This window comes from Quercus suber, unplaced genomic scaffold (genome assembly GCF_002906115.3).
Source record: "Quercus suber isolate HL8 unplaced genomic scaffold, Cork oak 2.0 scaffold_156, whole genome shotgun sequence".
Lineage (NCBI taxonomy): Eukaryota > Viridiplantae > Streptophyta > Magnoliopsida > Fagales > Fagaceae > Quercus > Quercus suber.
The window spans coordinates 186,138-237,034 of NW_027069617.1; the positions used below are offsets into that span (position 1 = coordinate 186,138).

Here is a 50,897-nt window from a genome sequence, read left to right on the forward strand (position 1 = left end):
ATATGCTAGAGTAAATGCGGAAGGAAAAGCATAAAATAGGAACATCGAAAACATGAAGGTTACATGGTTCAGCCTTGTTGGCCAACATCCACGGAGGAATCCCTTAAGGGCTACATTTTTATTGTATAAGAATGTAGTATAATAACTTGTGTTACAATGAATCCTAACATGAGTATATATAGACGACTAAATCCTAGACTGCTAATACAAGCAGGACTGAACTTGGGCCTATTACATTGGGCTAATATGACTAATATATATCTCTAACACCCTCCCTCAAACTTAAGGCGAAAGCTTGATGAAAGTTTAAGGTTGGATAAGCATGAGAAGATCAGTTGGAGATGCCTTGAAAAATGCATTTGAAGAAACCACAATGAAGAATATGCCAATTGACCAATTTTGAAGTTTCAAATGAAGAAACAGAGTCTAAAATCGGAATCTACGCAAAAAACTGAGCAAGATAGGCCGCTTTGGAAATTTTAACTTTGGTCAAAAGTCAACGAATCATGTCAAAGTCAACAGTCAAAGCTCATTGGTCATATTCGGGTGGTCCGAGTCAATGTCAGCTAGGTGATGTGGTGCTAACGAGGCGACATTGCTGATGTGGTTAGCTGACGTGGCTTAGGGCGTGCATGGCATGCTGATGTGGAATGATGGCGTCACCTGATGACATCAGCATGAGCTCTTCGGTCGGGTTTCTGGGTTTTGGTCGTGATATGCCGTGGAGCACGTCTGTTTTGTTGGTTTCGTTAGGCGAAGGCTTGATGTGCACAAATCTGATAGGGAGTGGCATGGATTGCTTGGGCTTAAGGATCTGGACACAGCAGTGAGCCATGGCGGCTGCAAGATGCCATGGAGTCTAGATCCAGCAGACAAGCATGTGTGACTTCTGATGGTGGTGTGCATGTGAGAATCTTCTTTACTTCCTAAAGATGTTTGTTTGATGCCAAGAACGAAGTTTGGCTCTGATTCCATGTTAAATAAATATTATTAGCAGCAATAATGTGTTATATCATGTTGTATATGCTAGAGTAAATGCAGAAGGGGAGGCATAGAATAGGAACATTGAGAATACGAGGGTTACGTGGTTCAGCCTTGTTGGCCTACATCCACGGAGGAATCCCTTAAGGGCTACATCTTTATTGTATAAGAGTGTAGTACAATAACTTGTATTACAATGAATCCTAACATAAGTATATATAGACGACTAAATCCTAAACTGCTAATACAAACAAGACTGAGCTTGAACCTATTACATTAGGCTAATATGACTAATATATATCTCTAACAAAATAGAAAAGCTAAATACGTCTTTCTTTTGCTTCTTTTTTTTACATTCTCAATAGCTTCATCAATCACTTGGCCCAAAAGGGTAATTTTGATTGTTAATAAATGCTGTTGCCTTGCGTGTTTCTACTTTCTAGACTTGCTCATAGGTGGTCGGCCATTTTCTATATCTCTATAATTTGTTTCAACTTTATTACTTAAGACATGCTAGCATCCTTGCTAAAACCTAATGCCTTTCTTCATCTTTCTCCAAACATGCCTGATTTCATAAAGCCTAATCCTTTGGGTAAATCAGTCTCCACTAATTCTTTGGGATAACCCAACTATACGACTGCGTGTTCAATGGAAGTAAAAGAAATTAGATGGCTTAGAATCACAAATCAAAATATATGGTAAATCATAATTCCTTGGTTGTCCATATGAGTACATGTATTCTAAATAGCTTAATTATATGTGGTTAAGTCTGATTCTTAATTACTAATGTATTATTTTGAAAGTTATAGCATTTTGTGGCTTGAAATTTTGTTACCATAAGCTTTATCTAAGCAGTGTTTAAAAATTTATTCTGTGTCTTTTTCTTGTTGTAGAACGGATATTTATCTGTTGCTCACGGAGGTTGGTTAACTGGGTCACATGTATGGTAACTATGCCCTGAACTTTAAGCATGCACATCATTTATGCTTGTAGTTTGCTTTGGAGCCTGTTGCTTAATACATGAATTTGTTGATAATATGCAGCAGTGTATATATATATATATATATCAAGGAGTTAGTGACCCCGTACGTACAGTAGGTTTATGGTACTTTTGACTAAAACTATTTGTAGTGACAAAATGCCTTGGAATCGATGGCTTTCTATCTCTACCTATCATGCAAAATACTAGATTTTATCTAATATTAATACACCTCCTTGACCCCAATATCGGATTTGAGTTTCTTTCAAAAATCTTATAGGAAAATTGGAAGATGGCATTATTGATTAATAGTGTGTATAAAATATGTTTCCCTCAATATATATACTATACTAGCTTATAACATTAAAACTTGGTTAACTAATCTTAATATTTCTTATGCTTTTTAGTGCTAACATTGAATAATGGAAACATTGAGAGCACGTGCAATTATTTGGCATGCAGTATTGTGTCTGATATTCAAAATTTGGTGGGAGAACACTTTTTAACAAGATGAGGTCTGCCATAGCAGAAAAGAAAAAAAAATCATACTAAATTCGCTGATGAAGAAGAAAGAGGAAAAAAAAAAAATAAATATATATATATATATATAGGCGTAAATGCACTTTTAATCCCTACATTTTGACGTTTTTCCATTTTAGTCCCTACATTTTATTTTTTCCACTTTTAGTCCCTAAAACCAATTTACGCGTTCCATTTTAGTCCTTTCCGTCAGTCAACCGACGAAAATAGCTGAGGTGGCAGCCGGAGCAATTAAAATATTATAAAAATGCCACATCACCCACGACACGTCAGCATATAAATTAAAAAAATTAATTTATTAATTTTAACAAAATTAAAAAACATAAAAACAAAATTTAAAACATAAAAATAAGTCAGAAAATCAAACCAAGAACACAAATTTAAAATTAAACCCAATTTAGATCTAACACAAAAACATTCAACAAAAGAACAACAACACAAGAGCTCAAACCAGAACCAAACACAAACTCAAATTTCAAAACACAAAGAACATTAATCTAAAATTTTTTTTCGTAAGAACATTTCTTCTTTCCCAGCACATGAATATCATGTTCTTCCCCAATCAACAAACTAGCAAAACCCAAAAATTTTCTTAGGAAACAAACACACAAAAAACCCAAAAAATTTCAGCTCAAAAACAAAATCATAAATCTCAAAGGCACCATTTTCTCAAACCAAAAAAATCATCAAGTCCTAAAAGCCCAAAGTACCAAATCAATCCAAACAAAAAAATCTCAAACTTAGAAAAACCCATCTCAAGCAAGTTGAACCCAGCAAACCCACTCAAACAAAACCAGATTCAGAGGCCATGCTCCCCGCCGACGAGCTCTTCTCTCCGATGGAAACCCAACCCGAATAATACCTAGACCCGTACCAAGGGATCCAAGTCTCGATCCCAGTTTGCAACATCTACCAACTCCCCACCGCCCCTCAATACCTCTTTGACGAAGAAGCTCGCCGAAGTCGCCGTAATCTCAGCGACAACCTCACCTTCTTCACTGGCTGCGGCTACCTCCTCAGAGCTCTAGGCGGCGGAGCTTCTGGCCTCATCGCCGGAGTCAAATCGTTCAAGCCCGGTGACACCGCAAAGCTCCGAGCCAATTGGGTGCTCCAGCCATCGGATCTAGGTTTTCTTGAGATGGGTTTGCTGGGTTTGAGATGTGTTTTTCTGGGTTGAGATTTTTTTTTTGGTTTGGGTTGGTTGAGATGAGAGAATAGTGTAGTTTGAGTTTGAGATGAGAGAATAGAGTTTGAGTTTGAGATGAAAAAAAGAAAAATTGTGTGGCCGGTTTGAGAATAGTGTTCAGGTTTGGATCTTGTGTTAATTTTTTAGGTTTTAAAATTTTTGGGTTGGTGTTCTTGTTCAAGAACTTTTTAGATGATAATTGATTTGAATTTTAGTCTTTAATTCTGTTTTTATTGTTTCTCAAAAAAAAAATTCTGTTTTTATTTTTATTATTTAGTTAAAATTAATAAATTAATTTTTTAAATTTATATGCTGACGTGTCGTGGGTGATGTGGCATTTTTATAATATTTTAATTGCTCCGGCTGCCACCTCAGCTATTTCCGTCGGTTGACTGACGGAAAGGACTAAAATGAAACGCGTAAATTGGTTTTAGGGACTAAAAGTGGAAAAAATAAAATGTAGGGACTAAAATGGAAAAACGTCAAAATGTAGGGACTAAAAGTGCATTTACGCCTATATATATATGATAAAGTTAAGCAACAGATGGTTTGGCAAGAAACATCAACAAATGTTTCTCAAAGTTATTACTAATGTAAAGTTGTTATTTACAACTATGTGTTTTGTTAGCTTTTATTCCGTGCCAAATTTGATTGTAATTATTGTTCAATCTTTTGTACCCTGTATTTATTGTAGGATTTGATTGTAAGGGTTGTGTGATAAAGAGAGAAAGTGTGAAGACTCAAGCAATTGAAGACTGAAGAGTTTTTGCGGGTAGCTCGCGAGTAAACATAGCGCAGTAACTCATGTGTCTTGCACATGCTGGAATGCGAAGAGTTAGGCCAGGATGGAGACAGCTGTGTCACGCGAGTATCTCGCGGATAAGACCTTCTTGCGAGACAACCACGAGACATTTTATTCTGCTAGCCTATCCATTCTGATACACATTTTCTGTGCCTACACTATTTATACCCACATTACCCACAAATGTTGAGGAGTGCTTTTGAGAGAAAACCCTAACCAAACACCTTGAGAGTTAGAGATTGTTATACCCACAATTCTCTACACATTTGCTTTTAGAATTTCCTTAACTCCCACCTCTCCATTTCTATACCATTGAGAGGTTGATAGCCCAAACACTTACCACACCCTTTCAAAGTATTAAGTGAAGTTTTGGTGCTGCTGGGAAGTATTAGAAGAAGCCAAGGATGGCAAATGCAACATGGAACTTGTTGCGGGATCCGAAGAACTAGACAAGACACAGTTCCAAGAAATCTTGTTGGAGTAGGAGTTTGGAGGGTTTAGGTACATCGAGTCGATTAAGCTTGGAGGGTCTCTTGCTAACCTATGTATCCCAACTGATTGTCTAGTGAATCGATTACCGCTTAGAGGGCGGCAGAGAGGTTTTTATCCGAGTTCTTCGGTTTCCTCTTCAATAACACATCGGCGTATTATCTTGTGTTTGCATCTTTCTTCCCTACTCTTTTACTTTCCATTTTACTACTATGTTGCTTTGATTATAAATTAGAGTAGCTTGTTTGTTTATCCGCTCACTTTTACACTATTCCGCACTTAGTATTAAGTTAGTGTAAAATCTATCAAGCTGTAACTCTTAATTGGGGGTCTAAATAGCTCTTGTGTTTTCAACACTTTTTCGAGCTTTCAACTGAGATATAAGGCAACGAAAGTATGAGTTTTTCTTAATCTTTAGCTGCATGGAGTCCTACGTACAGAATTTATCTTTTGAAGCTAGAACATTTACTATTGATGTTAGTAATATTTGGAGGTTAACCAAGTCAAAAGCATTTTATGAAGAGTTATTAATTTCTTCTAATATCTCAACACTTCTTTATAAAGCCATCAGTTTAATATTTATTTTTTTAACAGCTTTAGTCTCAATTGAATTGATTTCTTTGTAATAAAAGCACTATAATCATGCCAAAATCATGAAATATTAACCATAATATTGCATGCTAAATGCATTAATGCAAAATATGGTTACATTGCTATGAATATTTTTCATATGCGTAAAATATTTTAAATACAAAAAAAAGGTTTTAAAAAATTGTAAATTCTAAAATCTTTTAAAATCTAGAATATTTTAAAATTTTGTAAATTCTAAATTCTAGAATATTTTAAAATTTTGTAATCTATGAAGGTCCATTTCTCTAGCAAATGGGCTAGGTTGTTAAAAACCCCTAATTACCCAAGAAAACTTGACCCTTAACATCCATGCTTTGTGTTTTTGTTGGTTGTTTACACTTAACATCCAAGTGAATAGTCGTTGAGGTGAAGATCGAGAATGTTTCTAGCGAATTGAGGTTCTCAATTCTTTCAAGACGGAATTGAAACCAAAATTTCGGTTCTAAGACATCAATGTAAGTTTTCTTTTGAAACTCTAATTTTAGATTCTAGAGAATATGTGGTTGTGCAACATATGAAGTAGATCCATGTTTTAATTTTGCTACTTTTTTCATGTATGAAATGCATGTGTATTTTCCCAATAGTTGGTATTAGATCTTATTCCATCATTTTGTATGATTCACATATTGTTTGGATTTGAAAATCAAAGAAAATAAGTTTCTTGATGTTCAAAAATCTTTAATGAAATTTTCTTGCATAATTTTTCTAAAATAATAAATCATGTTCTTTGTTGTAGAAACACGTAAGAGTTAATTATCAATGATTTGATTTGAGTAAGAACATGTTTTTTTTTTGTTTTTTTTTTTATCTATTTCTATTAAGATCCAAACATGAATAACTTCATAGTTTACTTATTCATGTCATGTCTATATTCATGTTTGTGTTCATGATTGTGGAGACAAGGCCCAAAATGGTATATTGGGCCTTGGGCCCTATTCGAGGACGTTGGCATGTCCGAGGAGAGACAAATAGTTGAGAGATTCCAACTCAGCGCCACACGAGTAAGAAAGGGGAGGTAGGTGATCCGAGGAGGGATACCTCCTCAACCATGACGAACATTGCTCCGATACGTGTTCCAACAACGAAAACGACCACAATGGAGGCACCAGTGTCAGAAACATGTCTCGTAAACACACGAGAAAGAAGGAAATACAAAAATATCTAAGGAAAAGGCGCCACTTCCGCATTAAATGCACTGTAGCTACTTTCTGGCCGTATTTATGTGGAGAAGACCCCTGAACAGTGTTTTCTTGGCCACAGCGACTCATAGAGAGCCAGAAAGCGTGTCTGATGGGATGGGTACTTCAGTGGTGGCTAGGACGGTTGACAAATGGAGGGCCAAGATCACCAGTAAGGAGGTATATAATGCAAGAGACCCTTGAAGAAAGGGGGACAGGAGAAAAAAGAGAGAAAGAATACTGTAACAACCAGAATTGCACTTGTAATCAGTTTCATTGGTCTATAAGAATAGTTGCCTCCTCGGACAATACCTTCAACTAACCTTACATGTTTTGTTCTTGCATGACAGTCATTCAAACCTATCCTAACCGTTGTTAGATTCACTATGGCCTAATTCTTTGACCCACTCTCTACAAATTTATTGTACTGGGCTCATTAACCCACCATCCCATACATGTTGGGCTTAGGCAGTAAATTGGGTCCCCTCCAATGATTATTAGGTGACAAATTACAAATTACAATGGATTCATAGTTTCATTGGTCTATAAGAATAGTTGCCTCCTCGGACAATACCTTCAACTAACCTTACGTGTTTTGTTCTTGCATGACAGTCATTCAAACCTATCCTAACCGTTGTTAGATTCACTATGGCCTAATTCTTTGACCCACTCTCTACAAATTTATTGTACTGGGCTCATTAACCCACCATCCCATACATGTTGGGCTTAGGCAGTAAATTGGGTCCCCTCCAATGATTATTAGGTGACAAATTACAAATTACAATGGATTCATATTAGCGCATACTTAGCAAGCACAAATGCCATGACCATCTCTTGGGTTTAAAATAAATAAATAAATAAATAAAACAATACAGAAAGAAGGAGGTTGTCCTAAAATGACCTACAAAAGTTCAAGATTACTTTAAAGATTACTTCTAATAACGGAACCATTAAGAGCACTTACAGTTACTTGGAAAGCAATATTGTTTTGGATGTTTAGAATTTGCTGGGAGACTACTTTTATAGGATGTTAGATCAGCCACAAAAAAGAATTATTGGTGGACATTCTAAATTTTCTAATGAAGGAGAAGAAGGAAAAAACAAATGAAAAAAGAGGATGAAGAAAAGTAGAGGATTATTTGGAAGGGGAACATCATCAGGCATTTCTCAATGTCATTACTGAGTTAAATGACAATAAAAGTATAAATCTTTTCTTAATTTTCACAATCTATTATTGAATGTTTTCATTAAAAAAAAAATTTTGAGGATAATTTTGTTTTCTCAGAGGCTACTGCCAAGAACATTTTGGAAAGAATGCAAGCAAAGGGATTTACAGACATGTCCAGATGTAAGTACATTACCATCTTAACGTACAATTTTATTTTTCACAAGTAGTTATATATATTTAGATTGTATATATTTCATGAAATGACACTTGTATTTTATGAACAGAGCTATTGAAAAATGTTAAAAAAAATGTTGTTGATGGTAGTAATATTGTGGGTGGATGTGATGTTGCCTTCAATTCAGATGTCAAGCCAAGTGTGGAACTCATTGTAGTAACACCAGCAACTGAAGTTGTTCAAGATGTGGAAGTGCATTTTGAAGCTGAAGGGCATAATTCCAATGCAACTATATATGAAGACTTCAATGAAAATCTGAATAGTAAAACTGTGGGTGGATTTAATATGGCTGGCAGTAATGCAGCTGTATATGAAGACTGTGAGAATCTGGATAGTAATACTGTGGGTGGATTTAATATGGTTGGAGGTAATGTAGCTGAAATTGTACAAGATGTGGAAGTGTATTTTGAAGTTAGAGGTCAAAATTCCAATGCAACTGTATATCAAAACTTCAATGAGAATTTGAATAGTTATACTGTGGGTGGATTTAATTTCTTCCAATATCTCAACACTTCTTTATAAAGCCATTAGTTTAATATTTGTTTTTAACAACTTAAGTCTCAATTGAATTGATTTCTTTGTAATAATAGCATTATAATCATGCCAAAATCATGAAATAATAACCATAATATTGCATGCTAAATGCATTAATGCAAAATATGGTTACATTGCTATGAATATTTTTCATATGCGTAAAATTAATATTTTAAATATAAAATAAAAGGTTTTAAAATTTTGTAAATTCTAAAATCTTTTAAAATCTAGAATATTTTAAAATTTTGTAAATTCTAAATTCTAGAATATTTTAAAATTTTGTAATCTATGAAGGTCCATTTCTCTAGCAAGTGGGCTGGGCTTTTAAATAACCCTAATTAGCCAAGAAAACTTGACCCTTAACATCCATGCTTTGTGTTTTTGTTGGTTGTTTACCCTTGACATACAAGTGAATAGTCGTTGAGGTGAAGATCAAGAATGTTTCAAGAGAATCGAGGTTCTCAATTCTTTCAAGACAAAATTGAAACCAAAATTTCAGTTCTAAGGACTCAATGTAAGTTTTCTTTTGAAACTCTAATTTTAGATTCTAGAGAATATGTGGTTATGCAACATATGAAGTAGATCCATATTTTAATTTTGCTACTTATTTCATGTATGAAATGTGTGAGAGTGCCTTTTTTTCTCAGCACAGTGTCCCAAAGATCCTGGGCCAAATAATTGTTCTTGGTAGTCTGGGCTTGGTTCACTGCAGCTAAAATGCTGTTTAAGAACCAAGTGGTGCACAAAGCAAGATTCCTACAACACAAATAAACTAACAAGCAAAAATATATGTATTGAATGATAGTTCAAATAGCAAGGAAATGCACAACAATAAAAATACAGTAAAAAAAAAAGGGGTTAGGGATCCTCGAATCAAATGAGAGGAATTTTATTAATTTTCTTTGGTTATGATTACAGTGCTCACTAAGACGTGATACAAGGTTCAACTAAGTCCAACAATTACAGACTTTGATAGCTATTCAAGCTTCGAAAACTTGCAAAGTTTGAATTTTTTGAATCCAAGTATGTGCTATAGTGGCTGTCTCTAGGATACTAGGAGTAGTTCCTCTATTTTTCCTTGAACTTTACAGAGTTCTTTCTATGGCTCTATATCTTTTCTAGGAATCCAAAAAATGGCGATGAATGCCTGAATCAAAATCAATGAATCAAAATCTCAATGCCCCGTTGGGGATTTCCCCCTTCTTTTATAGTGTAGCTCTAAGGTTTCGGGGTACCAGTGATTTCTCCCTTTTGCCCCTCAAAGTTTGTGCTATGTCAGTTTGCTTAGGGGCTGGTCGTTTCCTTTTTTCTCATAACTTCTTCCTTTTGGTGCGACGAAGCTGAATGCCCCTAGCTGATTTTCTATTTCAAGCTCCCCTCAGGTTGCTGATTCTTCAGCTATTTGGCCATTTCTTTCGCCTTTCCAGCTTTTGCTTGCACTCCATCCTTGTCATTTTCCCGAATAGTTGGAATCTTTTACTGCTGGGTTGAAAGCTCCCTTCCAGTTACCTCTTCTTATGGTTTTCTCATTCTTGGTTCCTTGAGGCACAGCTCCTTCGTTCATGAATGTTTTGCTTTGTACTTTTTGATCCCCACTGCTTGTCTGGGCTCATGAGACCTGCATGCTCTTCATCTTTTATCCCTTTTTTTTCTTTGAGCCTGCTTCAATCTTACTTAGATCGTGTTGCATGCCCTAGGGATTCCCAAACTCTGGTAACTTTTGGGATCCCGACCCAGCTCTTTTTGTTGGGCTTCTTTTGGCTTGTTAATCCTGGCCGGCTGGGCCTTTTCTTTGCTTTATGTATTTTAAAGTCCGTTCTTCCATGGGTCTTTGGATCCCAATTCTTTGGACCTCTCACCTTTTTCTTTTTTCTCTTTTCTTCATTAAGTGAGCCTAGCCTTTTTTTTAGTTTATTTTCTCTAGCTTTATTTCCATGAAATTGGCCCAATGTGCTATTTCTTTGGGCCTTAGACTGTGATTAATTTTAAACCTCAACAAAATGCATGTGTATTTTCCCAATAGTCGGTATTAGATCTTATTCCATCATTTTGTATGATTCACATATTGTTTGGATTTGAAAATCAAAGAAAAAATGTTTCTTGCTGTTCAAAAATCTTTAATGAAATTTTCTTGCATAATTTTTCTAAAATAATAAATCATGTTGTTTGTTGTAGAAACATGTTAGAGTTAATTATCAATGATTTGATTTGAGTGAGAACATTTTTTTTTTTTTTTATCTATTTCTATTAAGATCCAAACATGAATAACTTCATAGTTTACTTATTCATGTCATGTCTATATTCATGTTTGTGTTCATGATTATTAGGTGACAAATTACAAATTACAATGGATTCATATTAGCGCAAGCACAAATGCCATGACCATCTCTTGGGTTTAAAATAAATGAACAATAAAGAGAGAAAGAGGTTGTCCTAAAATGACCAGCAAAGTTCAAGATTACTTTACAAATTACTTCTAATAACGGAACCATTGAGAGTACTTATAGTTACTTGGAAAGCAATATTGTTTTGGATGTTTAGAATTTGCTGGGATACTACTTTTGTAAGATGTTAGACCAGCCACAGAAAAGAATTGTTGGTGGACATTCTAAATTTTCTAATGAAGGAGAAGAAGGAAAAAACAAAATGAAAAAAGAGGATGAAGTAAAGCAGAAGATTATTTGGAAGGGGGAACATCATCAGGCATTTCTCAATGTCATTACTGAGTTAAATGACAATAAAAGTACAAATCTTTTCTTAATTTTCACTATCTATTATTGAATGCTTTCATAATAAAAAATAAAAATAAAAAATTTGAGGATAATTTTGTTTTCTTAGAGGCTACTGCCAAGAACATTTTGGAAAGAATGCATGCAAAGGCATTTACAGACATGTCCATGATGCAAGTACATTACCATCTTAACGTACAGTTTTATTTTTCACAAGTAGTTATATATATTAGGTTATATATATTTTCATGAAATGACACTTTTATTTTATGAATAGAGCTATTGAAAAATGCTAAAAAATGTTATTGATGGTAGTAATATTGTGGGTGGATGTGATGTTGCCTTCAATTCAGATGGTAGTAATAAAATCTTTTTTTTGATTGGTTTTTTTTTTTTTTTTTTTTTGGTAAAATGCAAAACTGACCCTCTAAGTTTTTTCAAATTTTATTTTAGTCTTATTTTTTTTTTTTTTTTTTGGTAAAATGCAAAACTGACCCTCTAAGTTTTTTCAAATTTTATTTTAGTCTTTAACTTTGCTCTTATTTATTTTAGTCCTCTAACTTTCAATTTTATTCAATTCAGACTTTTCCATCAATTTTTTTTATATGTTGCGGTTAATTGAATAAAATTGAAAGTTAGAGGATTTCATTTACGTGAGTTATTATGCATGTGCTAGATGTATCTATTCTAACCTAATATTTTTAGTCGCAATAAAGTTGAAGTTGTTGTAATAAGATTTTATGTTGCAAAATAATAATAATAATAATAAAATCATTTTGCATTATTGTAATAAACTCTGTGACAATAGGTAATTGCTACAAAAAGTATCGTTACAATAAATATGCTGCAAACAAATAATTTTTTTACATTTTAAAAATATTATTATTGCAATGAAAATAATTCTTGCAATCATTGCAAGAAGTATGACTTAGTATAATAACAACAAATTTCTAGCAATAAGTTATCACAACAACATTGTTTGTTGCAATAAGTTATTACAATAATTTTTTTTTTTCGTTGTAATAAGTTACTGCAACAACATTTTCCATTGCAATATATCATTCCAACAACTAGATTCATTGCAAACAACAACAATTTTAGGTGGTGTGTTGCAATTACAAATTTCATTGCAATAAGCTATTGCTTACTCTTTTTCATGGCAATAAATTATCTTTATTATTTTGGGTTTAGTCTTTTGCAACAATACATTTAGTTACTTCAATAATTTATTTCATTGCAATATATAGTTTATTAAAATATCAAAATATTGATGTGATAAATTAACATTTTCAAAGTTATTATTCAATGAAAATGAACATGAAGATGCAACAAATATTTATTAACAAAATGAAAAAAGAGGACGAAGTAAAGCAGAGGATTATTTGGAAAGGGGAACATCATCAGGCGTTTCTCAATATCATTACTGAGTTAAATGACAATAAAAGTACAAATCTTTTCTTAATTTTCACTATCTATTATTGAATGCTTTCATAATAAAATAAAATAAAATTTGAGGATAATTTTGTTTTCTTAGAGGCTACTGCCAAGAACATTTTGGAAAGAATGCATGCAAAGGGATTTACAGTCATGTCTAGGATGCAAGTACATTACCATCATAACGTACAGTTTTATTTTTCACAGGTAGCTATATATATTTAGACTATATATATTTTCATGAAATGACACTTTATTTTATGAACAGAGCTATTGAAAAATGCTAAAAAAATGTTGTTGATGGTAGTAATTTTGTGGGTGGATGTGATGTTGCCTTCAATTCAGATGGTAGTAATAAAATATTTTTTTTTTATTGGTTTTTTTTTTTTGGTAAAATGCAAAACTAACTCTCTAAGTTTTTTTTAGATTTTATTTTAGTCCTTTAACTTTGCTTTTGTTCATTTCAGTCTTTTAACTTTCAATTTTATTTAATTCATACTTTTCCATCAATTTTTTTTATATGTTGCAGTTAATTGAATAAAATTGAAAGTTAGAGGATTTCATTTACGTGAGTTATTATGCATGTACTAGATGTATCTATTCTAACCTAATATTTTTAGTCGCAATAAAATTGAAGTTGTTGTAACAAGATTTTATTGCAAAATAATAATAATAATAATAATAATAATAATAATAATAAAATCATTTTGCATTATTGTAATAAACTCTATGACAATAGGTAATTGTTACAAAAAGTATCGTTACAATAAATATGCTACAAACAAATGATTTTTACATTTTAAAAATATTATTATTGCAATGAAAATAATTCTTGCAATCATTGCAAGAAGTATGACTTAGTATAATAACAACAAATTTCTAGCAATAAGTTATCGCAACAACATTTTTTGTTGCAATAAATTATTACAATAATTTTTTTTCGTTGTAATAAATTACTGCAACAACATTTTCCATTGCAATATATCATTCCAACAACTGGATTCATTGCAAACAACAACAATTTTAGGTGGTGTGTTGCAATTACAAATTTCATTGCAATAAGCTATTGCTTACTCTTTTTCATGGCAATAAATTATCTTTATTATTTTGGGTTTAGTCTTTTGCAACAATACATTTAGTTACTTCAATAATTAATTTCATTGCAATATATAGTTTATTAAAATAACAAAATATTGATGTGATAAATTAACATTTTTAAAGTTATTATTCAACGAAAATGAACATGAAGACACAACAAATATTTATTAACTATAATTTTTTTTTTTTTGCAATATTTTTTGTAGTAATAGACATTTGTACCTACAGTGCTTTTAATCTATCTATTTGTGTCAAGTCAAAAAATTGAGCTTTGAGTGTTATTGTGTTTTTCCCATCTACTCTCTAAGCACTTATGTGTGCCTTAATAGACATTATCTACTATGATACCTTGAATATTATTGTTAAGTAATTCTGTGATTAAGTGTTGCTTTTGGCTTGTGGTGTTCAGGTTTCCATTAATTGTATTCATTGGTGCATTAGTCTTGCTCGAATGTTCCTCCATTCCATGTCTAAATGCGTCCTCCCTAGGCTTGTCGACTTGATCTTTGTATTCCAAAATTCGATAACTATTGTCAACTGGATGAACTTCTTTAAGTTTGCCACGATGTTTCTGTTTCATGGAGTACAAGTTTTGACTTTTGAGTGTCCTTTCTTGAAGATGGAATTTGACTATTTAACTGGATAACAACTCGTGAAAATAAGAACAGTAATTACTTGAAGATGACTATTTTGTTTTAAAGAAATATCTTTGAAACCATTAGCTTGCATACATTCCCAAACTTTCTTGCCGGTAGCCTCTGCATCAACATAAAGTGAAATAAAATAAAATGAACACTACTAATGATGAAACAAAATTCTATTCTTGGAGTTACACCATAAAACAACACCAACAGAGAATTGATACTGTATTTGTAAGAAACCTTTTAACATAAATATTTCAATCTCAATTTCTTGGTTAGAAAAAGGACAACCATTAAAATTATGTACGCAAAAGTACGTAGCTGTACTTTATAAACTATCCAAATCGTTTTTTAAGAGAGCATTCATAACAAAACGTCTAATAAGATACTTGTAAGACATTTGATTTATAGTGAATGATTGAAAATAATTGTACAAAAATAGTAAAATTGTGGCAATATTCATCAGTGTGTGGTTAGTTAAATAATGAAATTTCATATTGTATAATAATGGCAAGAGCAAGTGCTTTATATAACATAATTAGAGATATACACATGCTAATAGTAGGTCAACTAAGATTTTTAATCATCTCTCTCTCTCGCTCTCTCTCTCTCTCTTATTTTTTTATATAAGAAAATGATGTCACTAAATTCGGTCAAACTATTCCACTCTCTGTTAATGAGACATTTCAAAAAGTGAAAATCCTAAAAACCGATAATGTGGTGGATGAAATTTGAGACATTTGGATTTACGACGCATCTTTCAAGTCTATTGATTCCATCATCCGAGTGTCCTTGAAGGGGCATCTTTCTTCTCTTAAAACTCATTAATAAAGCAAAATTCAATAAAGAATAAGATTCTTTATTGACCAATTAAGTTAACACTCATTAATCTTTCAAGATTTATCCATGTTCAATGGATGCATAATGAATAATCTTTTTTTCTTTTTCTTTTTTTGTTGAATAAATAACATTAATGCAATTGCTAGTAAGTCGCTTATTAGTGGTAACATAATACTTATTGGTAAGTCAATGAACTAATAGTCCAATGACACTTCATCCTTTTTATATATATAAAGGAAATGAAATCACAACTTTATTAGACTATTCTACTTTCTATCCATTAGATTTCTCATAAATCACATAGACTGGTAGTGTGATGGAACATTTCACCCTTGTTGATGACTCTTGTCCACACACTGAATCCCATTGTGCAGTAGTGCGATCTCTATAACATATTACTTAGCAGTAAGTTAATTGACTAATAGACTATTGCATTTCACCCTTGTTGGTGGCTCTTGTATGTAATTCCCACTTGTCCACGGGTGTGATCTTGTGATGATAGGATTCCAGTTTTTAGTGCGCACAGAATTTTGACATAGATGGGAACCTCCGAATCTATGCTTATTTTCAACTCTTCAAAACATTTTTGCTTATCATGCCCTTCCTCGCCTCTAGGTACCTAAGCATCCACTTTACTCCGTATACAATGGATGCTAGGTGCAGTACCCCAAGCAAAAGGCCGGCCTTAAAATTGGGATGTATCAATTGTTTGGGAGACAACTAGTGTCAACTAGATTTGCTAATTGTTTGAGAGGCAACTAGATTAACTGGTGAAATCCTATGCTTTTCTTACTAAAAAATTTGAATAGATCTCGTCTTCTGCCTTTGGAGCGGTTTTCAGTGAGCCAACCTGTTAAACCAAAAAGGAAAACCCACCCTCCCCAGTTCACCCCCAGCCCACCTCTCTCCCCCTTCCGACCCTTAATAAAAGATAATTATTATTATTATTGTTATTATTTTAAAAAATCTTTGCAAAGGTGCAGTACTGCTCATTTGCTCCCACCTTGGGGGACAATAGTAACTACTGCCTAGACACAAAGATATACAGCAACAATAGGTGCAGACTGCACAACTAATGAAACAACCAAAAAAATACCTCAGAAGGAAAGGGGCTCTTCCGAAAACTACTCGTATGGGTTTATATGTGATGACAAGAGTACAGATTTTCTGAGAGTTTACGATCAATATTGCTAAATGTTTCTCCAAAATTCACCAGGCAAGGACAAAAAGATGGGGTCAGTAAATGACCCAACATACCCAGATCATATAATTAAGAGCTGCCCCCAACACAACAAAACAAGTGAGGCTATCTGATTCCAATGTTGGTTTGCAGTTTTGCATGCCATACCCTTATACAACAGAACAGCCGTATAGTGCCTACTAGCCCTTTGTGCACCTGCGGGCCTGAATAACATCCAGTTGCATCACCGAATTCCTTATGTGACCAAGTCTGACTGAAGCCACAAGTCTCTTTTTCTTTCTCATTCAACTTCTTATGGACCATTCTGCTTCTATTCAGAAACTAACATGGTAATAAGGCTGACAAGGCTGAAAACCAAGCTGTTATTTAGGAGTGTTTTTAAGCAAAGGCATTTAACTTTCACCATATCTCATTCCAACACTGACAACCTGGAACTTCTATGTCCATATGGAAGAACATTATAATCCATACCCCCTATCATCTCCATTGTGAGTTGTGGGAAACGAAGAACTGGAAATCAGGAAGATTAACCTGCAAACGCCGGAGCCAATTGTCAGCAGCCTGCAATAGAGAGTTTGCTTGCTGACTTTCACAGGCTCCACCAGGAGTCAAAATTGAACCTCTCAACTTGTAGGAAGCAAGGCCAAAAACAGGCAGAGAAATCTTTGAGGATTCACCAACCCTGTGGACCTTCCTCCCACTTGAAGCATGAAACTGTGGTTTATTTTTGGCTGTACCAGTCAAAAAATAAATATTAAAATTAAAACATAAATTGTATGATGTTCACAGATAAACACACACAACAGAGAGAGAGAGAGAGAGAGATACTTCTGGAGTGTGTCGATAAGGAATGGAAGGTTAGAAAAGAAGCATCCAGACTTTGTAGTGTTGGGCCTACAGGGATTCTATATATTGGATACCTGGAACCAGGTTACAATTCATTAAATTGGAAAAGCCCAATATAATTAGGGGAAAAAACAATTCAATCACAATGCCAACATCCTGTACTTAAATGAGAGAGGGAGAAGGGGGGTGGTGGAAATAAGCATACCAAGCCACAGAAACCCAACTTGTAGGCAAAAGATCACAGCTCCTATACAACCTGAGCTCAGGAAATTGAGTTGCAAGATTTGAAATCTGCAGGTAAGATCAGACATAGACAAGCATCCAAGTCAGAACAAAAGAAAATGAATGGAGACAAAGCACAATACTTAAATCTCAAAGAAAATCAGCTTGCCTTATCATACAAAGGTTGGCGATGATGTGGTTGTTCTTGTTCAAAATATTCAAATACAATCTTCCCAGGAGAGCTGCAAACCTCAGTTTCATCACCGGATGAACTCAGGGGAGGTTTATCTCTCAATGTAAGTCTGCTCATTCTCTGATTGTTTAAGCTCATGAGATCGTGCTGACCCTGCAGTCCATCAACAATGCTTTTGGCTCGCCTTTCTGCCTCACAGTCACTGCTGCCAGCGCTGCTTGTCTCCCTTGAAGACTCAGCATCACTGTCCTCACCAGGCCTCCTGGTTAAACATCAGAGCAAAAATCTACAAGATATAAGGACCACCCGTCTTGCAAATCTTGTTTACAACACCACCACCACCACCAAGCCTTAGTCCTAAAAAATGGGGTCAGCTATGGATCCTTAACAAACTAATTAGGGTCGGCCAAATGTATTAGGGGAAGTCCTAACTTATCTACTATGAGTGGGTTCATTCATATTAAAATGACTAAATTTTATGTTGGCTGTCAACCTACCATAATCCTCCTCCTTTTTCCAGACTTGGGACCAGCTGTGAACAAAATATATGACACTAAAAGTAAACATAGACACAAGTGGAGTAATCTTACAATTCTAATTTACCTACATTAATATTACTTAATTCCACACACAGTGCAGGAATTGGCTCATCATTGATTGGACACAAGATTTGATCAAATAACTTTTTAACTCAACAGAGAGAAGAAATAAATCACTCTGGACCCACCAAATTATCTACCCAAAATAAGGTAATTTGCATACAAGTGATACAACATGTCTGCACAAGGCACAGCTGGAAAGGACTTTGATAACACACTCTTTCTCTAAAGTCATTTATAGAATGTGATCAGTCCTTTTCTCCTCTCTTTTCGCTCAAGTGAAAGTATCTCTTAGGCATTTATTTGTTAAAACATAATAATTGCAACTTGCAAACAGGCATGGTCCCTAAATTTCGTTTGTTTCAATTAAAAAATAAAAATAAAAAACATTTTTTCTCTAAAAAAATTTCCAGCGTTTTCTAGTGTTTGGTATAACGAAAAATGAAAGTCAAGTGACCAATCGATTCAATCCAAACACACAAAGTTTTCCACCATTCCCTTGTGCCCTCACCGCCTCCATTCCTTTATGCTGCCAATACCACCACCACTACCACTGCCTCCATTGCCACGCCAACGTCACTACCACCACCACCACCACCACCTCAGCCACCACCACCACACCACTTATGATGTTGCCACCATCACCACCTCCACTGCAACCACATCATCACCACTACCACTACCACGCTTACATGAAATATTAATGATTTTTCATGCAAACCAAATAACATAAAATGTTTCTGTGTTTGCCTTTAGAGTCACAACCAAACATAGGAAAACAAATCCTTTTCCCAAAAAATTGCTTTTCACCAAGAAAACTTTTTTGTCAAAACAAATGGAGCGTAAATATAAAAGAATCAAGCTTGACCATATGATAGCAAATAGAGATCATGCATAGTAAGATTATTTTATTCAGAACCACCATGTTAAGGAAACATGAAAAACTAATTGTTTGTTAGATGAAAAATATGCAATTCCTTTTAATTTGTTAGTTACACAAATACACCAGTGGGGGTATAAACACATGAAAATTTAGCAAATCCTTTGAAAATATTCATGCTAATAAGCATTCCGTAGCAAACAAAAGCATGCTAACTCATCACATTGGATAGAGACCAATATCTAGATCTGTAATGCCTATATCCAGAAACTATAAAGGTCATAAAACCAAGTCACTAGTTTAGTCCTCCAGTTATTAATCGAATTGGGCTCAATCTAACAACACCTTCAGAATAAGCAAGTGCTAAAACTACAAACAAATAGGATTTAGCTAGTACATGATTGTGATCACAAAAGTCAAAGAACTTATCTCCTAGTTTCATGACAGAATACTTAAATGTAAAGAATGTGGACAGATGGCTTTAACACTGCCAGACCTTTTAGTCTTTGGCTATGACGTGATATCAGTCTAGTGTCCAGGGTCTCAAGTTAACTTTCAGGTATAGGTTTAAGCAAAACTAGCTCGTTCTTAAAGAGGAGGTTATCAATTACTTCCATAAACTTCCAGAAAAACTAATCATATCTTCTGTAATGTTTTAATTTTCTCCTTGGAGTTTAAACACTACTGTTAGGGTCCTAATCAGAAGACGTGTTTAACCCTTTTAAAGAATGAATGAGGTATTCAATGGTTTCCATGTAGCTATTACTGAATAAATAATTTAAGTCACTGAAACCTTGCTCTCTCAGTTTATTTTGGCACCAAGAGGAAGAAGAATGTTACTTTGAATCGACAGACTTCAACAAGAAGCACTTCCAAAAGGAAAATGGACTTCAACAAGCAGCAACACAACCAGGCCAAACAGCAATAGAACAATAATCAAAATACCAATTATGTAACCCAATGAAATAAACTAAAATCAAGGTACAATATATCACACAAGAACAAGATAAAAACTACTTCTTTAGCAATTAGTTATTTATTGGATCATTTGCTTCTTCACTTTGAGTTTTCCTACCAGCTTTGGTCCTTGGTTTTCTATCTCTTTGATCTCAGTTGATCTATGCCCCGAAGGGTAGTAGACATGCTGGCAGGGGCAGTTGGTAGACTTTTTTTCAATCAGTAAATGTGAAACTTTATTCAGAATCAGAAAAAGTAGTGCAAGCACTAAACAGGAAGAGTACAGAGGATATGACTGAGTATAGAAGGACTGCAGTAAATCCATCTCCCAGACTTGATAAGAATTTGAAAGTTCCACATTCCAAAAAACAATCCCTTTGGATAGCTGCATTAAATCTGCCACAGCAGCATGTTTATCTTTGTCCAAACAGAAAATTTCCCGAAAAGCATCCTTGAAACTCACATCTCCACAACAGCAATCATGCCAAAAGTGAATACCAGGCAGCCCCTAGGCATTATGTGGACTATTTGGCAGGAACGCAATCCACGACTTTTCAAGGGGGTTGAGCAATCTTTGCTGGATATAAAGTATTAAAGTTTTTCTTTTTGCGCACTTTGTATGATTAGATGGCAATTTGGAATATCCATTCTTGGGCTACTTTGGTTGATTTTTTAGACGCTCGTTCCTTTTGATGTTGTTTCTGTAGGTGTCTGAATACATTTCTTATGTACAGAGGATGCCTTGATTTTTTTGAATTTCTAATAAATGATTTTATTACTTATCTATATTTTTTTAATGGTCCATTTGGATTGAGAGGGAGGGAGGGGGAGTGGAGGGGAGTAGAATAGAATTTGCCAAAAATTAGGCATTAAAGAACAAAGACACGAAGCTAACTGCCACTCCAGGCTGATCCCGCAAACTAGGGTGCAGAATGATAAGGTGGTTGGGGCCAAGGACCGATGAAAGATGATATGTAATAAAGGTAAAAATTCGAGATAGAGAAAAACTTACTCTAGCATCGGTGCTCACTAGAAATAAATAGCAATTGAAAATTCGAAATAAGCAACCAGCAATGGAAAAGAAGCAGCTTTTTGTGTAAGTGAATGATAAGCAATATACATCAGGAAGTTATCCAAAGGCTAACTATCATAGCAAAGACTAAGAATAATGGTTGCCAATGAGCTCTAGCTCATATGGTACTTTCTCCTTTCATAATAATGGGATGGAGGTGAGGTCAAGGATTCAAGTGCATGTGTAACTTTCCAATTGAAAAGGAGTAAGAATAAAGGCTCACCTCAGCCTATGTGGATCTGTGTACAATTGTATTCCCGACAAAGATGGAACATAATATTGTTTAACAGAGTCACCGCCATTCAATAACAATGGTACTCCCACTCCATACACACTCCATTCTCTAAAAGATTCCCATAGATCGCCAAGACTAAAAAATGAGTGTATGTCAGCTTCACGATTTCTCCGCCCCCTCATTCTTGCCTGTGGACTCAAAAAGCCACCAGTTAAAACTTAAAAAGCACACAATGATGCTAGTTGCAATGAAAGCACAGGAAATTTTGTTGTTCAAACTTCAAAATAAAAATTTGCATTTCAGATTCTCCTGAATTTATGGCCTAAGAAAAAAAAAAAACCCAACTAAAATAGACAAATTATAGGCCTAGGTTTTGGAAGCATTATTCAGAAACACGAAGAACAGAAGACATTGACTGCAATCAGTTTCCTCTTCCTTCCATTTGTTTCCTTAGCATCCTACCATAGCATCTAATTAAACAAATGAAACCAGAAACACAAACTTGATCTCCAGCATTCTTCATTAAATTGCTTAATATAGACAACAAATGAAAGAAATGCATGTGATAGATAGTATGATGCTGGATAGAATAAAATGACGGAGAAGAATATAAATGACTGAACTTGATTAGTCTATGAAAGATCCATACCTAACCCCAAAGTTTAGGGACTAATACAATATATTGAAATTCAATCAGTTTAACTTTTCATCATTTCAAGACCACCCCCCCCCCCAAAAAAAAAAAAAAAACCCTCCAAAAAAATCCCTTCTCAAAGTAATTATTACAACACCAAATTAAAGTAAATAGACAATAGAATTCCACTCAACTCAGTCATATTTGACCCTTTTAAATCCCAATTGAGGTTGAGGAGCAATTTGAACCTGAAGATTTGAAAGCCATGAGAACTTCAAAAAATTGACTCATTTCAACTTCAAACAACCCATGCATGCAGCAACTTTTTGATCAGGTTGAAAAGTTCTTGCTGAACCAAAAGGCTTACCATCTCGCAGATGCACGTATCACATAGCTGACCCTAGAGTTTATGGACTAATAATGCAATAAATTGAAATTGAATTCATTTAACTTTTCATCATTTCAATTTTCAACCCTCCTCCCCCCCCCCCCACAATAAAAAACAACAAACTAAAGTAAATAAATGATAGAATCCCACTCAACTCATTAGACGTTTTGGGAGATTAAAGAGCGTTTTTAAAACCCAAATTCTGTTTTGCAACCACAACTTCTCATAGCTTTTTTTACAAATGCTCATTTTAAACTCAAAACATAGTTTTCCAACTGCTTATACAAACGCACTGGCCACATTTCACTCTTTTAGACCCCGAATGAGGTTAATTCTTCATCAAAAACAAAATGAAATATTAGATTCAAAACATCAGCATACATCACTTGACTCTTTTTTTTTTTACCACAACAAACCAATCGTATAATGTGACAAAAATGCAGTAACTAGACAAGTTCAAATTCTGAATATTTCACTATCTTAGTCCACACCCAATCGAGCACTACAACTAACAATTTTTCCTAGTCCAACTAAAAGCTTTTTTTTTTTTTTTTTTACTAAACAGTGAAACACACACACACATACATGTGTAGACATTTTTCTCAACTATTCTCGGGAACCAAACAGAAGTTTTTAGAGTAGTACCTCGGAGAAGGACTGAGCTGGAACAAAGGGAGTGACCGATTCTACAAGGCGATCCAAGTTGGTGGAATCAGCGTTTGAAGAAGAGGCAGAGCAGACCGAGTTTGGCCTAGACAATGTCGACTCGTCCGAGTCGACTCGGGTCTCGGGCTTCACCTCCTTCTGGCTGTGGAGCTGCCTTTTCTGCTGCTGCTGCAAAAGCAGCTGCTGGTGTCTTCGAACCGCCGGGGGGTTGTAGAACCGGTCCGAGCCGTGAGTCCGAGTCAGAGCGAAGCCGCCAGAGTTGGACATTACTGTAAATTAATCGAACTTTGAGGTCAAAAATAAAATAAAGTGATCAGAATAGAGCGAACGAAAAAAAGAAAGGTAGTAATAGTATTAGTAATTAGAAGCACTACTAGTAGGTGGTGGTTGGGTTTCTAATATTGGGAATTCAAAAGTGCTGAATTGAGTGGGACAGGTATGGTATTTTTGAGGTTTTTGAGGGGTTTTTGGGGATAGTATTTTGGATGGGTCAGAGAGAAAATGCCATTAGAACCAGTTATGCTTTTGTGTTTTTTTTTTTTTTTTTTTTTTTTTTAATGGATTTGGGAATTGAGAGATACAGCAAGAGTAAAAAGAGGGATTTGATCGAATTCAAAAGAAAGGGAAAGGATAAAAAATGAAAAGGTGTGGAACAAAATGTTTTTACTAGGAAATTTGCTTTAGCCATTACCTAATGCTTTGAAGTTTGAACATTTTTTTTTTTCATATTCTAAAATGTCCAAATTGGCCCTCATTAGCTTGGTCTTCAATTCATGGGACAAGACTTTCTTCTTCTTTAACCTATGTTTCGTCGGGTGAAAGAAAGATGATGGAATATGGGAGAATGAAAAAGGAAAAGAAAATGTGATTTTTTGGTTGGGGTGAAAAGGAAGAGAAAATAGAATTGAATAAAGTTTCTCTTCAAACTAATTTAAAGAGAAACCCTTCAAACTCTTCATATATCTTTATATATATTGAGCTTGAATTTTGAAAATCCAACCGTTCGATTGCATGTTTTTATTATATCTTTCATACTTGCATGATTTCAAGAAAATTAAAAATCAGTTACTGTGATATCAAACAAATGTTAAAATTTTAAATTTTTGTAATCTAAAATTATGTATAAAAAATAAGTTTATTAATCGAATAGTAAATAACATCCGATTTGAACAAAATTTAATATGTTTATTAAGAACATGAAATTTAACAGTTAGATTTTCAAAATGAAATATATGAGAAGTTTAAAAAGTTTCTCTCTAAACTTTATTCAATAAAATTGGGTGGATGGAGTTTTTCACCTGACCTACAATTTCGTTCTCTCCAAATTTGGGAAAAACAATGAGAGAAAATGTAATGAGAATAAAATGAATATACAGTTACCTCTATTTATCTTTCTTTTTACTTCTAATAATAAATGTATAATGGTAAGTACATTTTGGCCTGTTACTTTTACCTTTTTACTTTTAATAATAAAGGTATAAAGCTAATTATCTGTTACATTTTTTGTCTTAAACCAAGCTTATTGCACCTTTTTCACTATATATTCCCAATAGTCAGTTTTTCATTGTTTGATCGATTTTCTTGCAAATTTGGTATTCTTTTCATACCAAACCAGAATTTTGTTTGGTTCACCGGTTTGGTAATTCAACCCCAATTTAGTACAGATAGTCAAAAAGCCCCCAATTCAGTACAATTATGATAACTATGCTCTACACCTCCATCTTCCCCAAAATAAATAAAGTACTTTCAAAACTTCTCTAGTACTGTTGCAAACAACTGACACAAGACGCAACCATATATTTAAACTTTAGCCGATTTTTTCTTTGTGCCCATTAAATTATTGACTTTGTTTCATGTAGCATGAAAGGGAAAAAGAATGGTAGTTGAAATTTTCATGAAAGATGGTATCTGACTGTCTTCAAAAGAAAAAAAAAACATGGAGATGTGGAAAATAAGCAAATGTTGCTGTTAGAAAATTATAATTTGCTGTTGTTTTAACTTTTAATAGGGGAAACCAAGCTCTATAACTATTATGGGAGTCAGTGGGTCGAATTTTCTAGTTTACTTTCTTTCCTTTTTTGAGATATAGTTTCAATAAAACGAAAAAATGGTAAGAGGGGACTATCATAATGACTTCTTTATCTGCGCATTACCTAGTAATGTTTTACTCGTTGTTCGAACCTGTAAGACTGTTCAATATTTATTTTTCATCCAAGTTTCCAATTTGACATGAATTATCAGTTTCCTAGCTAGCGTGGTGAAATGTGCCCATAATTGTGTCAATGGACAAAAAATATTTAAACCCCTTTTTTAAAAAGACTTTATAGATATTAAGTTGCAATCTGTGTGAGTGCTAATTTAATTAGTAGATTCATTTTATAGTCGAATGAGACCAGAGTATATAAAATTGGAATTAAATCTTTTGCACCCACCCTATGATGATTTCTCTTTATCATTATATTACATTTCCAACTGATTTTAGTGTAAATGAAATTTGAACCCTAAACCCTTATTCACAATATGACACCTTATATTATGAAATATCACTTTAACATGGGCTAATTATTGACTTTTTGTATTATACAACTAATACACAACATGACACCTAAACTGTTTTAAGAACATTCTCAAAAAAAAAAAAAATGTTTTAAAAAATTTTAAAAATAATAATAAGGGGTAATTACACTAAACCTACCTGCGATTTAGCTCGAAATCACTTTGCCTACTCATGGTTTAAAAAGTGTCACTTTACCCACCTAAGGTATGTTCCGTTTGTTTTCCGTAACCCACCTCTGTTAAAATCAAGAGTAAATAAGTATTTTTGCTCAAATTTTATGTTTCTCTCCTCTCAAAACAAAAAATAGCACAAAAATGCAAGAGAAACCAAATCAAAAAGTGGTATTGGTCTCTCTCTCAATTCACATAAATCTTAAACATGAAGAACATACCCAAAAAAATAAAACCTGAAAAACGAAAAAGAGGAAAAAAGAGAAAAGAAAAGAACAACAATAGTGGTGATGAATTACTTGAATATTGAGCAATATATTGTTCAATTCCCTAACAATATATTGAGCCCGTGTTTCTTTGTTTATGAATTTGAAGGGTTCACGGAATTGTTGTATGAGCACGGGAGCACCGGAACTCTCAAGAAGCCCAAGCTGACTCCAAAGTAATCATAGGAATTACAATTGCAAGAAAATATATCATTCCTTACTTTCCCAATTGCTTTGATTCCCATTTGGTGATGCATTCTTGTAATACTTTGTGAAATATACAATAACATGAATGATTTATATAACCACATGAATTCAAGTAGTCAGGTCCTACCAAGGGAGTGAATACCATACCAGGGGCTGTATCGGTTTGGCCAGTGATACGATATATTTTGGATACTGGTCAATACCAGTGTACCATTTCAGGTTTACCGCTATTTTTTATATTTATAAATATATATATATATATGTATGTGTGTGTGTATATATTATAATAAATATAAAAGTTTACCATAAAACATTTCCTCAATTCAACACTAATTATTCATGGTTTTAGACTTTAGTATCAATTAAAAGAAAAGAAGAAAAAAAAAACACAATATAAAAAATAGAAAGCTTAAAAGTTACCATTGCATACTAAGAAAACAAATAATACTAATAAGTTAATGCAAATAAGTGACCATTCTGCCCTAACAAAAATTTAAAAATTACAAAATTAAAAAAAAAAACAAAAAAAACTTTTTTTTTGTACCAGCTGGTATTACCCGAAATTGGCCAGTACGGCCAGTATTTAAACCGGTACAAAACATTGATATTTCGATACTGATATACATACCGGTACAGTACATACTGGCCAGTACTGGTACGATATTGACTACCTTGGGTCCTACTCCTAGCTATTGAACTAATACTAAGCTCTTAAATTTCTTTTCTCCTTTCTCCTATTTGCTCCAATCGTGGGGTCTCAAAACTTTGTGGGTTTAAAGGGTCTTTCATTGTGCTTTTAGTTTGTGGGGTGTATGAACAACTATGTTGTTTTTGTGATTTTTGAGTTTCACAAGTTGATTTTGTTGTTTGTTTCATTTTTTGGATCGGGCTAACAACTATGTAATTACCTCTAATAATAAAAACTTACTGTTACATAAATCGGTGGCTATGGAGCCATATGTTACATGTTTCGCATAAAAGCTTGACTTAAATATAATATACCAATGCATAACAAGACATTAACCCCTTTTGTTAGAGCATTAACATTGGTAGTGCTAAAAAGTTAAATTGCTATTTTTAGCACCACAAACTTAAAAATTGGGGCTACATTGGTGGAGCTATATCTAAAATTTTTAGCTTTTGAGCTACAATGCACAGCTATATTTAGTTGTGCACTGTAGCTCAAAACTATACCAAAATATTATTATTTTATTTCTCTTTTCAATTAAATAGTATTTACTCTCATCTTCTTCTCCCAAACACATATTCATTCATTTTTCCTCTTCAGCTCTTCTCCCTTTCTTTCTCTTTTTTTTTTCCCCCCTTTCTTCCTCCATGGAGAGATCGACAGTGTTAACAATTTCGATGAGGATCTCGGTGCTGAAACGATGAGACTAAGCTCAGCAATGGCTGGGTTTGTGGTTGGGTTCGGTGCCGAAATGATTTGTGGGTGGGTTGCTGGGGTCGTGGTGTGTGGTTGCTGTGTGGATCTCTTTGGATAACATATTTGGGTTTTGAGATTCTTTGATTTTGTGCTCTTGGCTTAGGTATCTTGAGGGTGAGATTTCAAGGTTTTTTTTTTTTTTTAATCAGTTAGTTGCTAGTTTTTTGGTTGAGTTACTGTCATGGTGGTTGTGGTTTGGTTGTGTCGTGATGTTGTTTGTGCTTTGGTTGTGTCATGATGGTGGTTGTAGGTTGAAGAGAGGGAGAACAAACAAAAAAAAAGTGAGAGATAAAAAATTAGGTTGCCGTGGGTTTTATTTTTGTGGTTGTGGGTTGATTTGTGGGCTGATTTTGGTGGTTCTGGTGGGGAGGAGTTGGTTGTGGGTAGTGGTAGTGGTGGTGGTGGGCTATGTGAAGTGGTGGTTGACCGGTGGTGGTGGTGGTTGTGATTATTGTTTATTAGAGTAAATATATTATTTTATTGTGTTAAAAGTTAAAATAAACCACTAATGTTATGTATTTTGTAAAGTGGGAAGGTAAAATAGATAAAGTAGATTTTGGTATAGCTAAAATTATGGCTCCACCAATATGGATGCTCTTAGAGTATTCACACCAAGAAATTCTATCATGTCTTATTTTACCATCTCAAAAAGTTACTGTGGAGGAAAAGGGGGCCAGGCCCAAGTTAATGGGCCGAATGCCCACGAGAGGACTGTTTCACATCCGAAAAGAGAGATGCGGAAAAGACAAGGCTCAGCTAGGAGTGGAATCCTCTTGATGAAGGATCATCGTTGTCCGAGGAGGATATCTCCAGTCCGAGGAGGACATCTCCTGTCCGAGGAAGATGTTTTGCTCTGATATGATATCGGAGACTAATTGAGTAGGGGAAAAGCCCGAATGACTGTCCGAGGACTCCACCTGATCAAGATAAGCTCAAAGCATATTCAGGAACGATAAGGATGGGGAAATATCTGAGGGAAAGGCTGCTGCCACCGTATTCAATGCATTGCAACAGCTTTTCTGGCCGCATTTATGTGGAGAAGACCTCTAAGCAAGTTCATGGATGGAGAGCACGTGGACGATGGAGATAAGGGTAGGAGTGACTATATAATAGAGGGGAGCACCTGTCAATTGGACCCCCGAAAGAAGGGGGAGAGAAAAGAGAGAGAAGAAAAACAAGAGAGGGATAAAAACTATCAATGTATACAAACTGATGAATGCACTGTTGAAATGGTTATGATCCATTGTTATTAATCCCTTACTAATTCTAGTTCTTTGACCCATACTTTACAAATTAATTGTCTTTGGGTTTACGTAAAGAATTTGAACCCTACAGTTACTTTATCAATTATACAATACCATTTATACAATACTCTAACATCCCAACTTTTATTTTACAATATAGCACATTAAAATAATATTTCTACACAATAAAATAGTATATCCAAAACCCAAATAAAAACAAAAACAAAAACCCAAATCATCTTTGCAACCACCTGCTACCACCACCACCAAGTACATACCCAAACTAATTTTTATCTCCAAAACTCAGTACCCAAACTGATTTTTATCAGTTGAAAACCAAAGTCATCTTCAAGCACCAAAAAAAAAAATCAAAATCAAAATCGCGACAACCCACAAAATCAACATAAAAAAACAAGACAAACCCCAACAACCCCCAACTCCAGCAACCATAGAACCCCACAAAATCAAAATCAAAATCAAACCAAACCCACCTCTTCCTTTAAGCATTAGTCACAACAAAAAGAAAAAAAGAAAAAACCCACAGAACCCAGAACTCCAAACCCACTGATCAACCACGATCCTTAGCCCCAGAGCCACCACGACTTTCCACAATCCACACCAATTCAAAACCCAACCAACGCAACCAATTCAAGACCTGCCAATCCACACCGATTCAAGACCCATGACCCACACCGGACTTGAGAGAGCCACGACCCACGCCGGACCAATCTCCATTAAGAAACTCACAAACCACACCCACATCGAAGCAAACCCATCAGAGCAAAACATCGAAGCCACATCGGAGCAAAACATAGAGATGCGGCTTGGGCTTGGCGTTGCTGGGCAATGGTGGCCAACGGTGGCCTGATGGAGAGAAAAGAGAGAGGGAGAAATCATTGAGAGAGAGCAAAGGGAGAGGGAGAAATCATTGAGAGAGAGCAAAGGGAGAGGGAGAAATCTTAAAGAGAGAGAGAGAGAGAGAGAGAGAGAGAGAGAGAGAGAGAGAGAGACATGGGAGACAGAGTATAGAGAGTGGGAGAGTCAGGAGGAATAATTATATATATATATATATATTTTAACGATTGAGCTATAATGCAATTCTACATGTAGAATTGCATTGTAGCACAATTCCAAATTTTTTACAATAGTAGCCGTTTAGAAGTCCGGATGCTGAGCTCTTTTGGGCTTGAAATGCCAAATTTTCCTTACATTTGGCATTTACAATCCCAATGCGAATGCTTTTATGGCTCATGGGTAGGCTTGTAACTCAAGGGTTTGTTTGATTTGTGGAAAAGAACAAGGATAGAAAATTATGGAGTAGAATAGGAGGATTGTGAGAGTTTTCTTTCGTTTGGTTCAGTGGATGAGAAATGATAGGCTTGGGTGTTTTCCACATAGGACTTACCCTCTCAAATTTGAAGGAAAATGGGAACGAAAAATTGTCTTATAGATTTAAAAATACATTATTAGCCGTATTAGTTATTACCCAATTATTTAAAACTACAATAAGGCATATTAGTAAGTTAATTTATTTTCTTCCACTTCTCCATTCATTCAACTAAACACACATGGTGGAAAGTAAACAAAATTTCTATCCTCCCAACATTTTTCACCCTTCACTCTACCATCCTTTCAACAAAATAGAATGACTAGTAACGGCATGTGGGTTTGAGTGATAGCCGAGAGGTACTGGAAATGACATACTAAGTATACCTAGCAAAAAGAAATGACATTCTAAGAGCACTCACAATAGTGATGCTATATTGATATATTGCTATATTTTAGCTACTCAAACATCAAAATCATGTTCCAGTAGTGGAGCTAATTCTATTTTTTTAATTCCATTGCTACAGTGCGCATCTATAGATAGATGTGCATTGTTCATGAGAGCTAAAATTTTTTCTTTTACTCTAGGGCCCCATTAAAATAATAAAAATTGGCTCTCTCTCTCTCTCTCTTTCAGTCACTCTCACCTCACATCGTGCCTCTCTCTCTCTCTCTCTCTCTCTCTCTCTCTCTCTCTCTCTCTCAATGCCTTCGACGAGCTCAACATCACCGGCCCAAGCCAACCCAAGCCCCAAGTTGCCGATCCACGCCTCTGCCTAATCCTCTATCTTAACGCTCACCCAACGCCGACAAGCCTAGGTTTCTCTGGATTTCGTGGGTTTCATCGTCAATCCAAGCCCTAGGTTTCATCGTCGAAGCCTTCGCTGCCTTCCTCAACCCTCGCTGCCTTCCTCAGCCCTCGCTGCCTTCCTCAACCCATTGCTTTGGTTTTCCGCCGATCAGACCCATCTGCCTCATACCCATTTCTCTTTCGCTGATCAAACCACGCTAACACTGTCCTCATCACTGAAGCCTAGCTCTGTGATTGGTGATTTTTTATTTTTTTTGTGATCGGTGATTTTGTTAGGTCTGGGTTGAGGAAATAGATTGGAGATTTCGGTTGGTTTTTTTTTTTTTTTTTGCTATGGACTGTTGGCGGTGGTGGTTGTGGCTATGATTGTGGCTGTGGCTGATGGTAAAGGTGGTTATGGTTGGTACTGTGGATGTTTTTTGGGTAGTGGAATATATTATTTTATTGTAAATGATATATTATTTTATTGTGATGTTTATATTATTTTATTGTATTGAAAGCTAAAATAGATCCACTGTTGCAGCATGTGTGTAAGTAAAATAGATAAAATAACTTTTTGTAGAACTAAATAGCTAAATTTTTAACTCCACTACTATGGATGCTCTAAGTAATGAATGCAAGTGATTATATTGACAAACTTTCATTTGAAATATTGACCCATAAAATACTCCAATTAAATTGAAGTAATATTTTGTGGCATAAGTTGGTGTGTAGCAAGCAGTTGCACCAATGCTTGTACAACCTTTACCCTACTATCAACTCTCTTAAGAGAGAAAAAAATCTAGTATTTCGAATAAATGCATCATCACACTCACAACACAAGGTGTGAAAGAAAAACAACTAAAAACTTTAATACATAATATTATGCAAGTGTTAACTTAAGTATTGGAGGAACCTTGGCCAACATCACTATAGTGTTCCTTTGACTGAAAAGTGTTTGACTATTTCAAGTCTTTCAAAGCTCTTTTGAATACTGTAAACAAATAATAAATAAATAAAAATAAAAACTCTTTTGACGAGTGGCCCACTTAAATTTTTGGTTTCGTCACACATCATATTTGAAATATGGTTTATCACTATCAATTGTCATTTTCTTTTCTTCACGTAAATGTACTTTTGGTCCTCACATTTTTATTTTACCACTTTTAGTTTTTAAAATGAAAAAATCATTCCATTTTGGTCCTTACCGTCACCTACTTAATGGAAATATCCTACATGGTAAACGAAGTGCTCTGTTGGCATAGTAAATGCTAACGTATCCATTAAAATAATATCGAAAAATGCCACGTTAGCATCCACATCAACCTCCAACTTAAAAAAAAAATATCAATTTTAAAATTTTAAAAAAAAATGGGTGAAATTTAGATATGTGCGCGCGCGCTTTTGTTTGTACTTGTTTCTTTTTCTTCTTTATTTTTTTCTTTCCTTTTCTTTTTCTTCTCCAGATCTCTTTCTCTCAGTTTCTCCACCTCCCATTCTTTCTTTTTCTTCTTTCTTTCTTTCCTTCTTCTTTCTTTTCCTTATTTCTTCTTCTTTCTCTTCCCAAATCACTATTTCTCCGCATCTTTGTATTTTTTTTTTCCTTCTTTCTTTTATGATATTCTCTCTTTCTCTCTCGGTGGAACCCCATGGTTTTTTTCTTTCGTTCTTCCAAATCATTGGTGTGACGTGGGTCCTCGGCTAGCGATAAATCTATGTAGGATCGGCGGTGTTTGCAGGTAGAGGGTCAGTTTTTGGCTGTGTGTAGTGTGTGGTGTGGGTTTCTAGGTAGATCTGAAACCCATTTGGGATTGAATGTGAATCCTCTCCCTCCTCACTTTCTCATCTCACTCTCTCTCTATTTGGGTTGAGTTTGCTATATTTGTTTTGGATTTTTGATAAATTTGAAAAGGGATAATATGGGCTTGTGAAAGGAAATTTTTTGGGCTTATGATAGAGAATTTGTTGGGTTTGTGTATAAGGGGATTTGTTGGGTTTGTGAAAAATGTTTAGATCTTAGGATTGACATAAAAAATTTGGTTGGTTGTCAGATCTGGAAAATTTTTTTTTTTTTGGGTGAAACTGAAAATTTGGTTTGGTTGCCAAGAAAATGGACAATAAAATATTATTTTCGTTTAACTGTCGATGAGTTTTGATGTGTTTGGTTATAAAGAAAGTACAAGAAAGTCATGGAAAAAAAGAAAAGAAAATAAGGATTAATTTACCAAGAATATGAAAAACATGAACATGATTAGTTATGTTTTGGGAAGAACACAAAAAAAAAAAAAAAAAAAAAAAAAAAAAAAAAAAACATGTTCTTCCAAAAAATAATGAAAGGAGTAAAAAAATTTTAATTTAATTTATTTATTTTACTATTAAAAAATTTTGAAATTCAGAAGTTTATTTTAATTGTTTTATCTGATGTGGCTTTTTTTTTTTAAATTGAATTGCTGATGTGACATTTTTAAAAGTAAAATATTTTTTTAATAGACATGTCATCATTTACTATGCTAACAGTGTACTTCGTTTACCACATATGATATTTCCGTTAAGTGAGTAACGATAAGGACTAAAATGGAACGTGTTTTTTAATTTTAAGGACTAAAAATAGTAAAATATAAATGAAGAGACTAAAATAGAAATGACTCCAAAATATAATGACCAAAAGTGCATTTGTGCCTCTTTTTTTTTTTTTTTTGGTTATATACAACATTATCTCCAACTTTTCAAACCAATTAAAAGTTATAACTTTTTTATAAAAGAAAAATAATAAAATGGAACTATAAATACACACACACATATTACTAGATTCATCACAAGCACTTCGTGTATACGATTAGACTCTTTAGTATCATAATTTTTCATTCATTCATATCTTTTAGTGTTATAAATTTTAAAGGTTCTTTTTTTTTTTTTTTGTTCTTTTTAAATTTTAGATAAATTTGGAAAAATAGTTTCTTCTACTTAGTTGATCTTGAAAACTTAAAAATATTACAAGAATGAATGAGTTATTTCATTAAAAGAAAAATTCCAAACATAAATCAAACATGTAAGAGGATGAAGAAAAATTGATAAGATATACTTTTTTGACTAATGACATGGTGTTTTATGAAAGCATTCTTACTCTACTAAAACTCCCAGTAGTGATTTCTCTTTTCAATATGAAGAAATATAATGGAATCAAGAGGTGCTAGATGTTTCAGTTTCACGTAATGGAATCAAATTCTGTATTGAGGAACATACCTTTTGTGGTGCCCGAACCCAAAATGCCTGATGGACTTTGAGGTTAGGCTCTCAATTTACTTATTTGAGGTAGGTAAAGAGTTTCTTACAATGGTAAAACCTCTTGAGTCCAACTTAACGGCCCAAAAATGAAGGAATCTAGGGTCTAGTCCAAATTTTCCTTCCCACTGTCTGCTTCTTGGAGGAGGCTCAAGCTTAGAACTAAGCTTCTCATTTTTAGTTGTTTCTCACTCTTTTTCTCTCCGATATCTCTCTCCTCCCAAATTTTCCAACCCCCTTTCTCACACCTTTGGCCCATATTTATAGACTTCCTTTAGTGGGGTTGTCATGATGATGGAGTTGCTTTTTATGTCCATCTAGGATATATTCCTTACCAGATGGGACCCATCTCTTATGACAGATGTGACTCTCTTGAAACTTGCACCCGTTGCCAAATAGTGCTCGATAAATAATTTCCCCTAAGGCACTACCGTTACTATCCCATGTAGGCCCTGACTTGGTACTGGACCTTGACCAAGCATTGGTTCCCCAAATTGATATGGGTCATGACCTTATATTGGGCCCTATTCTCTTAAGCATGCAGGGGCCGATGGTTTGGGCTTATACTTGACGCTTGTACACCTTTGGATTGACTATTATGCATTGAAAATATATGGTGAAATTAAGTTTGCTAAATGCCTATAGAGATTTTTATGTTCAAAATAAAAGAGAAAGTAGAAGAAACAGTGAAAGAAAATAGAGTGCGTCTATTTAAATTTAAAAAAAGGATAAGTGATAAGGAGGGAAATAGAGTATTTAAAAAAGGATAAGAGATGAGGAGAAAATAGAGTATTTAAAAAAAAAGATAAGAGACAAGGAGGAAAATAGAATGCATCTAATTTGTAAACTAATGAAAATGTGAGTTTTGTGGGAGGTTTTAAATTGTGAGGTTTTATTTTATAAATTTGTCCCCCTTAATTGAAGACGTGTAAGTGAGCACTGAGTAGAGAGTGTATATTTTAGGATATCCAAAACTTAAAGTCTACGATTTAGATGGCTTGGAAGCCAATTTAGAACTCCCTTAAATGGTAGTATAAAATAGATATAGATATAAATATAAATATAAATATTGATAAATCAAAGCATTATATTTATATGTAAAATTTAAAAAGTGACATTAATTCAATAAAGATTATTTTATTTTTATAAGTACTTCAATAATTAAAAATTACCCTCTTAACAAATGGTGAAAATCAATATATTAATTGTTAGTATATAAGACCCTCAAAAAAAAATGTTAGTATATAAGAGTATCCGCATTGAAAGTGCAAAAATTTTAACAATTTTTGGCATCACAAAAAGTTAACTTATCTATTTTACCACCTCATTTTACAAAACACCTAACATCAATAATTTTATTTTAACATTCAACACAATAAAATAATATATCTATTATAATAAACAATAACATAAATGCCTATAGAGATTTTTATGTTCAAAATAAAAGAGAAAGTAGAAGAAACAGTGAAAGAAAATAGAGTGCGTCTATTTAAATTTAAAAAAAGGATAAGTGATAAGGAGGGAAATAGAGTATTTAAAAAAGGATAAGAGATGAGGAGAAAATAGAGTATTTAAAAAAAAAGATAAGAGACAAGGAGGAAAATAGAATGCATCTAATTTGTAAACTAATGAAAATGTGAGTTTTGTGGGAGGTTTTAAATTGTGAGGTTTTATTTTATAAATTTGTCCCCCTTAATTGAAGACGTGTAAGTGAGCACTGAGTAGAGAGTGTATATTTTAGGATATCCAAAACTTAAAGTCTACGATTTAGATGGCTTGGAAGCCAATTTAGAACTCCCTTAAATGGTAGTATAAAATAGATATAGATATAAATATAAATATAAATATTGATAAATCAAAGCATTATATTTATATGTAAAATTTAAAAAGTGACATTAATTCAATAAAGATTATTTTATTTTTATAAGTACTTCAATAATTAAAAATTACCCTCTTAACAAATGGTGAAAATCAATATATTAATTGTTAGTATATAAGACCCTCAAAAAAAAATGTTAGTATATAAGAGTATCCGCATTGAAAGTGCAAAAATTTTAACAATTTTTGGCATCACAAAAAGTTAACTTATCTATTTTACCACCTCATTTTACAAAACACCTAACATCAATAATTTTATTTTAACATTCAACACAATAAAATAATATATCTATTATAATAAACAATAACTATCACCACCAACAAAATAAAATAATATATCTTTTAATAAAATATTATTTTCTAATAAATTTAGCAAAATGTGCCACCAAACCAATAATAATATATTAATTCGTAAATTACAAAAAAAGAAAAAAAAAAGGGTTTACTTAACCGGGAGAGATACTCACCAGTACCATGTTTTTGAAGGGTTTTCCGTAAATAAACGAATATCACTGACCGTCACAGTGTCAACGTTATAAAAAGGGGTCCCATTTGTGGCGAATCGTCTGGCTGAGAAATCAAGGTGGGCTTGTGGATTTGGGAGTTTGGAGGGTACAGAAAAAAGGGGACGGAAATGGTGAAATTCTTTATAGCCACACCGAGCTAAAGCCCAACCCTCACCTTCCCCTCACTCCATCTACCCACAAATCCCACCAAACTTTGCTATTAGGCGAAATCGCAATTGAAATTGAAATCGAAATCGAAATCTAAATCACATGGCCGATTCAATTCCGTAATAAATAAATAAAAAAGTTATAAGAAGAGGAGGAGGAGGAGCGAGCCCTAGTCCTAACTCGGGGGGGCCGGTTCGACTCGGCCGAAACGACTCACTCTCTTGCTCTCTCCGTTTTGCCATGCGACTTTGGTTTGCTGCTGCGACCGCCCTCTTCACAGAGGACTCCATTTCTGTCTCCTCCTCCGCTCAAGCTCAAGCTCAAGCTCCAGCTCCAGCTCAAAGTCAAAGTCAAAGACAAAGACAAAGTCAAAGTCAAATCTCATCCCTCGATTCTCGCGCAAGAAGATTCCGCCATGTCTGCGGATTCTCGCCTCCCTAGTCCCAGAGGCCTCCTCTGCAATGCTGGCGCCGGCGCCGCTGCCGGTACGTTATTTTGTTTGCTTACCGAGAAAATCGACAGAAAGAAAATTTATACAGAGTCTGACTTTGTCAACCATGTTCAAAGCTTTGATTCATTTCATTTTGTGGCACAGGGGCTATTGCAGCTACATTTGTGTGTCCTTTAGATGTTATAAAGACTAGGCTTCAGGTTCATGGGCGGCCACAGCTCGGGAATGGAACTGTTAAAGGTTTTTCTTCTTTTGCTTTTGCCCTTTTCAGGATTCACTTGTTGTCTATATCCTTTTTTTAGTGAGTTTAATAGTCACAAGGTGGCTTTTTTTTTTTTTTTTGTTTTGTTTGGGTATATGAATATCAGAATATGATTGAGTATCAAATGGGGGTTTTGTTTAGCGAGTTTAATAGTTACAGGGTGCTTTTTTGTTTTTGTTTTTTTTTTTTGTTTTTGTTTGGGTATATGAATATCAGAATATGGTTGAGTATCAATGGTGTTTTATTGTTTTGGTTGAATCAGGTAGTCTTATAGTAGGTAGTTTGGAGCATATATTTAAAAAGGAGGGTTTGCGAGGCATGTATCGCGGGCTCTCCCCGACTGTGATTGCATTACTTCCCAACTGGGCGGTGAGTCTTCTTCCTTATAGTTCTAGCTTCTTAGTTCTTACCTCTGCTTGTTATCAGTTTCTTGACTAGAGAATTCCCTCTAAAAATGAAAACTTCTAATTAGTTTTGTCAAGAATCTTTCTTTGTGTAATTGGGACTAAGGCTTTGTTGGGGTGCTAAATTGAGCAATTTGAGGAAACGATATATCTATAAATTGTGATGTTGTGTGATCCAATTCATTTTTCTACACGTTGCATTGAAAAAGGGAACCATAGTAGTCTATAGTCTACACACATGTTCTTCACTTATTACAAGATGGGAAAATTGGTGTACCATCTATACAGGAGGTTCATTTACTGACCAGTTCAAAATTCTCATAACTTGGTTAAAGTTGTGTTTTTTACCATTTTACCTGCTGCCTCATTATAGTAGTTATTTCATTACAACTAAGCAATGGATTTAAATTGAGCAAAGGTTAGCAAATGATTTAATTGCTGTATAAGAAAGCAGTTATCCTTACATTTGTAGCTTGTTTTAGGTTTTGATTTGATGATATCTTTTATGGGTCCTAGATTATTCTATATGATGCTCATATTTGCTGCCTGCCTTCTCTAGAGAGTGGGGAATTTTTTTAGTTTATTTATGTTATATGTATTTTGCATGACCTGTGTTGTACCTTTTGCAGGTTTATTTTACAATATATGAGCAGCTAAAAAGCATTCTTTGTTCTGATGGTTAGTTCATTATATTCCCTGATCAAATTAAGGATATTCATGCTCAAATTTTTTCCTAGGAACATTTGTACTTCCATTTCATTTTTATAACTTGAACTTATTACCATGCTGTATCTTCATATTAAGTGTGTGGTGGTATTTTTGGCTGTGCTCCATTTGTAGATGAGAATCATCATCTTTCAATTGGTGCTAATGTGTTAGCTGCTTCTGGTGCTGGAGCTGCAACAACCATTGCTATAAATCCTCTTTGGGTTGTGAAGACAAGACTTCAAGTGTGTATCTCATTACCACATGCCTCTTTTGAAATTTAGCTTGATTAGTGTTATCACATTTAATGAAAAAATATATGGCTTCAGGTTTCCTAGTTAGCAAGCTATGCAGCAGTATAAGACTATAAGTTATATTGAAGGTTCATATAATTGCCTATAATTTTGCAAGTCTTGTTGTTTACTGTGTGGAAGAGAAGCTTTCCTCTGTACTTCTCTAATTGTTTGTGCCGTGAGCAGTTGCAATTTTAGCATCATCTTTCAATATAACCATGCTATTCCACAGTTTTTTGTGGTGACTAGAATAGAAGGGATAATGACATGACTTTGTGATGTATTTTATCCGTTGTTTGATAAATAATCGCATTAGCATATTCTTTAGCATGTTGTATGAGTTGGTTAGGAATATTTCAAAAATCTACATGAATACAATTTGTGCAAGATAACCAACCCCTATGATCCATGATAGAAAATGAATAGGAAAAGTTAATGAAAGTGAGAAACCTAGGTTTAGATGGTTTTTGGCTGTATGGAAGGTCTTAGACTGTATCACAGAGTAGTAGTTAATCGATGTTGAAGACACTGTAGTTATGAGCAGAGGAACATCATAGTTATACAACAACAACAGCAACAACAACAACTAAGCCTTAGACCCAAATTTTTGGGATATACTATTGATCCTCAACTGATTAGTCAAAATTCAGTACCATAAAGCATGGCTGGTATTATCAAATTTTCCTTTTAACTCAACAAGTATTCTATAATCATCACATAATAATCCTGATGCATTTCTCTACTTCATCCACCCTCCTCTTATGCTATAATTCACATCATTTTCAATCTTTCCATCTTTATGAATTATTAATCCAAGATATTGAAACATCTAGCTGTTTAGTATCTCTTGACCATCGGGTCTTACTGCCCCTTCATCTCTGTCTCAACTTTTGCTAAACTTAAGCTACATTTCATGTACTTTATTTTAGTCCTATTTAATTGACACTTAAGATTCTAAAGCATGTAGCCAAATTTCTAAATTGGCATTAACTCTGCCTCTAGTTTTATATGCTAAAACTATATCATCTACAAAATCCATGGGGCCTCCTCTTGAATCAATTTAGTGAGCTCATTCATCACTAGTGCAAAGAGATATGGACTTGATGCTAATCCTTATGCAAACCTATGGTGATAGGAAACTCACTTGTGATGCCTGTCATGAATGGCTCTGTGTTGAAGTTATAATTTTGTACCAAGTGGAACAGATTATTGTTTGTGTTCTTTCACATCCCAATCCTCCATTTCTTTGTCATCATAATCAACATACTTCTGTCATTTCGTACTTGTGGTCCTACATGAGTAAAACGATGTTCGAATTTTTATCTCTAGTTCTTTGGTAGAAGGTTTTCTGTGCAGAAAGTGTTGAAGCTTCAAGCATTCACTTTCTCTTATTTTCTTCAGACTCAAGGAATGAGACCAGGTGTAGTTCCATATAGGAGTACGTTGTCTGCATTGAGGAGAATAGCTCATGAGGAGGGCATTCGTGGGTTGTACAGGTTTGTAACTCCAATTATTATTAAAATACCATATTAGTTGTTGCATTTTTATTGTGAAAAGAAGTTTAATGGTGCTTGTGGTGCTATTGTTAACAGTGGTCTTGTGCCTGCTTTGGCTGGTATCAGTCATGTTGCAATACAATTCCCAACATATGAGAAAATAAAAATGTACTTGGCCAATCGAGGTAATTGTCTGCCTGTTTTTATTTCTACTTGATTTTTTGGTTTGATATGTTTTAGTTCCCCTTGAATTTATAAGCATATTTCTTTCTTAATCTCATGTACATATCAGGGAAAAAAGTTTTTTTTTTTTTTTTTTTTTTTTTTTTTTTTTAATTTGATGTACCAACAAAAAAAAATTTCTAATTTGATATAACTGTATCAGATAATACTACAATGGATAAACTACCTGCACGTGATGTTGCTGTTGCCTCATCGGTCTCGAAAATATTTGCATCCACATTGACATATCCACATGAGGTATGATGTGTGATTTCAATTTTTTGTGTCAAAATTTCAATTGCTTGAATAATAAACTAGTTACCAAACAAGTTACATAAAAGTTTGGTTTTTACAAGTGATAGGGGTCAGGTCATATGTTGTTATCTAGAAGTTATTTGCCAGATCATGCACCATTTCCCTAGGTATTTCTGGAACAGGATAACGGTGCTGTTTCTAATGTCGACGAAATGATGTCTCACCCCACAATATCTTATCATTATCCTTATCATCGTGATTTTCTTATTTTGCAGTAAATTTATCCTAACTTTTGGAATTAAGTAAAAAATTTATACTGTAATTCCAATTTTAATTTGCTGTATTGTCCTCTGAGGCTGAGAAGGCTATTTCCCTTTACCAATTCTATCCTCGAACAATTTAGCATCCTGGGACACGAACAAGGATTGGTTTTATTTATCATGCTTTTAGAATGGCTAGAAACTTATTTAATAAGAAAGCCCTATACGTGTCATGCTCAAATAGCCCAATCAAAGTGATTTGGATAGGATACAATAGTCCTTTACCATTTCGTTCTCAATTTAAGGTTTACAACAGTTCCTTTGCTTGATGTAGTGGCACATGTGCTGACCAAATAATCATTGCAGCATAGCGACATAATTTGTTGTGTCACAAATTTTGCAGGTGGTACGCTCTAGGCTTCAAGAACAAGGCCACCACTCTGAGAAGCGGTATTCTGGCGTAACTGATTGTGTCAAGAAAGTATTCGAGCAAGAAGGCCTTGCTGGGTTTTACCGTGGATGTGCTACTAACCTTCTGAGGACTACCCCAGCTGCTGTAATCACATTCACCAGCTTTGAGATGATTCATCGGTTTCTTGTTAATGTTTTCCCTCCTGATCCACATCCTCACACATTGTAAGGATGGATCATATTGAATTGAGGATGGAGAGAAGAAGCTTGCATTACTACGGGCACTACCCAACAGCCAACATTTAGTCACATTGTTGATGCCAAATTGTTTGTGTATTTTAATTGATTTTGGTTGTTTTGAGCAACATTTAAGGATGTTGCAGTCCTTTTTCCCTTATCGAACTTCTATGACATCATGTCTTCTGAGGGGAAAGAGCAGGGTCGTGTTATGCTGACAGTGATAATGATGATAAATTGTTACAATTTAGTTCAGGACAATACATTTTTTCTCTGGGGACCGCTAAATTATCAGAATTTATTTTCCATAAATCTATGCTTTGTACCCATGTCAAGATGATTCTGAGTTGCATGTCATTATTTGGTGGAATTGTAATTTCTTGTTAATAAACATGAATAAATTCAATTACATACTGGTGTATGCAAGCAGGCCAGGCTTGTTCTTGTTACTCGAATAAATTAGGTCCAATTGTAATTTGTAATTGTTCCCATGTGTTTGAAGTTCAAATGTGTGATTCTGCTTATTTTTGCTGGACTTGATACTTCCCCTAAGTATGCCTGAAGGTGCCCAACTCTCACAACCCTCTAGAATCTCAGTGGTAACTTGCAGCTCGTGGGTCCACAAAAGAACAAATATAAAGGTATAAGGGTTTTCAGCGCGGAATAGTGTCCTTTTATTGTATCTGGTAATTTATGTTCGCATGCCGGAGGTTTTGAATTTAGTGAAAAAGAAAAGGGTATTAATTAAAGTAGACAGCTCGAATATGAAAAGTTGAAAATGAGTGGGAAAAAAGGGTATTAACGTAGACATTGAGTGAAAAAGAAAAGGGTACTAACCTAGACAGCTCGAAAATGAAAAGTTGTAAACCAGGAGAGAGAGAATCCAACCCGAATTGGAAAAGAATTCAATGTATTTATTTTGCATGAAATGACACAAACAAACTCGATTGACGAAATTAAGGAGAGCATAGTAACTTAGTTATTTGAATAGAAGCATTGGTCTCCTTCATTGGTGACGGTCCAATTTCCCACACTGATATTGGATTTCAGATTCGCTACATGGGAATGTAGAGATCCTTCTTAATAGGAGTGTCAGTAGGTCCAGTATTAGAAGTAAATGGGCCAAAACTTCGTTGACTACTGGTTGAGATTGAGTCCATCCTATGCTGAGTAGCATTACTGTTTAGGCCTCAAACCAACAAAGCCCATTTATGGACAAATTATTACTATTAGACATCACATTTATATGACATTATTGACACCCATTTTTATTATGTACTAATTAGAACAAACATTGTTAAAAGTTTTTAAAATTGTTGTGACTATTTATTATTAGTTGAACATAATGTTACGAGTAGTATGGGGTGTATGTTTGTGTGTGTGAGAAACACGTTCTCTCAAATTCTCAATCTTTCAAACTCAGCATATTATCTTTACCCAAAAAGAAAAAGAAAAAAAAGGAAATAAAGTTAAAAGAAAAAGAAAAGAAATTTAGCTTTAGCTAGTTATGAAAGTAGAAAAAAGAACCTTAAAAATTGATTAACCAATTGATTAATCACTCGTAAGTTTTTTTTCTTGATAAGATATCTCATCCAGAAGATTATCCTCACTTTCGAATTAAAGCTAAATAATTCAAGTTAAGAAGGAAAATTTCCTACCCCATTAATAGAATCAAATTACACTATACTATATATGCTCCTTTAAAAAGAACATATATATACGTACCCCACCTAAAAGCTTTTGGATGAAAAACAATGGAAGTCGACGAGAAAAATAATCTGTTCTTTCTATCCCAAAGACAGTTTTTAAGTAATGCAATTAAAGGTGATGGTACCCATTATTTGACAACGCATTAGAGTGGAAAAAAGTGTAGTATGAGCTTTTTCTTCTCATTTGAAGATTAAGACAACTTAAAAGGCCTGAGTGAGTGAATCAATATAGCCTTTTAAGTATTTTTTTTCTCACTTTTCTCTCCTGTTGGACAGCCAGGTTAGTGTTACTTTACAAACCGCATTCGATTGTTAGTTGGCATCCAATGTTTATGATATCACTCATACACCTAGCACTCAATAAATGAGTAGATATTATACAGTACAATTTATGATCTAAAGCCTCAGTTCTGCTCTTCTTTTTCTTTCACTAAATAATTGGGGTTTTAATTTTTTATATATAGGACAAAATTTGGGTTTAAACCAGTTTGAAATTATATTTTCTAACTTATTATATGGCGATTTGTAAAACTATCAATTGAGGATCAATAGTCGAGCTTGATTAATCTGTTAAGGATCCACAGCTAACCCAAAAAATTCAAGATTATGATTTTAGGTTTGTGACAAATCAAATATTTTGTTTTCCATCCAAAATATATATATATATATATATCTGTTAATATTTTTCGTTAAAATATGATAGATTTAATCAAGTGATGTGCATATATAATAATGACGTTTTAAAATTATTGGTGATATGGTAAAATTATGTACACATGACGTGATTAAATCCATTAATTTTCAACCACAAGTACTAATAGAATGTCTTATTTATATAACCCTAACATTCTGGAGGTTAATTGCTCAAATTGAAAGTCCATGGATTAGTTAAGAGACTTATAACTCAATTGATTGGCATCTATTGGTGTTTTCAATAGAAACATTTAAAATTTAAATCCTCTCACCCCAACTATCAACGTATAAAAAAGTGCAATAACTAAATTCACACACTTCAAAGTACAAGATTCCAAGGCTAATATTTGTTTTTGTTTTTGTTTTTTTAAAACCGAAATAATCAAACAAACTAGGGAAGGGGCAAATTCAAGGTTTGAAAATGTTTTTTGTTTGGGTAGTGTTTATTATACACACCCTATTTCACACACTCTTACACGCACACTTGAAATTCATTGTGACTTGATTTCCAAGTTAGAATTCATAGTTTCAAGTAACGATATCAGTGCATCTCAAGTGTGTGTAATAGGTGCGTGTACTAGTAGTTTCCCTTTTTGTTTTTTCTGGGTGATTTTACTCGTATTGAAAATATTGAAGCAAAATATTGCAACTAGTACAGTGCAGAGTATAATTTGAAGGCATGGGTGGGAGGGGAATGTGAGGAGCAAAAGGTCTGCTCTTTCAACCTTCATTATAGTTTAGTCGGCACAAAAGTATAGGGCCACCAAAAGATAGCAGGAGTGGAATGCTTTCATGATTTACTGGGAATGCTGCTTGCCCCACCCATAACATAAAGAAGAACAGTAGTCTATGATGATTTTTTTTTTGTTCTCTCACTTCTTTATTTATCCACTACTTTATTCTTGTTTAATTAAAACCAAACCAACTGGCCTTAACCACAAGCACTTGGTTGGAAAAGCTCAAAAACTAATATAAGACCTCTCTACTGGCAAGTTTGGTCGCTTAACAAACTCATTTTTATCTTTCTTGGAAATTAAGGTTTGAGCTTCTTTAAAATGTACCCAAATTTTGTTCTGGAATCTATGACTGCATGTGTGGTTAGAGTTGGCTGGTGGTGAGTAGTGATTGCTTTCCAGGGGGGACTATGATCTGTATTTGACACCCAAAATAATTACTTTTTTTTTTATCTCCTTGCCAAAAATAACAATCATTACAATGATGGACTTTCACTTTGTTAACATAATGGGATTAGGGAACTTTACATTCTTTTACTATGGGGGCATCCTTAAGGTGAAAGGCTAAAGTTACTAAAAAAAAGTCTCTGCTATTCCTTTGGCACAAAAGTGCAACCTTTTTATCTTCAAGAATCAACACCTCCTCCAAGGAGGGGATGCCACTAAAACAAACGTACAAATATAGATATTATTCTTTATGTTGGGTATATTTGATTCCTCAATTAAATTCAACTATATGATTGTATTGACTAATCAACGTATGGTTGAATTTAATTTTATAGTATTGTATTCGTCAATGTTGTCACATAAATATATTTAATTATACCTAAATTTTACTTTAAAATAAAAACCCTTAAAAAAAAAAAAGTAAAAGGAGTGCCTAAATTATGAGCACATTAAAATTTTCAGTTAGTATAATCCCATTTGCCAAAAGGTCTAATTGAAAAGCTTTATAAGTACTTTTCTTCATCGACCAAACTTAATAAAAAATTGCATCAAATTGTATGTGGACTAGGATTGTGTTTTGCATCAGTATGATTGCTTAAATGATACTTAAAATACAGGGAATTATGTTTTGCTTTAGTTAGAGACCAACTCGGTACCCAAAAACCCACAATTGTTTTGTAAAGCACAAAATTTGTATCATTTCATGGGCATATTGGTATTTCAAAAAATCAGCTATGCTAAACTTTCGATAAGATAATGACGCATGTGCTTCCATCCAGTGATGTGGCTCACCATCTTCAAAGCATGAATCTACACATTGCTGCACCAGAAAGTGATGTGAACCTTACATTGTGATTTCCTGAATACAATCATGTTACGGGCAGTGTCAACATTTCTGGGCTCACATAAGTCATAACATGTGAATTTGATAAAGTAAAAAAAAAAGAAAAGCAAATTTAACCCACATAACTTTTAGGCACATTTATAATTACTGTGACAGATAAGCTTTCCTTGAATTGGCATTTGCAATTATAATCCAACAATTAACTACCTGTTTTTTGCACCTTTAGGTATGATTAGCCATTTCTGCATGTGCCATGTTTGTACCATTATCAAAATGCTTTGAGAATTGCACAAATGCGACCTTTTTGCCAAACTGTCTTTGGCAATTGGCTATATAACAAACAAATAAAATAATGTTATAGTTACAAATTATTTTACAATATTTTTACAAAATGTTGCTGTGATCATTTTCTTACTATTTTTCATCTGGATCTACCACTAACATTATCTTTTCATAACCAATAATTACTCACCACATCAATAGTTCACAAAAACTTTTATAAAAAAAATTTATAACTCTGGCATTTTTCAACATACCCCACTACCTTAGCTTTCTCCATTTACAGTTCATTTATTCCTCATCAATTAACAGCATGTTTTTTCTTTTGCACATTTAAGTAATTTGACAAGCTAAAAGCCTGTATCAAGACATGACGCACCTTTTGTAATCAATTCATATTTAATTGTTATAATCTGGACCAATAAGGGAAAGAACTTTGTCTCCTACTTTGATAAAAACTTAAACCACCAATAGTCTTTCGTTTCTATTAACTAGAAGAGTAATACAACAGTTACAAATTATTTTATAATATTTTTACATAATATTGATATAACTAATTTTTTATTAGTTTTTATCTATACTCACCATTAATATTATTTTTTCATTTACTAATAATCACTCACTATATCAACCATTTGTAAAATATTTTGTAAAAAAATTTGTATTTCTAGCATTATTCTAACTAGAATTAACTCAATGATATCCACTTTTGGGGTTTTCATGTGGGAGAAGCACTCTCACAGATTTTGATAATAGTTTCCTAGTATATCTAATATTTGCTTTTACCAGGTATAATTGGAAAACGATGGGAGAGTGCGAATTGATGTTAGAAGTGAAATTAGTACGCAAAAAAGTGCAATTAATAAATACCAGTAGCTAAACTTGACATCATGTCATCATCTTATAAATTCGTATTAATGTATAATTATATTTATAACATACTCCAAAAATAGTATAGTTGGTAAAAATGGAACATAATTCGTCTGATAAAACTATCTACTCACGAACCTAACAAAAAATAATAATAATAATATAATAAGTCAGCTTTGGATTCTAAGATTTGCCACGAGCAATGGATACTATAAATATTTTTTTACATTTTTTTTAGAGAGTTTTAACTTGTGACGTCCGCTCCTGATGGTAGCTCTTTATCACCAGACCAAAACATTAATCAGTTTTTAGTGTAGGTGGGAATTGAACCCCAAATCTCTTATTCAACCATCAGAGACTTTATCAGTTGAGTTAACTAAAAACTACAATTTTTTTTACATAAATCTTATAAATGATGTGTTTAATCATAAAATAATAAAATAACAACTATGGTTTTCATTTATTATTTTGTTGAAGTTCACTGATTACAATTATTACCACGTCGATTTGTAAATCTTTTATGGTGTGCTAAGATAGCGGGATTCATGCATGTGGATTTGAATTTTAGTGGTTAAATATTTAAAATCATTGAATTTAAAATAATATCTAAAAATAAATTAATTCAAAATACATTGATATAAAATCTAAATCCAAATCTAAATTCAAGTTTCTAAGCACAACCTTAAAATTTTGTTAACGGGTGTCATCGTACTTCCATTAAAGAGAAATCTATGACTATGGGGGACTATATTGAGAAACAAAAAAGGCAAATAATAATAAAAATAATTCTTTAACCAACCCAATGCAATTGCACCAAGAAAGTTGATTGATTACCCAAAAAAAAAAAACCCTTAATCATCGACTCTTGGCACTCATTAACTGGACCCAATATTTTTATTTTTATTTTATAAATATGATAGAATTTCAATCTAAAACATTCGGTTTTGATGATTACTTTTTATCATCAAATCAAGATATCGATTGTTTATTGTATAGACATTAAATATCTTATTGGAAGAAAAAAAACTGATTCTACAAGTCTACAATCAATCCAATATTTTATTGCAAAATTTATAGAAACTTTAAACTTTTGATAATTACTTTTTATCATCAGATCAAGATATTAATTGTCTGTTGTATAGATCTTAAATATCTTATTGGATGACAAAAAATACTGGATTTAACTTAGTCTACAATCCGACCCAATCTTTTATTGCAAAATTTGTGGAAACTTTAGGCTCTTTCGCATTTTCATTCCCACCAACCTATTTTCCACCACAACCAATAATGTTTGTCACGCGCGTCAGGTGCTAGTGGTTCTGTGCAATCCTAGTTGAGCGGATCTTCCGCTAGTTGCAAAGGTTTCTCAGCTTGTAACACGTTGCCGGCAGTTATATAAAACAATTGGATTACCCAACCACTATAGGACACGTACGGAGCCAAAATTTCTATGAACAACGTAGCTAATTATTATTGGCCATTCTTAAAGTTGTACGAGTACTGCTGTTAGCGAATAAGATAAGCTTGAAAGAGCCTGTGAAGTGGGTCCCGTTAAAGACGCTCTTTGTGGGGCTCACTAATATCCGAACCTGTAGCTTCGGTGGCCGAACCCATGATTTGAATTTTTTGAACGTTGAAGCCACCCAGAAACTGAATCGACAGATATACCCTCATATATCTTATGCTATTCGCCTTGTCGCTTTTTGGGGTATCGACTAATTTTGTAAATGTGCTCTTTAAATTTGATTGAGTGTTTGAACTTTGACAAGTCTATATTTTCAATTATTTTTGGCTAGGATAGTCATAAAAGAACAAATTCATTTAAATTTTAAATATTTAAAAACTTCTCAAGCTTCATAATTCTACCAAGGAGTTTTGTTTTGCAATCATAGTCATTTAAAATTGAAATTGTAGTTGTCTTAATTTACAATCTTTAGGAACTGAATTTTCATAAATCAAATCGGGTGATTGTTTACCTATTTTATTTTGGTTACAAAAAATTTGGTAAGACCAATTTAGATGTTAAAACATTGTGATGCAAAGAATTTTGCAAGAAAAGAAAGAACAATCTGGATGAATTTTTAGTATGTCTTTACTAGTTTTTCCAGGTTGTATCCCTATTTCTATATATATTTGCAATGCGAAATTTTCACACTATTCGCCTTGTCGCTTTTTGGGGTATCGACTAATTTTGTAAATGTGCTCTTTAAATTTGATTGAGTGTTTGAACTTTGACAAGTCTATATTTTCAATTATTTTTGGCTAGGATAGTCATAAAAGAACAAATTCATTTAAATTTTAAATATTTAAAAACTTCTCAAGCTTCATAATTCTACCAAGGAGTTTTGTTTTGCAATCATAGTCATTTAAAATTGAAATTGTAGTTGTCTTAATTTACAATCTTTAGGAACTGAATTTTCATAAATCAAATCGGGTGATTGTTTACCTATTTTATTTTGGTTACAAAAAATTTGGTAAGACCAATTTAGATGTTAAAACATTGTGATGCAAAGAATTTTGCAAGAAAAGAAAGAACAATCTGGATGAATTTTTAGTATGTCTTTACTAGTTTTTCCAGGTTGTATCCCTATTTCTATATATATTTGCAATGCGAAATTTTCACCCCCAACACATTTTTTATATCTCAGTTTGGAAATACTTATAGCCTAATATCAATTACAAATAACCAATTCTAAGCTAATAAATGATATCTCAGTCTCTTCTCAAAAACAAAAAAAAAGATGTGGCTCCTCACTCTTTTTTTTTGTGTTGATAATTTGATATTTAGGAACGATAATTTAAATCTTGAATGTGTTTATTGGAAATATCAGTAGATGTTAGATGTTAATTGAGCTAGAAAACTCTTATAAATCCTACTGGCTTAAAAACACGACATGTATCATACCTTGATCTGCGCAGATTCTTTTGGGTGCCTATACCCTACTCCTTTGCAATGTGGCAACATCGATCAGTTGGATAGCTTTGGCTATCAGAGAGCACAATTCCACCATTATAAGTTTGACTAGAAAAAAAAGCCAGAAGTTTAGGACATGATCCTAAGCATCTCTTACTTGGATCGCAAGGCCATGGCCTCTAGTGCTAGTTCTATTTAATTCCATCATTATGGGAT

The 50,897-nt window shown here is 33.8% G+C and overlaps 2 protein-coding genes across 5 annotated transcripts; one reads left to right on the top strand and one right to left on the bottom strand.

Annotated features, from left to right (window-relative positions):
- Positions 1-16,577: 16,577 nt before the first annotated feature.
- LOC112024799 (uncharacterized) lies at positions 16,578-24,127 on the bottom strand. Of its 4 annotated transcripts, XM_065777469.1 has the most exons (8): positions 24,049-24,127; positions 23,337-23,626; positions 21,658-21,857; positions 17,903-18,188; positions 17,717-17,802; positions 17,494-17,585; positions 17,286-17,396; positions 16,578-17,196 (listed from the first exon to the last, which is right to left on the bottom strand). In XM_065777469.1, the coding sequence occupies exons 1-8, from the start codon at positions 24,110-24,112 to the stop codon at positions 17,192-17,194; spliced, it is 1,134 nt and encodes a 377-aa protein (XP_065633541.1). In that variant the 5' UTR covers positions 24,113-24,127; the 3' UTR covers positions 16,578-17,191. The 4 variants fall into 4 exon arrangements, with proteins under 4 accessions (XP_065633541.1, XP_065633539.1, XP_065633540.1 ...); XM_065777467.1 differs by having other exon boundaries at positions 16,578-17,396; XM_065777468.1 differs by lacking the exon at positions 24,049-24,127 and adding an exon at positions 23,732-23,919 and having other exon boundaries at positions 16,578-17,396.
- Positions 24,128-37,008: 12,881 nt separating this feature from the next.
- Positions 37,009-42,600, top strand: LOC112024800 (nicotinamide adenine dinucleotide transporter 1, chloroplastic). The gene is made up of 9 exons (XM_024057445.2): positions 37,009-37,680; positions 37,791-37,886; positions 38,171-38,277; positions 38,942-38,990; positions 39,153-39,262; positions 40,712-40,806; positions 40,903-40,991; positions 41,192-41,286; positions 41,947-42,600. The coding sequence occupies exons 1-9, from the start codon at positions 37,611-37,613 to the stop codon at positions 42,181-42,183; spliced, it is 948 nt and encodes a 315-aa protein (XP_023913213.1). The 5' UTR covers positions 37,009-37,610; the 3' UTR covers positions 42,184-42,600.
- Positions 42,601-50,897: the final 8,297 nt, after the last annotated feature.

Bases quoted from the DNA above. Each gene is read 5' to 3' on its own strand.
- LOC112024799 (XM_065777467.1), bottom strand. From the start codon at position 24,112: ATGAGGGCCAATTTGGACATTTTAGAATATGAAAAAAAAAAATGTTCA. The intron at 17,586-17,716 runs GTATGCTTATTT...ACCTGGTTCCAG, and splicing joins AGTTGGGTTTCTGTGGCTTG to GTATCCAATATATAGAATCC. The intron at 17,397-17,493 runs GTATCTCTCTCT...TGACTGGTACAG, and splicing joins CTTATCGACACACTCCAGAA to CCAAAAATAAACCACAGTTT.
- LOC112024800 (XM_024057445.2), top strand. From the start codon at position 37,611: ATGTCTGCGGATTCTCGCCTCCCTAGTCCCAGAGGCCTCCTCTGCAAT. The intron at 37,887-38,170 runs GTTTTTCTTCTT...TGGTTGAATCAG, and splicing joins CGGGAATGGAACTGTTAAAG to GTAGTCTTATAGTAGGTAGT. The intron at 41,287-41,946 runs GTATGATGTGTG...CAAATTTTGCAG, and splicing joins CATTGACATATCCACATGAG to GTGGTACGCTCTAGGCTTCA.